At 43.4% G+C, this 53,318-nt stretch overlaps 1 protein-coding gene across 1 annotated transcript; it reads right to left on the bottom strand.

Annotated features, from left to right (window-relative positions):
• Positions 1-10,471: 10,471 nt before the first annotated feature.
• Frrs1 (ferric chelate reductase 1) lies at positions 10,472-41,774 on the bottom strand. Its single transcript, XM_059264988.1, has 15 exons — positions 41,563-41,774; positions 40,009-40,145; positions 38,209-38,303; positions 36,813-36,960; positions 33,975-34,157; positions 25,230-25,328; positions 22,704-22,851; positions 19,320-19,433; positions 17,937-18,052; positions 14,871-14,957; positions 13,361-13,458; positions 13,048-13,106; positions 11,487-11,630; positions 10,945-11,006; positions 10,472-10,870 (listed from the first exon to the last, which is right to left on the bottom strand). Exons 1-15 carry the CDS (start codon positions 41,756-41,758, stop codon positions 10,778-10,780), a joined length of 1,779 nt encoding a protein of 592 aa, XP_059120971.1. The 5' UTR covers positions 41,759-41,774; the 3' UTR covers positions 10,472-10,777.
• Positions 41,775-53,318: the final 11,544 nt, after the last annotated feature.

The following is a 53,318-nucleotide window of genomic DNA, read 5'->3' as shown; positions in this document are numbered from 1 at the left end:
CTCTCTCTCTCTCTCTCTCTCTCTCTCTCTCCCTCTCTCTGCATCTGTCTCTCTCTGTCTCTCTATCATCCCCCTGCTCCCCACACACCTAGTCTGGGCTGTGATTGACTTTGTATGTTACCATTGTACATTTGCTTCAGTCAGTGTCTTATAGCACTCTGTTACTAGGGTCACATGGTTCTTTCAGATAGTCTCAGTTTTTGCATAACATTCTTTTATATCTCAGAACCTATCTAAAAAGCCACAATGTTTTTAGTTAGTATGTGTCCTTGGCCTCCTCTTGGCTGCCACCATTGGTTCAGACTTCAGCTGTTTTTTGGGGGGTTTTTTTGGTTTGTTTGTTTGTTTGTTTTTTGTTGTTTTTTTTTTTTTTTGAGACAGGGTTTCTCTGTGTAGCTTTGCGCCTTTTCCTGGATCTTGCTCTGTAGACCAGGCTGGCCTCGAACTCACAAAGATCCACCTGCCTCTGCCTCCCAAGTGCTGGGATTAAAGGCGTGCGCCACCACCGCCCGGCTGACTTCAGCTGTTTTAATGACACTGACAGTTCTGGAAATTGCTGGCTAGGTATTTTGTAGGACATGCCTCCATTACATACTTTCTGGGTTTTTTGGGGGGGTTTTTTTGGTTTTTGTTTTGTTTTGTTTTGTTGTTGTTGTTGGAATTTAAGCTGGGGCTGGGGATTTTGGAGAAGCTTACAAATATAAAACGAAATTTTCATCACATATCAAGGGCACACGTTCTTTCAACATGATTGATAACTGCTGATGTTCCCTTTGATACGCTGGAATCATCAGAAGAGTGTTGGACTATCATCAAAGCTATTCTCTTCTCCTTTGGGAGGAAGACTGTCCGCTTTGAAGGAGTAGAGTAAGAGTCCTCTCCTGGAAATCTGAGACACTACACAATATTCATTTACAATTCTTCTAGACAAATATAGCTGTTTTTATCAATATTTTTGTTAGTTTATTTAAGTTACTATGAACAAATAAATCATTTACCAGCCAAGATAATTTATTGCTCAAATTGTTCAAGTTTTGGCCATTGAAACCTCTTACCATTGCATGTTGTACTCCTCCTGTCATAGACTGCTGTTGTACCCAGGACCTTGAAGCACCACCCCTACAGATGTAGCAGGTCACTACCCTTCCTACCTATGACCTTGACATACCTGCCCCTAAGGCATGGCTTGGGGCTACCCTTGTGACCTAAGATGCATGTAGGCTCTCCCTTCTCTCCCTCCTGGGCTTGGATGCAGTACTGACTCAGGCGGCCAGAACAGCATTCCAGAACCTGCAACAATTCTGTTCTGTGCAGTGAGTTTTTGTCCCCTAATAAATTCCTTTGCCCTTTAAGAAGATTCCATGGAATGAAAATAAATAAATAAATAGATAGATAGATAGATAAATAATAAATAATAAAAAAGATTTAAAAAAAAGATTCCATGAATTTCTTGCTTTACCCTCCCCCACACACACACATACACACACTTTTTTTCTTCTTTTTTTTTTCCTTTTTTTTTTGCCTCAAAACAGAATTCTTTTATTTTGTCCAAAACAGTACAGCATAAACATCCCCAACAGTACATTAACCTACATATAAAATATAGAATATCTTCAATATTTTTCTTTTATATGGCAGCACAATAGTATATGCAAGTGAAAGTACTGTTGATGGGACAGATTAAGTGTCCTTTTTTTTTCTTTTGTGGTGTTGTGGATGGATTCTAGGACCTTCGCATACTAGGCAAGCACTCTAGGCTCTGACAGAAGCAATTCCTCAGTTGCGATTCCCACTTACCTGAAGACCCTAGTTTGTGTCAAGTTGACTAGAAACTAACCAGCACAGGCATTATTATCAACTTTCATGAACTGGTTTGGTGGACCTGTTCTCATTCCTGCTGCATACACACTTAAGATTGGTGAGTCATGCCATAACTACACTGCACATTTTGCGGAACTCCTAAAATACTTTCCAATAAGACTGCACTGTTTTAACATTCCAAGAAGCAATGCACAGGGTTCTAAATCCTCTACATCCTTGCCAACACTTGCTATTACCTGTCATTTTTCATTATAGTCATTAGAGTGAGTGCACTGTGGTATTCATTGTGGCTTTCATTTGCATATCTCCAATGAGTAATCACACTGGGCAACTTTTCGTGATCTTAGAGAAATCACTATTCAATCTATTTGATCACTTTTAGTTACATTGTCTCCCTTACCTAGTTGTAAGAACTCCTCATGAACATGTGGAATGTAATTTGCAAAAATACATATTCTCCCAATGTATGCGCTATATTTACATTCTTTGAAGGATGTTTGTTTTGGTTTGGTTTGGTTTGGTTTGGTTGGTGGTTGCTTGTTTTAGTTTTTGGTTTTGTTTGTTTAGTTTTTTTTAAGTTTGTTTGAGACAGGATCTGTGCTAGCTAGTTTTATGTCAACTTGACACAAGCTAAAGTCATCAGAGAGGAGAGAATCTCAACTAAGAGAACGCCTCCAAGGCTGGAGAGATGGCTCAGGGGTTAAAAGCACTGGCTACTCCTCCAGAAGTCCTGAGTTCAATTCCCAGCAACCACATGGTGGCTCATAACCATCTACAATGAGATCTGGTTCCTTCTCTGGTGTAAAGGCAGAACACTGTATATACAATAAATAAATCTTTAAAAAAAAAAAAAAAGAAAACGCCTCCATAAAATCAGGCCATAGGCAAGCTTGTAGGACATTTTCTTAATTAGTGATTGATGGGGGAGGGCCCAAGTATCAAGTCTTTCTCTGTACCACCAGCTCCCAAATAATGACATGGAGACTTATTATTAATTATGAAAGCTTGGCCTTAGCTTAGGCTTGTCCCACTAGCTCTTATAACTTAAATTAACCCATTTATTTTAATCTGTGTTCTGTTGTGTGGCTCATTACCTCATCTCTCCATACTGCTCATGCTGCTTTCTCCAAGTCTGACTGGCAACCCCACCTTTCTTCCTCTCTGAGTCCTCTCTGTCCCCAGAAGTCCCACCTAACCTCTTCCTGCCTAGCTATTGGCCACTCAGCTCTTTATTAAACCAATCACAGGGATACATCTTCACACAGCGTAAAGGAGTATTCCTCAAAAGCCCAACCCATTGTGGGTGATTCAATCCCTGGGCTGGTGGTCCTGGGTTCTATTGAAAAGAGCAGTGTGAACTCTTTTTATTAGAGCAAGCCGTGAGAAGTGAGCCAGTAAGCAGCACCCCTCCATGGCCTCTGCATCAACTCTGCTTCCAGGTTCCAGACCTGCTAGTGTCGTCTCGACTTCCTTCAGTGATGGAGTGTGATGTGGAAGTGTGAGCCAAATCAACCCTTTCCTCTCTTCCCTGCTCTTGGTCATGGTGTTTCATCACAGCAATAGTAACCCTAACAAAGACAGGATCATACTATGTAACCAGGCTGACCTAGAATTCAAAGCCATACTCATACTTTAGCCTCCCAAATACTGGAATTCCAGGCATGAATCGCCATGCCTACTGGGTCTTTAGAGTCCTGATATTGTCATGTGAAGCAGAAAATTTTTCTATTTCGGTTTTTTCTTTCATCTTTTATGCTATTGATGTTCTATCTAAGAAATTAATGTTTAATTCAAAGCCAGGAAAATTAGTTTTATGTTTTCATCTACAGTCTATGATCAAATTTGAATGAATCTTTCTCTAGTGTGAAGCAAAGGTCTAAAGTCATCCTGCTGCATATAGACATGGCTTTCTGAGCACTCTCTTTGAAAATGTCACATCATCTTTCTTTAGATTACCTTAGTGCCTTTTAAGAGTGTTTATACGAGCTAAAGAGATGGCAGCAGTTAAGAGAACTGGCTGCTATTGCAAAGGACCTGGGTTCAATTCCCAGCATCCACATGGAGGGTAACAGCTTTCTGTAACTCCAGTTCCAGGGACTCAAATACCATCTTCTGCCCAGTACCAGGTATGTACATGGTACATAGACATACATCAGGAAAAACACCCACCATAAAGTAATTTTTTTAGATGATCATAAATGTGAAACTCTACTTCTGAACTCACATTGTGTTCAGTTAACCAATACCTATCCTTGTACCCAGATCACGCTGCCTGGATTACTATGGTTTCACAGGTTCTAATATTGGGAAGTGTGTGTTCTCCCTCACAGTCCTTTTTTCGTAGCATTTTGGCTATGCTGGGTCCTTTATATTTGCATAGAAAGTTTAAGGAAAGGGGCTGGAGAGATGATTCCGTAGTTAAGAGGACCTGAGTTTGATTACCAGTGTCCACACCAGACAGTTCACAACCTGTAACTCCAGTTCCAGGGGGATTCATTGGGTGGGTATCCAGGTGCACATTCACATACCAACATACTTATATACATATTTAAAGTTGTTTGTTTGTTTGTTTGTTTGTTTTGGTTTTTCAAGACAGGGTTTCTCTGTGTAGCTTCGGAGCCTGTCCTGGAACTCACTCTGTAGCCCAGGCTGGCCTCGAACTCACAGAGATCCATCTGCCTCTGCCTCCCCAGTGCTGGGATTAAAGGAGTGTGCCACCACCGCCTGGCTAAAGTATTTTTAAAAGAAAGTTTAGGGTCAGTTTAACCAATCCCTACAAAAAGCGACAGCTGGCAGCCTGGCCATGACTGTGTTGATGCTGTAGAGCTATTTGGGAAACATTGCTACTTTTACTGTTTTCTGATCCAAAAACACAGTGTTTACTTCCAGTCCGTTAGATCCTCTGATTGCTTCCAGCAGGACTTCCTAGTTTTCCATGTAGTCCTGCGTTTCTTTTCTTAAAGGCATTCTTAGTTTTTTGACGCTATTGTGAAGAGAACTGTATTTTTCAGATTTCATGCTCATGACTACCGTAGAGAGATCCTGCTGGTTTCCATGCAACGGCTGTGGACCCCACCAGCTTTCTGGCGGCCCCAGTTGGCTGGTTCATGGGTCTCTTAGGTCTGTCTACGAAAGAGTTTGTGGCACCCATGTGCTCTTCCTTCAGCCTCAACTACACGGGACAAAGTGGAGAGGCCAGACGCTCTTTTTCCTGGACTGCATCTCAGGGAGAAGTGTTCGGTCATTCACCTCCAAAGTGTGACATTATCCCAGGGCTCGCACCGAGTGCTTCCACTTCAGGAGTCAACCAGAGATTCGCGCAGGCAGGAATTAGGGTCTCCCTCCCCCAAACGTTTTTCCGAAGGATCTTCTCAATCTCTCCTTGGGAGCTGCTGCTTTCCAAGCCATGAGTCCTCAGGTTTCTAGACCAGAAAACCTGCTAGTTTTCCGCGGGGTCCCTGACGCTAGGCAGCACACTGATTGCCACTATTTGAAGTGATGGAAACCAAGGCTCCAAAACAGCGGGTTTCCCCTCGGAGTGTGCACTCCTTACCAGAACCTTGCTGCATCTGCTTCCCCTAGAAACTAACGGTCTCAGTGTTTACACCAGCTGTTTGTCCGTCTGTTTGTGGGGGCTGGGCAGGGGCTTACTCAAACTTTTTTTTTTTTTTTTTGAACATCCAAAAACAGTGCTAATGAACATCAGATATTTAGACTCCATGGTTTGAGGAAATTTATTCTGATCACCATTATCAGGGCCTGAATGAAAAGCTAAAGGTTACTGAGGTCCCCACAGGGAAGCAGTGGAACTCTCTTTATATGTGACACATTTGTCATATGAAAAAGACAAATTTCTTAGTATACTCTTTTGGACCTTCCTCGCCCCCGAAGCAGAGTTAAGAGACTAGTCAGTGCATAATCGCATTAACTTCTTTGACAACAAAATAAGCGACTGAACTGAAACTAAGTTTACGGCCAGCATGGCCTCCAGATCTTTTTAACCCCACGTTATAAATCCCTGAGCAACACCAAATTTAGCTGTCTTAAAATGGACAATCCTGGCATTCATCTTGTGCCTCTATCAAGCTCCAATACATTTTGTCAGATCAAAATAAAAGTTCACATCAACTAAGGAGTTGCCTCCCACACCCTGCCCTCACTTAGCCCCTAACAAGCATCAGTACTCTCCCGGTTTCTACTGATTCAGCTGTTCTGAATATTCCATATACACGGAACTACACAATAGTGAACCTCTGCCTCTGGCTTCTCTCACTCAGCATATTTGGAAGGTTCATTCACATTATAGCAGGTATCGGTGCCTTATCCCTTTGTATGGCTGAGCAATGTTCCATGCATGTACATTCTACAGTCTGGCGATGGGCATGTGGGCTGTACCATCCATCATTTGATATGAACAGCACCACAGTGAACATTGTTCTCGGTTTTCATTTGTTTATTCCCATGTTCGTCATGTTTCAGTGCAGAGTTCAGTGCATTAAATACATTCAGAAAGTTGTACAATCATTGCTACCCATTCTTCAGACACACAACTCCCACCCCCTGGCTATCAACTCTCCACCCACTGACCTGCATTCTGCCTTGATTCTCTATACATTTGACCCTGCTGGGTCCCACAACAGAATCAACTATCTTTGTGTCTGGACTATTTCATGTGGCACAATGTTTTCAAGATGAGCATCACACATTCTTTTTTTTTTTTTTTTTTTTGTTTTTTTTTTTTTTGTTTTTTTTTTTTTTTGTTTTTTCGAGGCAGGGTTTCTCTGTGTAGCTTTGCGCCTTTCCTGGAACTCACTTGGTAGTCCAGGCTGGCCTCGAACTCACAAAGATCCGCCTGCTTCTGCCTCCCGAGTGCTGGGATTAAAGGCGTGCGCCACCACCGCCCGGCTTGCATCACACATTCTTATAAACACATTTCATATGCAAAACTATTAAAGTTTAACACTGTAACCAAGTGGCAGAGACCTCACCAGCAACATGTCCAAAGCAAGCACCTTAGGCTGCCATCGTTTTGCTCAGCCCTCATGAAGTTTAGTGAGATCGACTTTTGACGAGGACACAGAACACAAATGACCCTACCGTGAGCATGGAAGTCAGGAGCAAAAGTGGCTCCTCTGGCCTCCGAGCCCCTGACCCTTTCTAATCTGCAGTAGCATCTGCCTCCCGCCCCACCACCCACTGACAAAGATGGTCAGGGCAAGGAGGGAACAGTGTTGGGACCGAGATAAGGAGGCACCAGGGAGACCAAAGAACCTGAGTAAAACATAAATCTGCCAATTCTGGCCAGGACGGGAAGAGAAGGGCACTGCAGGTGGGTGAGCATGAGCCTGTGGGCACAGGAGAGTGTGTGGCAGGGTTAGACAAGGAAGGAAGAAGGACATGGGAGCTGTGAGGAGGCTGATCCGCTTATAAAGAACTTAAAAGAGTCGTTTCTCTGGTTCCATTAATAATGGATTATCTCGAACAAGGCCCTTTGTTCTTTGTTTCCCCTTACTTCACTAGAACACGCAGATAAATAGACTCACAGCCAAGAGCCACACAGCCCCCACGGCTTCCTGGTTGGCATCTGCTGTGTTAGCCTTCCCACAGCCTCCTAGGCTGGAGCCGGATACGGGAAGGGTGAGGTGTCACCCAACCTCCAGCTCCAAAGCCTGACACAAACTGAGAAGCGCTGACATGAATAGGATTCACACGTTCAACAGCAAGTTACGGGCCACCTGTGTCCTGTTTCATCTCCTCCTCACCCCAGACTCGGTTTATGCATGCTACCTTAACCAGGATTTCCTAGACTATGTTTTTTATTGTATGAAAAACATATTGATCCCTCTTTTACAGAACATCCCTGAAGAAAACATGATTTTACTGTTTTTGAAAACATGCCTAACACAGAAAAATCATTAAGCTTAGCAATTGTTCTTATCAAAAGATATATATGTATGTATATATACATGTATGTATGTATGTATGTATGTATGTATGTATGTATGTATAAAACTACCCAGATTGTTTATTACAGAAACTGAGGGGTAAGAAGCAGCGTTTGTCATTTGTGAAGACAGCGTAAGCACAGGGAGCCGAAGGGTTGTAACGTGTTCCTCAGGGAAACAACAGGCATACAAGGATTAAGCGGCACAGATCTTCCTGCACAAGTCAATGGAGGAACAAACCAGAGCAAGCATCCATGTGTAAAAAGGAATATGCCATGCAGAAACTCACAGCTGGTCAAATTGCAGAGAATAAGTGTCTGACGTGCTCAGCCACAAGTGGGACCCCTATGGTACCCCCCTCCCAAGGCTCGGGGACCATCTCAGAGGAAGAGGCACAAAGACTGTAAGAGCCAGAGGCTGGGGAAGAAGGAAAAGGTGAAAACTGTGTCTTCAGGAGTTGACAGGACCACTCCACTCATAAACTCAGGGCCACTGTGGCTGCCTGCACAACACCTGCACAAGATCAAGCCAGTCCGCGCTCTAGCATGGAGCTGGAAGAGGTCCATATGCCCCATCCCTGAGGACCTATGGACAGGCTTCTGGTGGGAGTGAGCCGGTTTTCTTTAAGAGTGTGGCTTGTGATAAATCGACCTTGCTGCCCAGTGGGTGGCCCCCAACCCAGAAGTGTATAGATCGCACAAACTAGAGTAGAATCATATAATACATATATAAAGATGCAGTCTGGAAGTAGGGAAGTCATGGCCAATCTGGGAGGAGCTGAGGGGAATATGATCAAAATACCTTATGTGAAATCCTTAAAGAATCGATAAAAATATTTCTTTTCAAAGAATACATTACAATATTGGTCTCAGCACTAGAAATCCAGCAAGTTCACCTATCTGGAAACAGAACCCAGGCAAATTCCACCTTTTCCTGAAAAGAATCTTTTCTTGTCAGGTATTGAACACGACTTATTAAGAGAGATGTTTTGGCCTTCAGCATCTCATAATGGAAAACCGAAAGAAAATGTCTTAGTGTAGATTTAAATTGTTACTCAGAATGTCTTGTTTCTCCAATGCTAGTACGAGGGCCAGAGTCTCATAAATGCTACTCAAGCCCCGCACGACTGAGCTACATCTCCAGCCCTTTTCCTTTTGAAATAAAAACATTCTCACAGGATAGTGTAAACTGTACCACGGAACCCATTGAACACGAACATAGGAAATGCCTATCTGAACCCTAAGCTACTTAAAAAAAAAAAAAGGAAAATTTCACTTTATTTGTTAGAAATAAAAACATGATGCTGAAGTCATTACTCGGAGATAGAAATAGGGTTCTGGGGCCAAGCAGAAACTATATCATAATCAGAAAGGATATTCAAAGAAATAAAATATATCTCCTCCCAATTCTTTTATTTTTTTAAATGTCCAATTTTGTTTGTCTCCTTTGCCTAAGAAAATCATCTTCATTTGCTACAGGGTTGGAGGAATATAAAAGAAAATATCAGTCGGTATAAATTATTTTTTTTAAATTGTCAGAATGTAATAGCACCAGTCACTAATTTAAGTTTATAGCACCTACTACCCCAACCCAAAAAGGAAAAAAAAAATTAAGAGCCATAGAGTGTAAGAAAATAGCCCCATTTTAAAAAAAAAAAAAATTTAAGGTGAACAGATGAGTCCTCCGGTGTTACAGCGCCACCCACTGGCTGTAAGCCCTCATAGCAAACATCGAGATAGAAATGATAAGTAGAGAGGAAAATATCACTCACTGGCTGTGCTGAGTTACTAGAGCACCAGGGATGTTCCAAAGGAACCCGTCCATGTTATTTTATCCTCACCAGACAAGAGAGCACCGATTGGACATGCTCACAAGGGTGAGTTTTAGCAAATGTGGAATTCGTGGCTTTGATCTCGCTCTCCTACAAGGAAGGACTCATCTTAGAGCTGAAACAAAACAAAATGTCGTTTCAGCTCCATGGATGAAAAAAATAAAGGATATCTCTAAGCAGAAGATGCCTACTGCATTTCACTGCTAACAAAGAAAACGTGATATTCACAATATAATTAAATGTTAACGAAATGTACCAGAAGTAATGCAACACACACAGCAAAGAACGTGTCCCAAACTCAGGACTGGAAAACATGGTTTTTTTCTCGTAGATTTTCTTTGGAGTGTGTGTGTGTGTGTGTGTGTGTGTGTGTGTGTGTGTGTGTGTGTGTGTTCATAAAAACATCAAAATGTAGTAAGAATTTTTTAAAATCTAAGATCTCTAAATAAACTAGTCAACATAAATGTTTTCTTTAAAGTTCCCACAGCAGCATCGTCATGAAAATTACAATCCCTTTAAAACCAGATAGAGTGGCACACACCTGTAATCCCACCACTCAGAAGCAGAGGCAGGAAGATAGGTTCGGGGTTATCCTTGGTTACACAGCAGTTGGAGGCCAGCCTGGGCTACATAAAATCTGTCCCATTCCCAAAGATACAATCTCCATTTATCCTTTGCCTGAGGTAATTCTCTTTTTTTTTTTTTTTTTTTTTTTTGGTTTTTTTCGAGACAGGGTTTCTCTGTGTAGCTTTGAGCCTTTCCTGGAACTCACTTGGTAGCCCAGGCTGGCCTCGAACTCACAGAGATCCGCCTGGCTCTGCCTCCCGAGTGCTGGGATTAAAGGCGTGCGCCACCACCGCCCGGCAAGGTAATTCTCTTCATTTGTTAATCATTCTAGTTAACTGTTTTAAATATGGCATGGGATGTTGAGAGTCACGTCATCTGGAGTACAATGTTCCTTTTAAGATGCAGTAACACACAAAGGCTTGATTGACATCAGTGCACAGGCTGGTATGGCCTGGCTGAATATAATCTGGATAAACCAGACTTTAGAATTCCTCTTTAGAAATGCCCATGGGTCTTCCGAATTAAAACACATTCCTGGTAGTCAGCACAAGCTCCGGGTCTCCTTGTTTTGATGATTATGATCCAGGCCCACAATAAAACAGTCTTTGCTTGCTCATACTTGGTTGATTGCAGATAAGAATATCATGAGGAAAGTCAGATTCCCACATATATAAATCACCAACACCGCTTTCTTAAAAACATGGCCCTGAAATAAAAACTGAGATTTAGCAGAAAGCATCATCATTAAGGTTTGTGTCGATCAACTAAGGAGAATCTTACCTCTGCTTCAGCGACAGTTAGTGACTGAAGGATCTGAATTCTATCATCATCCAATATTTCAACTGTCAAGAACAAAGTATGTTTGTAAGAATGGGGATATGCAAGTAAACTAGTTGTCACAAAAAGAAGGTAAAACTTGAGTCCTAACAGTCCCCCATTTTCTAGGATGTAGATTTGGCCATTCACGCTACTAAATGTCACAGACTTTCTGTACCTGGGTGGGATGGGGTGTGCGTGCACATATGTGTATGTGCAAGTGTGTGTTTGCACGCATGCCATGTGCAAGCACACACAGAGACACTCTCTGCCTTATTTCCTCCAATCAAGGTCTCTCACTGAACTTGGAGCTAGGCTGGCAGCCAGCAAATCCCAGCCATCCCTCCTCCTGTCTCCATTCCTGCACAGCCCTGGGGTCACAGACACACATAATCATGCCCAACTTTTCATGTGGAGATTTGAATTCAGATCCTTGTGCTTGCACAGCAAGCGCATACCCTGCACCATCTCTCCGGCCCCACAGTAGGACTTCTCAAGCTGGGTACCTTTTCGAGAGAGCCGATAAGCATGGATCTCCAGAAGCACCTCCGTCCCAATGTGCCAGACCACAAACCCCATCATGGCATAGGTCTTCTGTGGACTGGGGAGATTCAATCCTGGTAAATCCATTCCTAGGAACATGGCTGCCACTATGGAGAAAAGAGGGGAAATAAAATGTACTCAAATATAGTGCCCAGGAAAAAGAATAATTGATGCATTACATTAATTAGAATATATTAAACATTTATGGAAAGAATAATCTTGGGGGCTGAGATAATCTGATCTTCCTTATTGTAAGACTACATAAGACAAGATAGAAAATTAGGATCTAAGAACTGCTAAGAAAGCACCCACGAACTAGGGATGCAGCTCAGGGGTAAAGCACTAGCCAGCAGGCCTAAAAAGCCCTGGGTTTGATACACATAACAATCACAAAGGTACCTTTCCAGAAATGTAAGTCTGCAATGAAGAAAAGGGGGAGAAATGGAGAAATGATTGTTGACCTTACACTCATCCTGCACTTAATCTCACAAGCAATAGAATGTAAGGTAACAGGTGCCTCCCTCGGAGTCAAACAGATGTGCCTGGTGCAGGCCTCTATACCCAGCTGTTCGGGAGGCTGAGGCAGGCGGACCACAAGCTCAAAGAGTATCTGAGCTACAGAGTTAGCTCAAAGCTAGTCTTGACAAACTGGTGAGACCTAGTCTCAAAATAAAAAGTATAAAAGGTCTGGGGATGCAGCTCGGTGGGTGCTAGTGTTCTCTGAGGCCCCGGGGACTGAGTCCCCGGTACTGAAAAGAAAAACTGTGTCAGATAATTCCAGCTGCCCTCTGGAGACCAGCTGCCCTGCAAGGACAGACAGTCGGGAGATGGGCTGGAGCCAGAGGGCTTGTACCAGCACAATCCATCCTCCTCGCCCTGGGACCAGCACACTCCATCCACCTTGTCCTGGGACCAGCACACTCCATCCTCCTCACCCTGGGACCAGCACACTCCATCCTCCTCACCCTGGGACCAGCACACTCCATCCACCTTGTCCTGGGACCAGCACACTCCATCCACCTCACCCTGGGACCAGCACACTCCATCCACCTCACCCTGGGACCAGCACACTCCATCCACCTTGTCCTGGGACCAGCACACTCCATCCTCCTCGCCCTGGGACCAGCACACTCCATCCTCCTCGCCCTGGGACCAGCACACTCCATCTACCTCGCCCTGGGACCAGCACACTCCATCCACCTCACCCTAGGACTTCACTTGCCCTCCTTGTGTGTGGTCATTACTATAATCTCATTTGTTTGCAAAGGCAGATGCAGGGAAATGGAAAAGAAAAGGTTGAGTTTTAAAGTTTTAAAGTCATTTTTTAAAACTTGAAGCTTAAATAATGACTTAAATAGTTACTTGTAGAAATTACTTTCTGGATTTCAATGTTTCAGGCTGATTTCTCCTCAACAACCAATTACTCCAATTACTAATGCATCTAAAATCATTTAAGCCAAATTACAACTTTCACTGTAAACAACCAGCAATTATATATGAGTAAGTGGCATTGCAGGGACTTACCTGCTATTATTCTAGCAGCTGTCCCCACACTCCAGTGAGTCCAGTTAAACACTTGCCTCCTACCAAAAGAAAGAACCAGCCGCCAGTCTTTAAAGTGATGCAATAGCAATTTGTCCCCGAGAGAGTAAGAAGCATGCAATTTCCCTATTGCCGGGGAATTGGGTACCTGAAACCCATTTTAAAGTCCTTGGATGTAAACACAATCAATCACTGCGTGCTACAAAATGCAAAGTGTTTCTACTTTGAAAAGAAACTGGTTGCCCATCTAATGACACACACACTGAGAGCATTTCTGTGTAAGAGCTGTCCGTACCTCGGGTCATGTAAAGATGGTCTGAAGGTGGCCAGCAGAGGCTGAAGGACAGCTAAAGTCATCACCGTACAGCCGAGGTACGGGTGGTAGCCTGCGCGCTGAACAAAGGGCATCGTTAATAATCAGCCTTGCCTGTCAACTGAAATCAAATGTAAAACCATACATTGCGGAGGAGCGCACAGAAGGACTGTAAGAGCCAGAGGACCAGGAAGTCGGCTGTGAGATTGCGTGTCCTAGAGATGACACAGAAACTACCTTCAGCCTGACTAAGACTTGAACACCACCACCCACAAGCATGCTAACACAGAAGGGGGAAATGTCGTGAAGTCCCACCCTAGACAAAGAACCACAGGTAACTACTGACTGCTGAGAGAGGGAGAATTAGTCTCTCCCAGGGACGAGTCCCCTAATTGGTTATCCAATGCAAAGTATCAACTCTAAAGTTATATGTACTCAAGCAACACTAAATGAACACAGAAGGTTACATTATTATTTTTATGTTTGTGGTGTGTGTGTGTGTGTGTGTGTGTGTGAGAGAGAGAGAGAGAGAGAGAGAGAGAGAGAGAGAGAGAGAGAAGAGAAAATGAGACTAATAATCAAAGACAACAAGGCCATCAATTTGAGGAGTGAGGGGGAATGTGAAGAGCCAGAGTGAGGAAACATGGAAACATGGGAAGGGCTAAAGGGAATAAAGGAAGAAAAGGGGACTGATGTAATTATTATATTTTAATTACTTTTTTAAACATTGATAGTATATATACAGCACTTAGCAAGACTGCTCATATAGCGGAGATGCGAGTTCTACTAGCTTAATGATAATCATAAGAGAAAGCCACTTTAATGGGTCCTGTTTCTCAGACATCACACTTGGGATGGAGAGATGGCTCGGGGGTTAAGAGTGCTTGCTGCTCTCTCCCAGAGGACCCAGCTTCAGTCAGCACCCACATCAGGCACCTCACAACCACTTTGCTTGCCCCTGGAGCTGGAGTTACACAGATCCACACAAATACACATACACATCATTAAAATAACAAAAATAGCCGCGCTCTGATGGCTCATGCCTTTAATCCCAGCACTCTGAAGGCAGATGCAGGCGGATCTCTGAGTTCAAAGCCAGCCTGGTCAACAGAACATGTTCCAAAACAGTCAGGGCTAAACAGAGAAACCCTATCTTAAAAAAAATAAATAAATAACAAAAATAAATAAATACATAAATAAATAAATTTTAGACATCATACTTCAAATTTTCAACATTCTATAAGGAAAACAAGCTCACTAAAGGAATGCAAGAAATGAAATATGGCCTAAAAACACATTTCAGTACCAGGCAATCTGTATTCACAGCCTCCCTTCAGTCCTGATTCCCCGACCAGGTGAAGTCATCAGATAAGTCAAGGAAAAAAGGATGGACACAGAAATGTCTCACTATCCACCTTGGAGAATAAAGTAGCAATCTGCTTGGACATCGAAACAGATTTTCCGGGAGACATCCTGTCACAGGCACACTTACCCGACTCCAGCCCCCTCTGTACACAAAAGGCAGAACAAAGGCAATGCAGGTGAGCACAGATGTCGCAAGCATGAGCATCCGATGCACCTGCGAGGGGAGACGGCAAGGGGAGAAGATGACTAGCTTTATAAAAGACACCTGGTGTCACAGCAGGGCAATCATGGGAGATTCACCGAAGGTATGCATTCCACTTACATCCAAACAGTAAAAGTAAAATGTCATAGACCATTAAGCTCAAGAAAACCCCATGCTGCTATCTCATCATTCAAAAGGGCTCACTAAGGCTTCGCCTACTCCCTACCGCAAGCATGGATCGCTCACACACAAAGCGCGCTCACTTGCCAAGACCTTCGCTTCCTTCCAAAGGTATGTATTAAGCTCTGTCACCATGCAGAGTGAGAGACAGCAAGGAAAGAAGAAACACTGTATCCTGCGGGGCTTGTCGTATAATCAGAAAAGATAAAGGAACACTATATGGAACATATAATTCTTTGTGGAAAATCAAGAAAATATTAAGAATGAAAATGGGCACTGTTATGTATTGGGCAACTGGTTTAAGTCAAAATTGTTCCAGGAAAAGGTTACTCTATATGATATATAGTATAATAGATAGTGACCCTATAAGTTTCTGTGAATGTATGACTGTCACAAACATACACACACATCAATAGCATATGCTTAAGAACAGCAGAAAGACAGATAAGATGACTCAGTGGATAAAGGCACTTGGTGCACAAGGCTGATGATGTTGAGTTTAGTTCCTAGTAGGCTCTGTCTCTTCACAGCAGCAGGAACGGATATCGCACACCCACTTTGTAAAGAGAGAATCAACTCACAAAATTGTCCTCTGACCTCCACACATGCTCACTATGATACCCACTCCCCCATGTGTGGAGGGACCCAAAACAGCTTGACCACACAGCAGCCATGACAGGCTTAGGGGCCTAGACACAGCTTCTGTGACAAGCTTACTGGCAGGCAACACCCAGATCCAGGAAAAGCCTTAAGCTCATACCACCCAGGGATCCACCCAGGGATCCACCCAGGGATCCACCTAGGGATGAGGAAGTACCTAACATCCTAAACATTCCAACCATTAGATAAGGTGGCCAGATGTCCTTGAGTCTAGCACACACCTATTTTTGTTATACAGATACCCCTAGACAATTTTCAGCCAATCAGGGTCCTGAACCCTGGAAATCCCCTCACCCCAACCTCTGCTATGATTAAAAACTCTGCCCCACCTGAGCTCAAGGCCCTCTGCTCTCACTGCTGCATTGGACAGACAGATAGACCAAGCTCGGAGCTTGAGAAGAACAAAGGCTCTTTGCTTTTACATGTGGGATTCGGTCTCCATGGTGGTCTTTTGGAGGTTCCCATGATCTGAACATAACACATGCACACATCATGAACAGCCACATGACTGTGTAGTGCCCCCCACACACACATACATACATACATACATACATACATACATACATAAATAAATAAATAAATAAATAAATAAATAAATAAATGTTAAAGAATAAAACTAGTAGAAGGCTTGGACTGATAAAGAACGTAGTCTTCCCGCTGGAAAATCCACAGAGCAGATTGGAGGAGAAGAAAGATAACGTGAGCAGGCATGAGAGATAACGAGTCACAGGCAAAGACAGACAGAATCGACACATAGCATACAAGAGACTTACTAAGTGACTGGAGAAATGACTCAGCACTGGCTGCTCTTGCGGAGGACCCAGCTTCAATTCCCAACACCCATATGGTGGCTCACAACTATCTATAACTCCAGTTCTAAGGGATCTGAATGCCCTCTACTGGCCTCTTCAGGCACCAGGCATGCACGTGATGCAGACTCACATGCAAGCAAAATGACCATGCAGATTAAAAAAATAATAATACAATAATTTTTAGGAAGTTTTTTGTTTTTTGTGTTTTTTTTTTTTTTTTCCCGAGACAGGGTTTCTCTGTGTAGCTTTATGTTTATGCCTTTCCTGGAACTCACTCGGTAGCCCAGGCTGGATTCAAACTCACAGAGATCCACCTGCCTCTGCCTCCTGAGTGCTGGGATTACAGGCGTGCACCACCACCGCCCAGCTAGGAAGTGTTTTTAAAGAAAGTAAATAAAATAGATAACTGTGTCAACCAAGAAGAGAAATGAGGTAAGATAAGAGAAATGAGGAAAGGTAAAAGAAACCTCAAATCTATACGTTTATATGACTATGAAGAGTGAAGGGCGCTCTCTGATGAGGTCACAATGCCTCCATTTTCCTAAGATGCAGGTGTGTGCATTTTCATGACACACCCTCACTGGTGGCACCCTACATATGCAAATTCCCATCATCTACAGCCCATGGAGATAAGGCTGCTCTGCCTTTCTGTGAAAGGTTTTTGTTGACCCTCACTGTGTTCTGTAGGACCCCAACTTCCCATCCACAGGAAGGCTCAGCATGGAAAAGAGCACTTCCGGTTTCTCTTCCCACACATAATCAGACGACCTTGACTGTTAAGTAGGGAGAGTCCCGCTCTCACGGGCTCACCAAGCAGAGGACAGACATGCAGTGAGCACCGCCATTTCTCTCTTCTGTTTGCCAGCCCTCCCTCCATACCTCAAAGTGACTTAGTGCCGTGAGTGAACCTCTCTCAGCTTCTCCCACTACAAACCTAGGGGTCAGGAAGGGTCATTTGACCCTGATACGTTCTCCAAAATCACCAAGCCAGACGTTGTAAGGGATCTTGCATTGGCTCTCAGCTGCTTAGGCACCTGGGGGGAGGGGAGGGGATCTAAGACCTGCAATAGCTGTAATTGAGAAAAGGAAAGCACGTGTGGGCCAGAGAGATGGCTGAGCGGGTAAATGGACATGCTGGGAAGCCTGCTGACAGGAGTGAGTGATCCCAGAACCCACATGGTAGAAGAAAACTAACTCCCAAAAGGTGTCCTCTGACTTCACACACACACACACACACACACACACACACACAGAATTATGTAAAATCAAAAGCACACAAACTTCACGCTGCAGCCTTTGAATAACATGGAAATGGCTTTAAGGCTTTTCTGTCACCTACCTGAAACCAAGCTGCTTCGCCGAGGAAGAAAGCTTTGGACCACACAGATCTGAAGAACCGGGCAACCAGCACTCCTATGCTAACTGTGGTCATCCATGCCACAAACATTAAGGCACCTGCAGGAGGGAAGGATGTAGTGATTCATATCCCAGAGTAAGTTAGCTGCTGCATCAGTGGCCAAACCCAGTGCTCAGAAAATATAAACAACCAGCAAGCTACATTAAAGTGACAGAAATATGATCTCCCTCCCCGCCACACACACACACACACACACACACACACACACACACACACACACTTTATCATAGTTCTTATTATACCACCACTGTTGCTGCTAACAGGCAGCAAGGCCAGACCCTAGCCGTTACGAGGCACCCCAAGTGCTTTACATGTATTAGTCCAAGTGGCCTTTGCCATTGTTTATGGGTATTTATAGTGTCCCAATTGGCTGAATGGGGAAACAAAGGCACTCAAACAGCTTGACCACAGGCACTGTGTTGGTAACCATCTTTCTCCAACAGCCTGTCTGCAGCTCTCTTCTCCCATAATCTTACTCCAAACAACAAATGAAAGATAAGAAGACATGTGACTTCCGAATCTCATTCCTGCCCAACTGGAGGTGCAGCAGGAGCAGAGTCCAGCTGAAGACAGGAAAAGGGACTTTCAAGGGGAGCTGTGGTGATAATCCTGGAAAGCCATCGCCACAAAGAACTCTGGAGAACGTAAGGGGAATGTGGTGAGAAAAATCCCCGAGAGGCTAACGTGTGGTAACGGTCAGTTTGCACTGTGTTCCTGCTTTTGAGTCCTAGCTTTTCAGTGTAAGCCAGTGCACTTTGCAAGTAGAATCTGCTTTGGTAGACCCAAAGCATAGAAAAGCCCCTTATCCAAGCAACTATTCTCCCACTTGGGTGACATTCTTCATCCAAATAGCCAAAACCTAAGCACTGCACTGAGTACTTCCTGTGCTGAAATACTAACACAAGAGTGAAACTACATTTGTGAAACCAAACTACTGTTACAACTAAACAACCAAAACCACACATCGCTTTTGAATTAGCATTTATTTTAATAAAAAAAAAATCAAGGATTCAAAAGCATTAACTTCATTCATCCAGTAATACTCAACCCGGATGAATTTAAAATTCCCACTGCTGACTTTAATGTGTCGCCGGTGTTCGTACCACTGAATTAGATGTCCTTTCCCTTTTAATAAAAACTGACAAACATTCAAAGAGACAATCTACTTGAAAATGTTAATGTTGAAAGATAAAAGAAACATGAACATTTGCTGGGTGACTCCTGCCACCGTGCCTGATCCAGCCAGCGCCTGCTCATTGATTAGTACATCCCACAAAACATGATAATAATGCTCTGTTAACTCACCATGAGCCTTTAAAAGGGGTGACGAGTGGGACCCCCCTACGTTCTTTGGCGTGCTTGTCACATCATATTTTTCGTATGTTATCAAAGGTTGCTGAGAGTGCCTAAAAATTCGGCCTGAGAGGTGGACACAGAATAGAAAGAAAATATCTTACAGTAATGAAACATTATCGGCTAGGAAGAGTTGACATCCACAAGCAGAAGCAACACAAAGATATATTCGAGCGCCAGTGACTTTCCTGAAAATCAAGAAAATAGTTTAACCAACAATAAGATGAATCAAAACAAGGACTGGGAATGGAAGGGTTAAAGTGAAAAGAACCAGTGTGTGCAATTAACAGGTTAAACAATGTCAAAATAATGGCTGATGACAAGTCACTGGAGATACCCACTGTACTTCTCCAACACTGACAGATGTACTGGAAAGCAATCAGCCTTTTAACCATGCCTGCGTTCTAAAATCCCAGGACACGCTAACAGACACTGGGCCTGGGAAGACCACGCGTAGACAGCTAAGAAAAGCATTTTGATGATACAGAATTTGCAGGACGGTCAGTTCCGACTGGGTTGAAGTAATAAATCAGAGTCTCGCATACCAGTACCATAAAGAAACTAAGGGAAGAGCTGAGAGTTGGCTTGGTGCTTAAGAGCCCTTGCTCTTGCAGAGGACCTGGGAACCCGAGGTCCTCTTCTAACCTCTAAGGGTACCAGGCACACACAAGCAAAACACCCAAACACGCAAAATAACAAGAAAGGAAATCTAAAACAACTTTTTTATAAAACTGAGAAAACATTATTATCTTTTTTCTATTTTTTTCCTTTCATTCTTTTGGGTTTTGTTGTTTTGTTTTGTTTTTTTGAGTTAGGGTCTCACTATGTAGACCAGGCTAGCCTCAAACTCATAGAGATCCACCTGCCCCTGCCCTGCCGCTGCCACTTCCTCCTTAGTGCTGGGATTAAAGGCGTGCACCACCATGTCTGGCCTTATTTGTGTCTTTTATTACTATTTGTTGTACATGAAATCAAATCAGGAAAATATGGGACTATTCCAAGTGTGTGCATATATGTGTGTATGTGCTCACTCTACTCTACAGGTAACATAACTTTTTAAACCCCAGCATCTGGTCAATATACCTAGCAACTCTGCATTGGAGAAAATCTATTTTCCCTTTCCCAGCAGGTATCAATTGCAAATAGCTTTGTGGTTAGAACCAGGATTCCATGTCCACTTCCCCTTCTCCTTGAGGGATTTTGTTTGGTTTGAACCTGTGTAGGCCTGTGCACGCTGTCACAATCTCTGTGAGTTCACACGTCATCAGCCCTGTTGTGGCTGGAAGATGCTGTTTCCTTGAAGTCATCCACCTCCTCTGGCTCCTACAATCTCTCTGCCTCCTCTTCTGCACAATGAACCAAAAATATAGGCACAAGAATATTCACTGCAACATTTTTATACTGTTTAAAGAGAAAATGTAAACTAAATGTCCATCATTAGAATAGAATAAATTATAGAACATACAAACATATTTTTAGAAAAATATGTGAGTGCAAAAATAGTTAAGAATCTTAATAGATATATAAACTTTTGTTGAAAACAAATGCTAGCTATCAGGCACCAGACTATAACCAGACTATATCACAGTAATTTCAAAAGGCAGTGGGGGGAGGGGGCGAATGCCTCAGCGGGTCATAGAACTTGCACACACACAAATAATAATAATTGAATTAACTAAATTAACTTTTAAAAATTTATGAAAGATACAGGTTATATTATCTGTATAACAAAATGAAAAAAATAAAAAGAGGGAAGATAATCCAACTAGATATTTATAACACTATTTTTTATTTTTTAATAATTTATTTAATTTTATTCGGGTTTTTTTTTATGTGCATTGGTGTGAGAGTGTCAGATCCCCTGGAACTGGAGTTATAGACAGTTGTGAGCTGCTATGTGGGTGCTGGGAATTGAACCCTGGTCCTCTGGAAGAGCAGCCAGTGCTTTTAGCAGCTGAGCCATCTCTCTAGCCCCAACACTATTTTTTTAAGCTATTGGTTTAAACAGGAAATCAAAACTAAAATCACAAGTCTTCTTAGAGATGCTAACAATGAAGATACTTCAAAACACCTGGATGCAATCACAGTAAAGACAAAGGATTGAAGCGATCATTTAATTTGTGGTTTAGTTAAAACAACAAAATGTAACCGTACTGGTTAGTTTTTATCAACTTGATACAAACTGGAGTCACCTAGAAAGAAAGAATCTCAAATGAGGAATTGCCACCATCCTATTGGCCTTTGGTCATCTATGGGTCATTTTCTTGATTAACGGTTGATGTGGTAGGGCCCAGACCACTGTGGGTGGTGCCATCCCTAGGCAAGTAGTCCTGGGGTACATAAGTAGCTGAGCAAGGCAGAGGAAGCAAGCCAGTATGCAGTGTTCCCCCATGGTCTTTGCTTCGGTTCCTGCCTCCAGCTCCCACCTCGGTTCCTCTTGATGATGGACAGTAACCTGCCAAACAGAACCCTTCATTCCCGCAAGCTGCTTTTGGTCAGAGCATCAGAGAAGCAAACTAAATCAGTAATCTAGAAAACCAGAAAGGAAATGTCAGTAGAATCAGTTAAGTGTTTGGTAATTCAGAGCACAGAAGTGTCACAGACGATGTTAGAAATAAACAAGATGGCAAAGCTGCTGATACAGAAGATACTATTGACGAAAAGGAAGATGAGGCTGCACACGGCGGCGCACGCTTTGAATTCCAGCCCTCGGTAGACAGATGAGTGGTTCTCTATGAGTTCAAGGCCAGACTGATCTACAGAAAGTGTCATGAAGGCCAGTCAGGGCTACATAGTGAGCTGTCTCAAAACAAAACAAACATTCAGATTCCTAAAGTATACTGGGATCCCAGGGCATCCATTTTACTTAGGAAATGATGCAGCAAAGCAAGCAGACACAAGCCCCTTCTAGCATGAATCACTGCCATGGCTGGTACTCCACCTCCTGGAGAAGCTCATGTCCAAGGAGACCAGACCCAGATTGGATAGATTGTCCAGTATAGATTAGAGCTGATATTTCTTGCAACAATCCAAAAGGCACTGTTCCTAGGAAAGTGCAGCAAAGCCCAAAGACATACGTAACTTCCTGTAAGGTGCTTACAGTTCTGGTGCAAATTCATTGTACAAAACAGGCACCTTTGAAATCATAAGCAATGCTGCCTTGTAACCTAGCTGACATTCTTTGTATGAAAGTTAAGCCAGAAACTTAACTCACAATCAAAAGAGAACCCCTTCCATACCTCAAAATGAGCAATTGTAGTGGTATCTGCATGGGAGAGGGGAGAGGAAGAGAGAAAAAGGACGATGTGCAAAGACGGATTTAACCCAAGTGCTTACCGTCATGGGCAGCACCTTCCGCTAGGAAGATGTAGTAGCTTTCGTTTAACACGAATCTGTTCCTAAGCCCAGGCAGGGTGATGTTTCTTCTGAATGAACACTGTATGACGCCATCCGCCAGCCTCCAGGCCATATCCTTGAGAGTCCCCTACAAACACAGGAGCATCTCAACACTTTCCAAAGATTTGCTAAAAAAATAAGACACGCTCAAAACCCCGCCCTGCTCCGTTTCCTTTCTCTAAGGTTGGAGGAGCTTGTTTTATCTATCGTGTCCTTCCTTATCAAAGAACACCAAGATTTTTATTATTGTTATTCCAGTTTGTCTTTATGCCACTTGGCAAACATTATGTTTTCACTCTGAGCCAGATCTTCACAGTTCCCTTACCAAGCTTAGAAATATCTAACTGACGGCTGGGCGGGCGGTGGTGGCGCACGCCTTTAATCCCAGCACTTGGGAGGCAGAGGCAGGAGGATCTTTGTGAGTTTGAGGCCAGCCTGGTCTACAGAGCGAGATCCAGGAAAGGCGCAAAGCTACACAGAGAAACCCTGTCTCGTAAAACAAAAAAAAAGAAAAAAGAAAATCTAACTGACGTGCTAACCCCAATCGGCCATCCGCACACCAACAGAAAACCTGAGGAACACCCTGGAGGCCAGCATGCAACACATATCTAGACAGGAGTCCCAGGCTTCTGAGCAAGCCGACCAACCCCACAGGAAAGCTAGGCACAGTGGCAGTGACGTCACTAAGGGAAGCCACTGCCCAATCACACTTCATTCACTGTGACATTAAGGAAGGGCCTACTGCTCCTTCATAGCACATTGGCTTGCCATCTGTCCTACAGAAAAAGTAATCGTTCACATTGGCACAGATGCCAACATGGGGCAAGCAAGGCAACCACCTGGGCATCAGTGTTAACATGTGTTCCTCCTTCCTACTAGCCAAGAAACACTTGTGTAACTAACAGAAGGTTGGCTGTTTATCTGTTCAATTGACTGTTTTTGAGAGTGGGTGTAGATACCAAGTAGAAAGGGGCGTGTGCAGGAGTAGTTGGGTCACAGTACTTAAGGACTCCTTACATTTTTAAAAAGCATTGGTCTTTTCCCTTGAACTTCACCATATGTTTGACAAAGCTCAAATTTATAGTATTTCACATTTTAATATTCTTTGCCTACAACAAATAGGTGGAATTCTGTCCCTCTTCCCCCTCTCAACATCCCATAGGCATGCCCACTGGGGAATGTGACCACAAGCTCTCTATTTGATTAGGACAAGTCAAACCAGAGGTAACCACAGTTCTGGGGGTCAGAGTTGGGCCACAGGCTGAGAGTCTACATCCAGCCCCACGTTTGGGGGGAAAAATATTTTAGGGATGGGAGGAAACAGAAACAAACAAAAACAAGAACAAAAACAAATCCCAAAACCTCACATCTCATTTCCCTAAACCAAACACTCTTGTTGGCCAAGTTACAAAATACTCGCGTCCCTGCATTATGGTCTGTAGTTCACTCCAAGCGGAGACTCTGGCTTCTGCCGACTCTTCTGTGATTGGCGTGGCTGCATGGTCACCATTCAATGGCAAATGTCAGGACAATGGTTAGGTGTGGGCACGGTCCCTCGGGGAGCTGTTCCTCCTGTCTGCTGCTGGAATGTGAACCTTAAACTACCACCCCCCTCAGGATTTACTTATTTTCCTATATGCATATGAGTGTCTGACCTGCATATATGTATGTATATGCCTGGTGCCCACAGACGTCGGAAGAGGACACTGGATCCACTAAAACTAGGGTTCCAGAAGGTTTTGAACCACCATGTGGGTGCTGGGAACATAATCAGGGTTCCCTGCAAGAGCAACAAGTGCTCCTAACAGTTGAGCCATCTCTGCAGTCCCAATTTTGAACTTTTTCTTTTCCTCTTTCCTTCTTTTTCTTTTTGCTTTTTTTCTCCTGTTTTGGTTTTTCAAGACAGGATTTCTCTACATAACAGCTCTGGCTGTCCTGGAACTCACTCTGTAGACCAGGCTGGCCTCGAACTCACAGAGATTCACCTGCCTCCCGAGTGCTGAGATTAAAGGTATCGGCCTCCACAGGGGCTTCTGATCTTGAACTTCTGATCCTGGTGCTCCACCCACCTAGTGCTGGCATCACAGCCATACGCCTCCACACCCCGCTTATGCTGTGCTGGGGACTGATCCCCGGCACACCCTTCCCCAGGTCTCATCTTAAAATCCTGTCCTATAAGCTTTCTGATCATGTCAAGAAGCCATAAAATACCTTTCCGTAAGATGTAACAAAAAGGAATTAAGTGATGTGAGCAATAATTGATCACTTCCTAGCAGAGAATTTTGTCCTATGCTTTCTAAGTACAGAATGTTTCTTGGTGATCATTCTGAGAAGAACGCTGTGGTCGGGCCCTTGCCTGGGCAAGAGGCTAACTACAGGACTGGCTACATACACAGCCACATCAGTGGCAGACATGTAGCAGGAAGGTGGACCAACCACGCGCATTGCCAGCATGTTCACACTCACCCTGGAGTCCATCAGAGGATAACTTCGCCCTGTCAAATAGGAAGGCTGTATGTACACTGTCTGGTCTTCACGAATGCACAAGTAAGCATCGTCATCACCCTGGAAAACAAGCGCATTATTTTAAGGCACCCCTAATCAAGTAGCATTTGATCCTTTTAAAACATACTTGACTCAGCAGTAAATGATCTATGTAGTCTAGAGAACCAGTTGTTTATTTGTGAGCTAAAAAAATAATGTTTTAGCTACGTGTGTTGGTACACACCTTTAACCCCAGCACTCAGGAGACAGAGGCAAGCAGATCTTTGTGAGCTTGAGGCCTGTTGGCACAGCTACATAGTAAGACCCTGTTTCAAAAATAAATAAATATCTGGGAGTGGGGACACAAACCTTTAATCCCAGCCCTGGGGAGGCCGATCTCTGAGATCTAAGCCAGCCTACTTTACATGTCAAGTTCCAGGCCAGTTAGGGCTACACAATGTCTCAAAGATTAATTAAGAATAAAAGGGTGGGGCTGGAGAGATGGCTCAGAGGTTAAGAACACAATTCCCAGCAATCACATGATGGCTCACAACCATCTGTAATGAGATCTGGTGCCCTCTCCTGGCATGCAGGCATACATGTAGGCAGAATGTTGCATACATAATAAATAAATAAATCTCTTTTAAAAAAAAAGAATAAAAGGGCACTAAAATCCCTAAAGTAACAAATCAAAATAGATACATTGGAGGTAGTGTACAACAGTAGAGCACTTACCCAGCATGTAAAGGCCTCGAATTGCTCTCTTTAAAAGACATATAGCCGGGCGGTGGTGGTGCATGCCTTTAATCCCAGCACTCGGGAGGCAGAGCCAGGCGGATCTCTGTGAGTTCGAGGCCAGCCTGGACTACCAAGTGAGTCCCAGGAAAGGCGCAAAGCTACACAGAGAAACCCTGTCTCGAAAAACAAAAAACAAAAAACAACAACAAAAAAAAAGACATATAGCATGCTTTCCTATTCTCATACCCACAAATGGATGCCACTGTTAGCACTTCCATGCATACGGATTCCAACATTGGCATCTGTCTGTTTCTTCCTTCTCAGAGGAGAAAATAAGTTCTGTTGCCTGCGTATCACTTAACTGTGAGCACTGTATGAGAGACTGACTTTCAAATAAATACACACGTCATACACATTTGTGACTGTGAATAACAGCATTGTATATATATATATATATATATATATATATATACACATACATACATATATAAAATATTGCTGCATATTGTACCTATTCACTGGATTTAACGTGGAATTTTGAGATTAAAAATATCAGAGTTGAGGTAGGAATTTCCTATCAGTACAATTCTTCCTAATCCTTTAGTCTCCAATATTCCTTAACTCTGAAAGTTATGTTATTCCTCTTTCGATTGGCTCTGAGAAGGCAGGCTGTGACTTCAGAGTACATTGAAGCAATGGTACAAATGTCAGTCTGAAGTCACTGTCCGTATCCCACTAAGCTAACGAGCCCTTTTAGCTACTAACTCCTTTTAATTCTTTATTGTTATTATATATGTGTGTGTGCACAATGTGCTCCATCTGTATAGTGTGTGTGTGTGTGTGTGTGTGTGTGTGTGTGTGTGTATGTTTTCAGGGCTGACCATCTGACACTGGATAACCAATGGGTTTGCTCTACCCTGGGGAAAATTATTTCCCTCACTCAGCTTTCCGTAGTTGCCTGTAATTCTTTTTCTAGGGCTGAGGCCTAGTGAGCTTTCCTCCCCCTTCCACGTCAGCATGCCTATTAGCGTTGTCCTTGTTCAGGTTATATGCAGGCAGCCATGTAGGTGAGACTTTGTGGGTATAGCTTCGAACATTTCTAAGAGACCAAATCTCCCAGCAAACTCCCTGGTCCTCTGGCTCCGAGGACCTTTCCATGCCCTCTTCAGCACTGATCTCTGAGCCTCAAGGGCAGGAGCTGGGTTGCAGATGCCCCACCTGGGACTGGTATGTAACAACAAACAAAAAGAGGCCATAAATTTGAAGAAGAACAGGGGGTGGGGAGTTACACGGGAAGGTTTGGAGGGAGGAAAGGAAAGGGGGAAATGGAAATGATGTAATTATAAAGATAAAAATATAATTTGTTTAAAGAAATTGGAGGGAAGCAATGAAATGACTCAGTGGGTAAAGTGCCCGATGTCAAGCCTGGTGGCCTTAATTTCATCCCTAAAGCCAACATGGTAACAAAAAAAAAAACAAAAAAACCCACAGTACCCATATAAAAAGCCAGGCACGGCAATATGGCGATGTACACCTGCAATCCGAGAGGTGGATGAATTAGTGAGAGCATCAGATTTAGTGAGGCCTTGTCTTAAAACAAGGTATAGAGCAATAGAGGAAGACACCTAACTTCAACCTCAGGCCTCCAAATGCACCTGCAGGTAAGTGTGCAAACAAACAACAACAACAAAAAAAACGATAATAATGATAATACAGTCCAAGTAGTTGACTTAGAAGCAAACGGATTAGAACTCCAGTACTGACAATAACAGAGAGGCATCCTGACTATCGGAGAAGACGGGACAGGTGAGAACGGGAGCAGAGAACGCAGTCTTCACCTCCCAAATGAAGGGAAGAGAAGACGCCACTCTTCGGAGTTACAGAAGCACACACTATCGGAAATACAGAGGGGAGATTACAGACAGGAAGACCAGGGAGAGGGACAAGCCACACCAGAGACGGTGATAATGGGGTGAAGAGAATTAAAGCACAGTGCTGGAGACGGGGTCAAAGGTCCGTGGGAAGGGTGGGAAGGGCAGCTGAGCAGGAAAGGGCACTCACTGCCAACCCTGATGACCTTAAGTTTGATCGCCAGAACCTACTGGAACCTACAGTGTGGAAGAAATTCCCACCCTCTGTCCTCTGACCCCCACATCTGTGCCCGCACAGGGACACATACACAAAGTAAGAAAGTGTAAAAAATCGTAAAGTTTTTAAAAAGTACATTGGAGGGCGGATGTGGGTCGCTCAGCAGTACTGAGTACTTGCCTATCCTGAAAACTCCCCTCAAAATCAATCCACAGAAAGATACAGTATCTGCTAACATACTAACATTCAAACCTTAACGTCTACAAATTACTGCTGCTGAAAAGAAACAGGTTTTTTGAGGAATGATGAAGTACGAGTGGAAAACATCTTTTGATACCAGAGAAATCTAGAACATGCTCAAAATAGAGATGCCCAGAAAAGTCAGAAGGCAAGCTGAAGAGGCTTCCTCAATAAACTGCAACACAATGAGCAAGAAAAAGCCATTAGTCTAGGAGCTGAAAGATGGCTCAGCAGGTAAGCAGAGCAAGCCTGGTGATCTGAGTTCAATTCCCAGAGCCCGCAGAAAGGTGGAAGGAGAAAGCTGACTCCACAGCGTTGTCCTCTGACCTCCACACGCATGCTATACACACACACACACACACACACACACACACACACACACACACAGAGTGAATAAACTTGTTTAATTATAAAAAAAGTCCAATCCATCAATCCATAGAGTGAGTCTCTAAAGGAAGAAATGTAGAGGAGAAAGCTCTTCTTTTCAGAGGACTCTCAACTAGTAACTTGGAAGTCACCACTCTGCAAGGCCAGATGTGGCAACTTGCTTTAGAGTCATCCCATGCTGAAGTCATTTGGCCATGGGTTACTGAAGAGCACAAAATTCACAAAGAGTTAAAACATCACCCTGTGTATTATTTACTAAATACAAAGACCTATGTTTTTCACCTGCCCAATGGAGAAAGCTAGCAGATACCACAGACAGAACGATGTACACCTTGATTTGATGTGCTGATTCATTGCTACTGAGTCATTATTAGTACTTTGTCAAAAATCCTACACTTACTTTGGTGTGTGTGTGTGTGTGTGCGCGCGCAAGGGAAAGTCAGTGGACAGCATGTAAGAGTCATTTGTCTCCTGCCATTATGAACTCAGGTAACCAAACTTGGTAGCAAGCACCTTTACCCACTGAACCATATCACCAGCCCATTGTGCCAAAATTCTTATATTTTTGGTTGTGAGCCTAGCCTTTAATGGCTGAGCCATCTCTCCAGCCCTGTGACAAAAATCTTAATGCTGTGGGATGTCTTTCTGTATGCTGTGAATATGTGTTGCTATGATTGGTTAATAAATAAAGCTGTTTTGGCCTATGGCAAGGCAGTGTATAGGCAGGCAGGAAATCCAAGACAGAGACAAGAAAGGAGAGGCAGAGGAGAGAGACACCAGCCGCTGCCAGAAGAAGCAAGATGTGAAAGAACTGGTAAAGCCAGGGAACACCTGGCAAAACATAGATTAATAGAAATGGGTTAATTTAAGATATAAGAGCTAGCTAGCAAGAGGCCTGCCATAGACCATACAGTTTATAAACAATATTAAGCCTCTGAGTGATTATTTTATAAGTGGCTGTGGGACCTCGAGGCCAGGTGGGACCAGAGAAAACCTTCTGGCTACATCTTAATATGAATCTACCATGTAAATGGCAGAACACTAAAGGCAGGCAGTGGTGGCACACACCTTTAATCCCAACTCAACACTCGAGAGGCAGAAGCAGGCCAATCTCTGTGAGTTTGAGGCCAGTCTGGTCTACAAAACGAGTTCCCAGGACAGCCAGGACTGTTACACAGAGAAACCCTGTTTTTTAAAAAAAAAAAAAATAGCAGAATTCTCGACAAAGCTACTGGCCTGAAAAATATCAAGAAAAAAATAGAATAACTGCTAAAGTAAAGAAGATCAAGACACATAAATGCATTGAAAGATAATTGTTCACTCTTGGATAAGAAATTTCTTAAAAAAAAAAAAGGGAACATTATTGGGATGACTGGGAAAATGGAATATAAACTATGTAGTGCACAAAATGATAGTCTCATTATCAAATTTTCTCAATGTGATAAAATTGTGGTAATTGCAAGAGAACATTCTTGTTCTTAGGAGAGATGTGCCAAAATCTCTGAGATGAAATGCTGTCATATCCACTTCCTCTCGAAGAGTTTAAGAGGAAAAACTGTATTTATATACACCACACGAGTCAACTGAGACAGAGTAATGGACCTGAACATAGAAGGATGAAGGTAAAAGGGCAAATCTAGGTGAAGGATTAATGGCATTCATTGGACTATTCTTTCAGCATTTCTGCCTTAAAGTTTGTAAAAGGGACAGTGAGGCTGGAAATGTAACTCCATGTAGTGTCCACTGAGGCCCCGAGTTCGATTCCCAACAGGCAAAAGAGAAACAACATAGACAGAGAAGCTTGAGACAGGAGGAAGAAGGAATTATGAATGGAAGGAATCCAAGCCACGATCAAAACCAAAATTATGAATGGAAGGGGATCCAAGCCACGATCAAAACCAAAATTCTTCCAAAAACAAGGGAAGAGGATAACAGCCATAAAAAAGATGTCCTATGATTTACCTCACACTGTACCTGACAAGGAACCATTACACAATAATGCTAAATGACTTAATACAATTGTTGGCCACCAAGAATAAGGAAAACAAGGAGAGAAAATGATCATAAATTCAGTGTTACAGTGTTGATCTGTGTTGTCCAAAAACAATCATTGGCATGAGACCAGCCAACAGTGAAATCTACAATCCAGGGCCCAAGTAAGGTCAGAGCTGGGAATAACCTAGAGTTTGGTCACTGAAAGGTTATGTATGCAGCACATATAATACAGCAAGATACATATTCTGTCTTCATCCCCAGCTCCTGGTATAGAACTCCTATAACCTCTGGACTCTCTAAAAGTTTTCTTTTGGGGGCAAGGGGTGTTAATGAGTTGACTGATGACTGGCAGCCCCTGATACCCACATGATTAAAAGATTAAGACCCTAATCTCACCACTAATATACCAAGAGAGTAGAAGGTGTTGAAGGTTAAGTAGGTCATCAGCGGTCAAAGGCTCAATGGATCATGCCTATGTGATGAAGTATGTACAAACCCCAGAAGGACAGGGTTTGGAGAACTTCCAGATAGCTGAACTTGAGGTTCCTGAAAGGAGCTGGAAAGATGGCTCAGCAGTTAAGAGCACTGGCTGCTCTTCTGAGAGACCTGGGTTTGAAAGATGGTGTGCCCAGAGAGGCCACGGAAGCTCCTGCCACTTCCCCCACACACACCTTGCCATGTGCACCTCTCTTTTGGTATTCTTTGACATATCGTTTATAATAAACAGAAAAGAGTGCTTCCCTGAATTTGTTGAATTCTCCAGCCCCAGGACGGGGTGTTAGGAATACTGGTTTGTCATCCCTAGAGTCAAAAGCACAGGTAAGAACAGTAGGGGCTGGACAGTCCTGGGGACTGAGTCCTCAACCCAGGGGGTCTGACACTATCTCCAGGTTGAATGCCTGCTGCAAAATCAATTGCTTGCTTGGTGTGTGGTGAGATACCCCACACTTAGGAGGATCACAGAAGCAACTTGTGAGTATATAGTTGGAGAAATTGACTGTTTTCTACTTAAGAGGGGGATGGGGAGAGAAGCTAGTAATGTGTTTTCTTGTTAAACTTTATATAATGAAAATCACAGAGAAGACCAAAATGCAAAAATAAGCAAGCCAGTATTAGCAAAAATTTGGAAAATTATGCTTTTCAATTTCAGTGATGAAAGCAATTGCTGTCAATTTATGAGACTTTTTTTTTAGGTAGACTTTAGGTTGTTATCCAATCAGCATTTAAAATACCAAACATCTTCAGTATCTCAACTTATATGATATAGTCAAAAAATTCAGAACTCTGAATGTGGTGTCACATGCCTTTCATCCCAGTAATCAAGAGGCAGTGGCAGGCAGATCTATGGGAGTTTGAAGCCAGCCCAGTCAATAGCGTTCCAGGCTAGCCACGGCTACATAGTGAGACCCTGTCTCAAAAAAAAATGTTCATAAAAATACACTAAAGTTTTGAAAATAACAACCTTAAATAGATATAACCACTTTTAAAGTATATTCTGAAGACGATCCATTTTCACCAATTTAGGCAACCAGGTGTACAACTGATTTTAATCATTAAGCAGGCTTCTCTCTGTAAACCAACTGCACCTGCATAATTAAGTCTTTTTATAAACACTTTTGATGAGCACTATAAGAGAAATAGGTAAGATTTCTAAGTGAGATAAAAATATCTCAAATTAGAGATAAATGCTTTTGTGCCATCTTGCCTACAATTTACAAGAACTAACCTGCCTGTGGGAAGTCCGCCATCACACTCAACAACAGAACCCTTCACTCTTTCCCATTCACTGTGGCCAGTAAGAGAAAAGGCGCTATTACATTATAGCATGAATCTGAGCTATACAGTTATAGAAATAAGTTGTTTTTACTTTTCAATGACAAACAAATATGATGTAATATGTCATGTATAATAATGCATAACTGACATACGTAAATGACTGCAGTGTCCCAGAGATCCACCTCAAGGAAATTATGTGTTTATCCAACAAGGCCTTTTAACCCTATCTGGAGTCTCTTCAGAATTTGCTTCACAATCCATCTCATCCCGCTCGAATAACAAGCATTACCACGGCCTTTCCTTATTGCTTTAGAGTCACATTTGACTCTGATCTCAACCTCATTATTCATCTTAGGCACCAAATTTGATTCATTTTTGCTAGTACTGAGAACACCCAAAAGAATAAGCTGCAGGTCTGATGGTAATTACAGAGAGAAAGCAGGGGAAATATTTTGCACAATTGCAGCATTATGTTCCATAAAAATGTATAAAGCTTCCCATAAAAGTAACTAACTCTGAAGAGAAAAAGTTGGAATGTTCTTCCTTCTGAAAGTGCATGAGGTAAAGTGTTGCCTTGTGACTATGGTTCTGTGTTTGGGGATGGGGCTTCACATCCCCATGCTGCTGGCCCCCTGACCTCGAACTCCTGATTCTCCTGCCTTAATCTCCTGAACGCTGGGATTAAAGGCCTGTGCCAACAACTTGGGTGGCGTGCATTTTAGAATAAATCTTGATTCTTCTTTCACAGCCATGCCAGAGTTCTGTTTTCCCTGGTTTTGTTTTGTTATTTTGAACTACGGTTCCCTCAAAAGGGGGGATGTCAAGTTTAGACCCTGACATGAAGGAAAGTCTCCAAAGACTGCCTTTCCTAATGAGGGAGTCACATTGGTGGCCATCCACTCTGCTCACTGCCAATCCTCCACGAAGAGGACTTACACGAAGGGTCCTCTTTCCTCTCCCTAGGGAAACTAGACACTTCTGCAGCATCCTGCTTTTCCTCAGCAGCACAAGGCTGCCACCTACGGAATCCCTAAATCCATCCAGCAGCCCCCTCCCAGAAGAGAAAGAATCAGGAAAAACACACACTGCCTTCCACACATCAGACAAAGGAGCAGCCAGAAAACATGGCCTGCATACACGCTGCCCTCATTGGTGGGAAACTTGCTATGACTTTAAAACAGGGACACCACCAGTAGGGGGCGCTGGCTTCAGTTCTGGTGCCTGAGTGAACAATAGTCCGACATTTTATGTAGGCATTTCTTTCGCCTGTGATTCCTGCTTTTTCACAAAGAGACAAGAACATAGCATGGCAAATGGTCTTCCCAGCTGACCTGCTCTTAGAAATTACTGCCCAACAATCGAGATCATGGAGCAGCCACTGAGATTCAGATCAGTTCTTAGTACTTCCTTTCCTATTCTACCCTCAGATCTGGAAGACACAGCTGATGTACTGCTGGTGTTAGTCTCTTGATGTCATCCCAAATGCAAACAACAGATACACACCATCCACCGGTCACGAGAAAATGCAAAGGACAGGTAGCCTTCACTGGGACCACTCATTTCGACCACCACCGACTGGTCATCTCTGGTGAAGGACAAGAAGACGCAGGCCGGCTCGTTCTCTGGATCACAGTTCGAAGGACTCCTGACACAGAACTTCGTGTTCCCACACTCGGAGGCACTGAACTAGAAAAATGACAAGAAGGGGAAGGTCCTAATTATGAAATGAGCAGTTCACCGCCAAGGACTGAACAGTCATTACCTTCAAGTACGGGCTGCAACAAGAAAACCTTCAAAAAAGGGAACAAGAGACACATCACAAATTAGAAATGATCAGAGCATTCTTCAGCTTCCGTGGATTTTTAAATGTAGTTAGTTTTAATTACAGTTTGGAAAACTACACTAGTCAGCCTGTAGTGGTACAAGAGTGCTTATGTTCATTTAATATATAAAATACTTCACACCATCCAAGACCAGGAGGAGCAAGGTTCCCTGCAAATTTGAGACATTTCTTAGGAAAAAGTCTACACTGGCAATCTTGTCTATGCAGGTACCTTCTAATTTTCAAGAGGTAGTATTTTCAAAAGCAGGCAAGTCAAACATGGGCAAGTCTTTATGTATAGATCTTGGGAACAGCTTTTAAAATTTACAGTCAAAGCTTGCAGTTAAGTGACAGGACAAGATGGGATGCTTGTAAATACCACCACTGCAAATAACTGTAGGAGTTCTACACTGACTGAACTCAGAGCCTCCAGTGGTGGTACCTAAGGCCTCCCCCACCCAACCCCCACCTTAGGCTTAATAGAGCCGCTAGGACCTTGGAAATGTGACTGTGGTCTGTGAGCTCCACTTCGGTCTATTCCACTTATCAAAGAACCTATTCTCTGAGAGTCTCTTTACTTTTGGCAATCCGAAAGAGACCCTGAGGTCTCTTCTAGCCCTAGAAATGCCAGGGCTCTGAATGAATCTCCCTATAATTAAAGATTATCACCTTGGCACAGAGGCATGGTAAAATTTCAAAGAATAGGCCCCTTTTATTGACTACATGAAAGGCAATATTTTTTATTAGGAAGCTGCTGTACAAAACTGCATTTACTTAAAGCAGCTTTTAAATAAGTATTAAGAGTGAAGGAGGAGCTAATACAGATAACAACCTCTTCAATAACTTTTCAGTCAAACAAAAGTGCAACATTCATTACAATGTGATCAAATACAACATCCATGGAAGTGTTTAAAACTGTAGAGGAGAAGGATGCCAAATAAGACCACTATTACGTAGATGAAATGGTTTATTTAGTCATTTTTAGTTTTATTTGTATATATGTCTGTGTAAATGTATTGTAGGGGTTCAAGGAAGCCAGAAGAGGGCATCAGATCTCCTGCAGCTAGAGTTACGGGCAGCTGTGATCCGCCTGATGTGGGATTTGGAACTAAACTCGGGTCCTCTAGAAGAGCAACAAGTGCTCTTGACTGGTGAACCACCTCTCCAACCCCTTATTTAGGGAAAGAAGAGATACCTATGCAGACAAAAAGCAAAGAAAACAGGACCTAGAGAAGTGTTTCTCAGCCTATGAGTCGCGGTCAAGTCGCGACTCCAAAGACCATGGGAAATTGCAGAGAGTTACATGACAATTCATAACAGTAGAAAATTACAGTTACAAAGTAGCAACAAAAATAATGTTATGGTTGGGGGGGGGGGGGGTCACCACAACATGAGGAACCGTATTAAAGGGTTGCAGCATTAGGAAGGTTGAGAACCTCTGCCCTAGACTTCACCTCATACCTGTGTGGCACAAGGCACAGGTAAAAGGATGTATTCATTATTTTGATGGCTATTCTTGGCCATAAAGAGCTGCACATGATTGTTTCTCCCCCTTGAAGCTAACATAAGAATAATTTCCCCCAAAGACCCACAGAAGGCAGGCAAGTCAACACTTAGGCACAAGCATGTTCTTGTAACTATGGCGACACATTCTGTGTGTGCACTTCTGCAAGAAGCAGTCTAATTCACCCAAATGTCCTCCAGAGAAAACCTTCCTGATGTTTCTAGTATGATTACCCTTTCCACATTTTTTTGAGTCATCATTCTTTTGAATCAGACAGCCTAAATGGAATTGCAGCTGACATGATTTGCGAGCGATTTTTCTTTTCTGTGACTCAGCACACTGAACTGTCTGGTACTATTCAGGAATGTGGGGGACATAGAGAGCAGAACCTCATGTGGCCTCAAACTTCCTATGTCGTTTGTTTCATTTGTTTGTTTGGTGAAGGCAAGGGAGTTGAAATAGTCTTACTATATGGTTCAGACTGACCTAGAACTCACAACGTAATCCAGCCTGGCCTCAAATTTTCAACGATCCTCCTACTTCTGCCTCCTAACTGCTGGGATTCTGGGCAGTTGCCGCCATACCCCAGAGTCCCCCAACACTCTAATTTTAATAAGATAAAGTCTATATTATACTACCACTTCAAGACTCTCCTCCAAATCTTGTCTAACTATAACTAAAACTTCCTCTCTATGTTTAATATTCTGCAGGAAAGGAGAATGGAAAAAAGGAAGGAGACGTGAAGAGAGGGGGAAGTTTCCTTGGCTTCGTTTTCAAGTGAACATACTCTCCCTGTTAGCAAAACTAACTGTGAGTGTTGCAGCCACACTTTGAAAGGAGAAACTTTTATGTCCTTTACTCAAACCTGTAAATCAGCAAAGACTTCCTTCAGACTTCTACAGAGACCCCCCAAACTCCCTCCCACAGCGCAGTCCAGCTCATGCTACCCAGAGGATCAGCTGCCAGGCAAGCTCTTCTCAGTTGCACTGGGTGAAGGAACAGAAACGTTACTCACTGGCTTGGTTAAGTGGGCGACAGAAGGTGCTGTTGTCAACGGTCGGGCTGTGGCTTCAGGTGTCGTAAAGGGAGGAGCATTTGGTTGTGAAATGACATGACTGGGAATCTTCACCCAGTAGATCTTATACTTCTCAACAACTGTGGCTCTGAAGTAGAGTACCAATGGGATTAGACAAAACCCCAGCAGTGGCCCATCATAAGCAAATCAAAACTTTAAGTGAAGAATGTGTGAGGAGAGGTGAATGAAGAACACGCATGTGTGGGGCACAGCTCTTATGACTGTCCTCCACCCATTACTACACGAGCTTTATTGCTCTCTCTCCCTGCCTCCCTTTTTTCTTATTGGTTGTATGTTTTTTTATTAACAACAGCCACAAATGCTGAATTGCACAATTCAACTATACAGTCTTCCACTCCCTGACAAGAACACACTTCTAATCAGTTCACAGTACACGCATCATATTCCTCCAAAGGGCGTGTGTAAGAGGCAGCCACCGACCGAAGCTCCATAGAGACCGCCTAAAGCTAAGTGTCTTTGAGGTCCACCTTAGCAACTAACACATGGGTGCAAAGCAGTGCTCCAGTGTGCTGGGGGCCTGTGGACAAAGTTCAGCAGAAAAGAAAGACGTCCAGAGAAAGCTCTCTCCTACAAGATAGACATACGTCTGGAACACCGCTTTATGGCGTTCCATTCTGCCTTGTGCCGCTGAATAGGAAAAGGACCCTATCGTAATTCTGGTTTCACAGTTCCAAGAGGCATGCAGCAGATTTGTTTCCTGATAAGCTATCTACAAGTTGTAGTGCTGCCAAAGTCACCCTACTTTCAGCCCTGGCTTATTTATACTCTCACACAAAAACTGGAAGTATTACTCTACACACCACATGCTCAAGTACTAATTGATGGCTCTTGTGAGTCCTAAAGTAGTGTAATACTTCACTCACTCAACAATGTCTAGTAAAGGCCCCTTAAGTACCAAGTCCTGCCAGGCTTGGCGGTGCATGCCTGTAATCCAAGCACGTGGGAGGAAAAAGCAGGAAGAAGCCTTAAAAAAAAAAAAAGACAGTGCAAAGTTCTGGGCTATGTGCTAAAAGTTTGCTGTTGTAGGAAAGGGGAAAAAAAAAGGCCAGGTCTATTTGGAAGTCAGAAGCAGGAGGATTGCTACAAGTTCAAGGCCAGCCTCATCTACATAGGGAGTTCCTGGTCATCCGATGCTGCATCGCAAGACGCTGTCTCAAACAACAGCAAAGGAAAGAAGCAAGATAACCTTCCATCAGTACGCTGTAACTGCTAAAGCTCTCCTACACAGGTGAGCAGCCAATGGCAAATCGGTACATGTCGTGATGGTCTCCATCTCAATGGCAGTGGTTACAGAGGTGAGCGCTCTCGTACTCACAGAAATCGTATGTGATTTGGGGCACTGCTTGGAGCGTTCCAGTATACTTTAACTTCTGTCTTCTTGGATGAGCTCGTATGACTCACAGCGAAACCCTGAGATAAAGTGGAAAGGCACAACCATCCCATCACTGGACAGCTCAGCATGGTCAGAATGCAATCATTTGCAAAATAAATGATCACTAAATGGTCGGAGCATTTGGATGAAGACTATTCTACATAGAGCAAGGCCAGGTCCTCAGTAAATTCATACCCATTGGTTGACAATGTATTATCAGTCATATTTATCAATTCTGTGATAAAGTAGAGTTATCAGAAACTTAAATACTGAAGGAAGCCATGAATATTGGGTGTGTTAATATTATTTGAAGGTTGTTCTTTGCCTTATTTTACACTTTAAATTTGTATTCTTCCCATTAATAGACGTGAATAAAATACAGAAGATTCCTTAAAAGAAAGAACAAAAAACAAAAACACCAATTTCACACCTCCAAACATATATCCTATTTTAGCAATTCCTACTTTTGAACAGTCTTGTTCCTACTTTTTTTTTTTTTTTTGTCGGAGCTGAGGACCAAACCCAGGGCCTTGCGCTTGCTAGGCAAACGCTCTACCACTGAGCTAAATCCCCAAACCCCACTTTCTTTCACCTGCCAACCTCCTACACATTCTTCAAAACCTAACTTAAAATTCACATGCTCCGATTTGTGACTTCCTCTGCTACAATTCCTTGACTCTGTACGCACTCCAACCTAAGTTTTCATACTATTCTACTGATGTCTCTGTCCTAAGTGGCATGCCACACCCTTGTGCCAGCTACCCTGTGGCCACAGGCTTTCGTCTAGTGTAAGAGTTTGTTTGAGGTCTTCAAGGAAAAGGAGTAAGTTGTGTTTGTTACCATATCCCTTGTGATCGGCAAAGCTCCTGACATAGTGTTTATTGACTGAATGAGTGAATGAATGAACATCAAACCTTACACCCCTGTCCCATTCTACAACTGTCTCTTCAATGCTGAAATCATTTTAAAAATCAGTACACTGGGGCCAGTAAGACAGCTCAGCAGATAAAGGCACTTGGGATCCAATGACTCAAGTCTGACACTTGAGTTTGATTAGCCAAGCACATGTAAAGATGGAAGGAGGGAACTGACTCCACTAGGTTGTCTTCTGACCTCCATACATGTATGATGGCATGCCCCCTTCTGTACCTCCTATACACACACACACACACACACACACACACACACAAAATTGTCTTTAAACTTTTGTTTGTTTGTTTGAGATGACAGAGTTTCCCTGTGTAGCCCTGGCTGTCTTGGGACTAACTCTGTAGACAAGGCTGGCCTCGAACTCAGAGATCCGCCTGCCCGTCTCCCAAGTGCTGGGATTAAGGGCACGTAATTGTCCTGCATTGAGGTCAATATTTGCCAATGTAATATAACCATCACCAACTATAAACTCTTCAGGCTATTACCCTCACATTCCTAGATGCTGCTAGGTAAACCAGTGGTCAGGTTTGATGACTGTAAATCTGTCCAAATGCCTGCTACACATGGTGATGCCACCGTTGAGCTAGTCACCACCCTCAAGTTAAAAACAGCCCAAAGGGCCAGGCGGTGGTGGTACACGCCTTTAATCCCAGCACTCGGGAGGCAGAGCCAGGTGGATCTCTGTGAGTATGAGGCCAGACTGGTCTCCAAAGCAGTTCCAGGAAAGGCGCAAAACTACACAGAGAAACCCTGTCTCGGGAAAAAAAAAAAAAAAAGGAACCAATAGAAATCAACTTCAAACCACACACAAACCTGTACATCTTCACAAGTCAGAAGCTGCGACAATTCACTGTCAATCAATGTAAAGGAGCCAAGAGGAGGACCACTCAAATCCTCGGCATCACGAGCTTCTAAGAGAAAGCCTCTAAATGGCGGCCCTGATACAGTAACTGAGCAACAGATAAAAAGAGAGGGTAGGGTAAAAAATTTAGTAATATGCTAGGAAAAATTGTTTAGAAGAAGCCCATTTAGTTAGAATTGGGTGTATCTCTGCAAAACACACAGGACGGAAATCATCCTGCAGAAGAATGTCTAAATTATGTCCCATAGAGGACAAATGCCATATTTTAGGAGGCTTGTTTTTTTTTGTTTGTTTGTTTTGGGTAGGCTGGTTGTTTATTCTGTAGGTATTGAACCCAGGACCTTGCACATGCTAGACAACCACTCCATCATAGAACTACATCCTCAATCCTCATTTAGTTTTTATTTGGAAACAGAGTTTCAGTAAGTAACCCAGGCTAGCCTTGAATTCGTTCTGTAGCACAGGCTGACCTTGAACCTGCAATCATCTTGTCTCAGCCTACTGAGTGTCTAGGATTATAGACCTGTGTCTTTAGGCCTAGCATCATGAGATATTAATAGCAGTTCCACAAGAGGGTAAAGCATGGATGATGACTAGGTAATTGTCTATGGGAAAAATTAATTTAGAAAATTCTAGGTGAAAAGAGCATGTTTTTTATTGCAAATCTGACTATCATTAGTACTCTATTGTGCAGAGTAAAATTCTAAGAGATATCTAAAGCACACAGGATATTCCACATTTATTTCTTCATGCATCCTTTTTGTTAAGAACTCCTGTTAACAAGCTGGGCAGTGAGGGTGCTCAGCTTTAATCCCAGCACTCAGGAGGCAGGGGTAGGTGGATCTGTGAGGTCAAAGCAAGTTCCAGGACAGCCAGGGCAGTTACAAGGAAAAACCCTGTCTCAAAAACAAAAAACAAATTAAAAAACTCCCATTAACAGTATGTATTTCTATAATTGCAAAATACAGGAATTTCATATGCTATGACAAACATGCCTTTTGTTTTGTTTTTCTGAGACACAGTCTTGCTATATAGTCCAACTGCCTCAAACCCTGATTCTTCCTCAGCCTCCAGAGTGCCAAGATTAAGGCACATACCACCACACCTGGCTATAGATAAACCTTAACACTCAGCCTACATTTTGCCAAAGGTATCAGGGACCCACAAGAGATTGAACTACTTTTTAAAGTGGGGAGAAGTAAAGCAATATAAAATATTTTTTTCTGTACACAATGAATGCAATGTTAATATAATAAAACAAACATATTCTTTGGTACTCTAAAAAAAAAAAAAAAAAAAAACACGTTTTTAGACCTTGATCTTAACAAGGAATAGATGCCACTTACATAATAAGGCATCTGTAGTAAACAAAAAATTGAAGTATATAACGCTGTGGTAACTCAAGTAAATAGGTTAAAACGAAATGATTTCATTCCAGTCATAGTAAAGACAAGTAGAAAAAGAGCCAAACTCAAAATGCAAATAATTATACCCAGCACTAGTACCTTGAATCTGGTCTCCGGGTTTGAACTTCATCTGACTCACTGTGATTTGGTGAACAGGCTCAGACTGTGGGCTGTGGCCATGTTGGGGGGTCATCCCCCCGCAGGACATTGTGACTTTTCCATTGGGGTAACTAGCCACGGAACAAAGGAGCAACGCAAACAGGAAGGCACTCACGGGAAACTCGGGGGCCGCCATCTCCAAATGAAGAACACGTCACCTGTGGATATAATCAGACTACAGTATGACAGCTCTTAGAACATGGGGCAGGAGCCGGGCGGTGGTGGCGCACGCCTTTAATCCCAGCACTTGGGAGGCAGAGGCAAGCGGATCTCTGTGAGTTCCAGGCCAGCCTGTAATAAAAAGAGTGTGGAATGTGATCTAAATCTCAGTTTTATCGAACGCCAACTGTGAGACTTCGAAAGATTCCATTTCCCTATCTGAAAAATGGATTATTTTATTTTAACAAAATGAAAATACAACCTCAAAGTCCAAGTGAGCAATTTTATCAATATGATAGAGCCAGGTGTGATGCCAGCACTCAGGAAGCAGAGGCAGGAGGATCTCTAAGAGATTGACACCAGCCGGGTCTACACAGGGAGTTCCAGACCAGCCACAACTAGGGAGACCTGCCTCTAAGGGAAAAAAGAGTATGATGAAAAACAGCAAGCTGGTCCAATAAAAACAAAAGGTTTCACGCCACCTTACCCTAAGAAGCTTAAAGGAACATCTCTTCTGGACTTTTGTCTTTGTTTTTCGAGACAGGGTTCCTCTGTGTAGCCCTGGCTATCCTGGAACTGGTTCTGTAGACCAGGCTGGCCTCAAAATCACAGAGATCCTCCTGCCTCTGTTCCTCAGTGCTGGGATTAAAGGTGTGCACCACTACCACCTTGATCTCTTCTGGATTTAACAATCATCACTTGAATAAATTCCTGGGGCGACTTCTCTCAACTTCCTATTGTGTGTGTCATTAATTCTAATACGGAAAACAGACAAACAGTGTCCAGAAACTCCTGGGAATTCCAGACCTTTCTCAATATCTCTTGCTCATATAATTTAAAATAAAAAAATAAAATAAAAGTGATGCATAATAAAAACCTGCAAATCTCAACAATTTCAGTGGGGAAAAATTATAGACTGTTTCTCCACACATCTGTGACTGAGTACTAGGGGAGGGGAGGGGAGGGGAGGGGAGGGGGGGAGGGGGGAGCAGAGGAGAGGAGAGGAGGGGGGAGGGGAGGGGGGAGCGGAGGAGAGGGGAGGGGGGGAGCGGAGGAGAGGGGAGGGGAGCAGAGGAGAGGGGAGGGGAGGAGAGGAGAGGAGAGGAGAGGAGAGGAGAGGAGAGGAGAGGAGAGGGGAGGAGAGGAGAGGTTCCCCTAAGATGATTGCCTGTGCTCCAGGGTACAGCTTCACCATCAGATTATTGCTGGCTTCCTCTGCCAGCACCTGCATTCACATGCGCGTACACAGAAACACACGCATAATTAAAAATAAAAATGAGTCTTTTTTAAACATGGATAAACATGGTTGCCATTATGTCGTCACTCTTAAATTATCAGCAATTTACACTAACTTCTTCCAGACACTGCAGGGGTTAACAGCTGGGGTTTTGCCAAACTTCTGCTTAAACCGTCTAAAGTATTTCAGAAACTCTGTCTCTCCTTCGTTCTAGTAACTTCACTTTCCCGGAGAACTTCCACACCAAAAAAATAAATTGACATTGATAGCTGAATCTCAAATGATGGGGAAATCAGAAACTGGGTCAGGTACTTCCACTTGCCCAGATTTTTAAAAAAGTTCCAGACTTCATTTTCACAGCAGGATGACTTTTTTAAATTAACAATTGGAGTTATGACATTTTTCAGGGAAGGTTCTGAAAACCCAAGGGTGTAAATGGCCCAGTGAATGCCAATCTAAGATCTAACCGTTAGAAAAGATTTTTGAAAACCACTGTAGAGCCTGAGTAAATGCAAGATGAAGATGCAGGCTGGCTGAGAAAACCATGGGGGGGGGGGGGTAGCTCACAGGCCACAGTCTAATCCTGCTTCTGTCCCTACCCACTCATCATCAGCAAGAGGTTTTCCCATATTCCTTCCTGATCTGGATTAATGATGGGAAGCAAGTATCTCAATCTATCTACTGGGCTTTTGTCTGTAGCATTCCATACGGCTATCACAACCATCCTCTTCTCAAAACAAAATTAGTTGTTAGTGAAACAGTACAAAACTAGCAGATGAAACAAAGACAAAACCCACTCATCCTTAATTTCCTGGGGTAACTATTTATCCGATGTCAGTCCTACCCCAGCCATCACCCTCCACGTTGTGCATGCATGGACTCTAATCCTTATAAGAAACATACAAAGGCTTATTACTGCTGCACATGAAGCTCAGAGGGCTTATAAAATAAAACACTGGCAGATAAGGTGATACTTGGAAGGCAGAGGAAGGTGGGTTTCTGTGAGTTCAAGGCCAGCTTGGTCTACACAGTGAGTAGTAAGTTCCAGAACAGCCAGGGCTGTTTTTAAGAACCTGAGATAACCTGACTCAAAAAAAAAAAAAAAAAAAAAAAAAAAAAACATCGCCTAGGATGACACAGGAACAAACTGCATTCATTAGAATAACTTACAGGTATGGGATAAAACAATACTAGAAATATTAAGAATTTCTAAGAAGCCAGAGCGTGGTGGCACAGGCCCTTAATCCAAGAGCTTGGGAGGCAGAGACAGGTGGATAGCCAAGAGTTTGAATCCAGCCTGGTCTTAGTACTCATTCTTCACAATATCCCAGAAGGTTGTGGGGGACAGCACTGTCCCAAATGTCTACAGTAAGGCACTAATTAAGACACCAAAGTCATGAGTGGGGAGAAAACGGTCTGTCATACCTTCTGAGGTCAAATCCTTAGGTAGATAAGGCATATGAAGGAAAAGGGATTCAGTTGAGTGTGATCTGAAGAACCACAAAAGAATCACAGGAAGAAAGGAAACGGTGAAAAGGGACCTCAGGGGACGAGTGAAGGACAATCTAATGGTCAAATGTCACAAACAGTCATCATAAACACATTTGGGGCCACATATGTAGCTCAGTTGATAAGTGCTTGCCTGGGGACCGGGCTGTGGTGGTGCACGCCTGTAATCCCAGCACTTAGGAGGCAGAGGCAGGCAGATCTCTGTGAGTTCGAGGCCTGCCTGGGCTACAGAGCGAGATCCAGGCACCAAAACTACACAGAGAAACCCTGTCTCAAAAAAAAAAAAAAAAAAAAAGAGTGCTTGTCTATCATATAGGAAGCCCTGGGGCTCCATCCACATCACTGCATAAAACCAGGTGTGATAACGCACATCTGTAATCCCAGCACTCAGGGGCAGGCGGACCAGAAGCTCTAGGCTATCTTCAGCTACACTATAAAGCCAGGTTCTACCTCCTACTTCCACAGCAAGTACTTAACCTGCTGAGCCAGCTCCCCACCTCATCTATCCCTGGGACTGTCAACTTTGGCCCCCATCTTCCCATTTCTCACCGAAGTTTCTCACTGGCTCATCACTCCCACGCCCTTCGGGATGTTTCATAATCTTCCCACTGTCTTAAGCCCACATCTGCAATCCCGTGACTCAAATGTCTCTTTGAGTGACGCTAAGTCGACTTGCTGAATGAGATGCACGCCTTTTCCTCCGGGCTGGTTCTTGTGTCTGGTTGCCCTAGCCTGTCCACGTATTTCCAATCAGAAAGACTTGAAACCTCAACTTCTCAGAATGTGATGCCATTCGTTTACACCCGGGCTTCTACCCGCGCTGTGCAGAGCCCACCGCAACTGCCCGGCCTGGTCCATCTTCCTTCTGCCGTCTGTTTCCTGCCTCTGTGGCAGCTGGTCTGCTGTTTTCCTCTGAAGCCCTCCTCATTTGTCCCTGGCAATGAAGCACTCTCATTTTTATACTCTCTCCATCTGTATTAGTCAGGGGTGTGTGTGTGTGTGTGTGTGTGTGTGTGTGTGTGTGTGTGTGTGTGTAAATATATATGTGGAATGTATTGGAAAGACTTACAGGCTGCAGTCCAACTAACCCAACAATGGCTAGCTGTGAGTGGGAAGTCTAGTATTTGCTCAGCTCCACAAGGCTGAGTGTCTCAGCTGGTCTTCTGTGTAAGCTGGAATCCTGAAGAAATAGGCTCCAACGCCAGCGAAGGGCTGGATGTGCGGGCAAGGCAAGGGTGAGCAGGCAAAGAACGAGAGCTTCCTTCTTCCATTGTCCTTATATAGGCTTCCAGCAGAAGGTGTGGCCCAAAACAAAGGCGTGCCTTCCTGCCTCAAGATCTGAATCGAAGGTGTGTGTCATCCCGCCTCAAGATCCAGATCAAAAGCCTGTGTCTTCCAGCCTCAAGATCCAGATCACAGGTGTGCCCTCTACTTCTGGATTGTAGTTCATTCCAGATATAGCCAAGCTGACAACCAAGAAAAGCCATTACGCCACCCTAATCTTACCTTACCCCACCAGATGGTTTTCTAAAGAACAATTTCCATCAATCTCCTCTTTCCCCATTACCAACTAAGGGTGCCAGTATAGCCTAATAGCCATATCATGTTTCATACTTTTTAGCCTAATTCAAATTTCGAGGATATTTTTCTCTATACTATACTGATGACGTAACAGGCACTAGAGCTACATAACAAGGGTCGCTCTTCTTATTTTTCTATTATATTTCTGTTCTGCATCCTAATTGGGACCTCTTGTTTTCTCATCAATTTCCTACCTATATAAAAAAATCTATATATACATGTACAGAGGGCCTGTGAGATGACTCAGCTGGCAAAGACTCATGTCACCAAGCCTGATGACCTGAGCTGAATCCTTGGGACCGATGTGGTGGAAAAAATAAATAAAAAGAAGTTTTTTAAAAATGTTTATATAAAACTGGGCATGGTGGTGCATGCCTTTAATCCCAGTACTTGGGAGGCAGGGGCAGGTGGATTTATGTGAGTTAGAGGCTAGCCTGGTTACAGAGTGAGTTCCAGGACAGCCAGGGCTACACAGAGAAACCCTGTCTCAAAAAAATCAAAGGAAGAAAAAAGTATGTATACATGTATATCGTACAGATATAGATAAAACTTTCCATACATTCTGCTTACATACACAGACCCGTGTGAGTGAGTGTGTATGTGTGTGTTTGTGTGTGTGTGCTATCGTTTCATATGAAATGCAAACGACTCCTGCCTGGCCTTTAGTCCCAGCACTCAAGAGGCAGAGGCAGGCAGCTCTCCTGAGTTCAAGTCTAGCCTGTTCTAGAGTCCCTGGACAGCCAGGGCTACACAGAGAAACCCTGTCTCAAAAACAAAACACATACACACAAAAAAAGGGGGGAAACCATGTTAATGCCACTTTGAGAAACAAAAACAAAGCAAACTGCAAAATGCTCCGTGGTGTATTAAAAACGTGCATTGCTTAAAAGGAAAAAGGGGAGGAGAAAAGCACTATGCCATGCTTCTAACAGTTCTCAACGGTGGGCACTCTCCTTAGAACGCACAGAATGGGAAGTAGAGAGCACTTCCTCTCTTTAATGCTCTTTCTCAGATATAGACAGACAGACAGAAAGAAATAGAGACATAGACACACATACACTCACATCTACATAAACAAATATATGTAATAAATATATATGCGTGTGTATATTTCATACATATATTTTATATATACACACATACAAATATCTTTTTTCTTTTCAAAGTCTAAAACAGCACTATTTTATTATTTTAGGTAAGTACTGCTCATATTTGTCATTAAAAGGTTACTTATGTTAATATGTGCTACTTAATTTTTTAAATTTCAGTTTGACTTTTTTTTTTTCTTGAGGCAGGGTCTCACTCTAACCTACACTGGCCTAGAACTTACCATGTAGCCAAGACTGGCCTCAAACTCAAGGCAATCCTCCTGCCTCAGCCTTCCAGGTGTTAGGATTACAGGGGAAAGCCACCATACCCAGTTCTGGTTTGAATTTCTAATAGGACAAATACCGCAGTTGACACAACCCACATAAAGAAAAGCTCTTTGACAGCGTCAATAATCTTCAAAGAGAGCAGAGAAGGTCAGCCGGAAGTCAAGGTTGTGAACAGCAGTCAAGGCTGTAAATTGATGAGAAACAGTCCATCTATAGCCCAAAGCCATACTTCTTTATTGAGAATTTCATGCATGCACATAATGCTTTGATCAAATCTCCCCATCTACTCCTTTCCAATTCCTCCTGTTTCCCCCACTATTCCCCTCCAATTTGATGTGCTGTTTTTAAACACACTGAGTCACTTAGTGCTGCCTGTAAGAGTATGGTGTGGGACCACCTACAGAAGCATGAGTAGATGTATTCAGGGACCACATCCCTGAAGAAAACAGACTCTCCCTTCCCTAGCACCCATCAGTTGCCAGGAGACTCTGAACTAGGGGTGGGACTTCATAAACCCCTCCCCCAACCATGCTAGGATGTGGCCCACCTTGATCTCAAATACTATTATTCTGTTAAATGGATATAGTAATAAACCACCCCTTAAGTTCTTACCTTTTTACCTATAGATTATTGCATCTCTTAACCCTCATCAGAGAAGCTTCTATTTGCTATAGGTGGTGATTAATACAGAGACCCACAACTGGCCTATCTTCAAAGAATAAGACTGTAGAGGCTCAGCGCTAAATGGGATATCTATATCTCACCACTTCCCCCAAAGATTTTGGGGATCTGGAATATTACAAAGATTGTAAGAGCCAGAGGTAGTGGACTGTTCGCATCAAATAGTATTTGCCGGACATGACAGAACCTTTGTACACATAACTCACAGGAGCTGTGATGGCATGCACAACACAAACTTTTGTTTTGTTTTGTTTTGTTTTGTTTTGTAGACAGCATTTCTCTGTGTAGCCTTGGCTGTCCTGCAACTCGCTCTGTAGACCAGGTTGGCCTCAAATTCAGAGATCTTCTGCCTCCCCAGTGCTGGGATTAAATGCCATGTACCACCACTGCCTGGCAAAACATTTGTTTTTAAACACTTGAACCAGCTGTGAATATTTGGAGAGCAGGAAAACTCATAAAAAAATCTGTACCTGCCGGGCGGTGGTGGCGCACGCCTTTAATCCCAGCACTCGGGAGGCAGAGCCAGGCGGATCTCTGTGAGTTCGAGGCCAGCCTGGGCTACCAAGTGAGTTCCAGGAAAGGCGCAAAGCTACACAGAGAAACCCTGTCTCGAAAAACCAAAAAAAAGAAATCTGTACCTCTGGGTTCTCTGAGAAATCAAGCCATCAGGTAACAACACTAAATCCACATTCTCACAAGGCCAGTGCTAAAGAACTGCCCTTCTGGGCCAGGCAGAGGGGCTCTGCTCCCCTAAAAGCGCCACAAGCATTACCTGCCTGGGCTCCATGGACTCTATATAACGGAGCCTCCATGTCTCACCTTACATTAGGACTCACCCAACATTTAACATAATTTTATCCCTTACTAAATTCCCTGCAGTTTTGACCATTTATAGTTTAAAAAAAAAAAAAAAACTACTGCAAAAGCTGGGCAGTAGTGGCACATGCCTTATTCCCAGGAGACAGAGGCAGGCAGATCTCTGAGTTCAAGGCCAGCCTGGTCTACAAAGTAAGTTCCAAAACACCCAGGACAAAAAAAAAAAAAAAAAAAAAAAAAAAAAAAAAAAAAAACCTACTACAAAGTGTGAATTATATAATTATATAATAACTATTCAGAAATGCATTAAATTTATGGCACACCCCTTCAGTCCCATCACTCAGGAGGCAGCGGCAGATGGATCTCTTCGAGTTCCAGGACATCCAGGGCTACATAGAGAGACCTCTCAAAAAAAGTTAAAGGAAGGAAGGAAGAGAGAGAGAGAGAGAGAGAGAGAGAGAGAGAGAAATGAAGGAAGAAACAAGGAAGGAAAAGAAAGAAAGAAAGAAAGAAAGATTAAATTGATCACTCAGTAGTTAGATTTGTTTCCTATTTTCCAACAAATCTATCTACTGTCACTTTTACTTTTTTGTTCTGTTTAAAACATCTGCCACATTTTGCAGTGTCCATTTAAAATGCCCTTGACCACTGCGTCCTATGACACAACACAGACCTTGAAATCCGTTTAAACTGGCCCATTAATTTTTAGATCGCATTTTTATGGGGGAGGGGAGGTACACTCTATGGTATGCACGCAGACGTCAAAGGAGAACGCGCAGCGGGTTTTCTCCTTCCACCGCGTAGCTTCTGGGGCTTGAACTCCCGCCACCAGCTTTTCCTGAATCATCTCCTCTGCCCTGACTGGACCCTTTTACCCAAGGTCATCTGGCAGGGACCGCCGTTGTGACCCAGGGCAAATTATTTATTCTCCTTCTCATTTCGGCAGCTTCAGTAATACAAAGACTCTGTAAGAATTAATTAAAACATCTAACCAGGCATGGCGGCACTCACTTTCAGTCATAGTATTCAGGAGGCAGAGGCCAGTGGATCTCTGTGAGTTTGCGGCCAGCCTGGGCTACAGAAAGTTCCAGGACAGCCTGGGCTACAGAAGGTTCCAGGCCAGCCAGGGCCACTTAGGGAGACCATAAGTCAGGTCTCCATTGAAAAGAGGCTTCTTTCCTTGGAATCTGTCTCATTGTGCCAACCTGATATAAGTGCTCTTCTCTTAGAAATATTACCATAAAACTTGTAACACAATTGGTGGCTTGCAGGTAGCCACAAAAAAGACATACCTCAATGCTTTTGTAAATTGAATTTCAGCAGAGTCCGACATTCCATAAACAGAGAAGTATGACACTAAATGTAGAGCAAAAAGGATGCATTTGCCTGCTAAATGACCACTAAAACTCTACTGAACAAAACCTGCCTCTACAAATCCCAGCTTTGTCAACAATAATCCAACGGATAAATCCCACCTCTGTATTAGCAAAGTAAAACAGACTCGCTCTACTTTTTTTCTTCTCTTAATTCAGGAAAGGAAGAATGTAGTTGAATTGAAAGTTTAAAGTTTAGCTGTGTTAAGAAAAATTCCAGATACCACATTTACTAGGTGAAAATTTCCCTTTGACTTTAGACATCATGACAAAAATGGGGGAAAGAAAAAAAAAACAAAAACAAAAAACAAAAACAAGGCGGCCGGGACACACACACACACACACACACACACACACACACACACACCCCACACACAGCACGTAACCTTCACATGGGCAATTAAGACATTAAGTTTCAATGTAAAAGCCAAGTTGCCGTGGTTTAATTTCTCTTACGGTGCACAAATAAAGTCAGTACTCTGCAGGCCCCCCTACTTGTCTGTCCTTGCAACTACCCCTTTCTCGGGATTGGGGACTCGTCAGTCGCTCAAAGTCACAAGCTAGGCGTAGGAACCTAAATCCTAGGGGAGATCAGGAGAACCCTGCTGGCGAGCGCAGCCCCCGTCGCGCCTCCTGGCTGCCCCTGTCGGCGCAGGTGCCGGTGCTCGCCGCTGTCGCCCAGCTGACTTCGATTTTTATAAGCTTTGCCAAGAGTCTTGACACCGAAAACTAAACAGAGCGCGACTCTTACCTTGAGCAGAGGCTGCCTGAGCGACTTCCGCCTTGGCTCCCGCGGGCACTGTGGAGCCCCAACTGGGCGGAGCCAGTTTACTGAGTAACCCTCTGGAAAGGCTGGCGACCCAGGCTGCGCAACCTGATTTCCAAGCACTGGACGGCTTGGAAAAGGGTTCTGCTTCTAAAAAAGAAAAAGAAAAGAAAAATGCTCTTTAGGTTTATACTCACTAGTAATTGTTGCACTGGGAAATTTCACTTTTTTTTTTTTTTTTTTTTTGGTTTTTCTTACCTGTTGCCTATAAAACTTAAGACAAAAGGTACCTGCTCGTGTCTAAGCGAGGTAGCCAATTTCAGAAAAAAATAGGATACCCAGTTCCACTGGGATATCATTTTTGCAGCGGGAGTAGTCAACTATGCGGTATCAGAGACATGCTAAAAGCTGTGTGTGTGTGTGTGTGTGTGTGTGTGTGTGTGTGTGTGTGTGTGTGTGTGTGTGTTAATGATTGGTTGAACATGGAATTCAAATTTACCGTGAGAATTTACAGTTAGCCCTGCGTTTCTCTGTGTAGTCCTGGCTGTCCTGGAACTCACAGAAATCCACCTGCCTCTACCTCTGGGATTAAAGATCTGTCACCACTCCCCCACCCCACTCCCACGCTTTTTTTTTTTTTTTTTAACTCCAGCAGCACTCCACACAATTGCGAAGGAGTCAGAGTGCACGAATTTTAAGATGTGACAGAACTCCTTCGCTTTGTAAAGTGCTACCTGAAATGCATGGGATTTGTTTCATTCCATTTTCTCTTAAGCCTTTACTCTGTGTCTTGCATTATATTGCAGAAGAAAATGTTAAGGGCTAAGGAAAAGAACTGTATTTGAAAATGTTAACCACGCCTCTTTCCAACCTTGGCTAATCTGTGCCGACTGGGGGAAAAGATCATGAGGCATGCTTTGACCTGCGGATACCCATTGCTCAACACCAGTACATTTTCTAAATCCATTTGAAGAGAGAAGAGATAGGAAAGAACACCCACCCTCTAAACTGTCTAGCAAGAACTAGTAACAATTAACCAACACTCCACCCCCCTACCCCACCCCCACCCCATCCTCACTGCAGCCACCGCCCCAAGGAAATGAAAGAGAGGGCTTTAAGTTAAGGAGAGTCTAGATCTTGTTTTCCAACCTAAAGCAGCGGCTCGGAACACTAAAACTTTTCAACTAAGTCAGCTGATGTTCAGTTCAAAGCCACAAGCTTCGGGTCCAACCCATGCCCCAAACAAGCCACATTCCGTCACCCTTTCTCCATAAGGATATTTAAAAAAGCTGAACTAATAATGAAAAGCAAAAGGCAAGATTTATTAAATGTAGTTGACTACATAGGGAAGAGGAACAAGGCAGTCTACACACACACACACACACACACACACACACACAAGCACACGTCTGTCTTCCCTGTTGGACAAAAGGATAGGGTTCGAACACAAAGAAAGCAGTTGGGTCAAAGTGTGGATCCCCCACCCACCTCTGTCTCAGCTCCAGATCTCTCTGGCAAGGTCTCTGAAAAGTTCCTAATCTCTCTCTGGAGACAAATCCCTCCTCTGAAGACAACCCAGAGCTTCAACTGTTGCAGCTCCCTGCAGGATATTCCTGGAGAGATTCTAATTTCAACAGTTTCATCTCCAAAGAGAGGAGCACAAATGTCCGTAGGTTTATTCATCCGGGCAGAGAGACTGGCTTGCTCTTCAAGGCAACAGCTGTAATTAGACCTGCCCTCGTTCACTTTGCAGGTCAGCAATATGCTAAAAGTCTATAAAACAAATAATACTTTCATTAACTTACTGCACTCTTACGTAGCAAAGCGCTTAATGGAAGTTGTTGGGTGAACTGAGTGAAGAGGCTAGCCCTTTCCAAAGACAACCCTTCCCAGGCCTATCACTTCCCTAGATTTGCTCTTATCACCCACTCCCAGCTGTTCCCCTCAACAGCCTGTTCCTTCTTCAGCTTCTTATCAGTTGTTTCAAAGAGGCCAAGTTCATTTCAAATGTCCAGTGGAGCCTGAAATCCGAGACATTGGAAGGTACTCTACTGGAGCCCCTCACAGGCTCCAATCAGCACTTCCTAATCCACCATCAGGGGGCCCTCTATAACTCTTAGCCTGCCTTACATCCCTTGACTACCAGACAAAGGACCCCAAGAAATTAGAGTTCTCCCAGGAAACTCCTCAAGGGAAAG

This window comes from Peromyscus eremicus, chromosome 6 (genome assembly GCF_949786415.1).
Source record: "Peromyscus eremicus chromosome 6, PerEre_H2_v1, whole genome shotgun sequence".
Taxonomy (NCBI): domain Eukaryota; kingdom Metazoa; phylum Chordata; class Mammalia; order Rodentia; family Cricetidae; genus Peromyscus; species Peromyscus eremicus.
The sequence above is the reverse complement of the archived record's forward strand: the minus strand, read 5'-3'. Positions and strand labels throughout refer to the sequence as shown.

Coding starts and splice junctions, on each gene's coding strand:
- Frrs1 (XM_059264988.1), bottom strand. CDS start 41,758: ATGGCGGCCCCCGAGTTTCCCGTGAGTGCCTTCCTGTTTGCGTTGCTC. Junction 22,852..25,229: donor ATCCTCTGATGGACTCCAGG/GTGAGTGTGAAC, acceptor CTGTGTTTGTAG/GGGACTCTCAAGGATATGGC. Junction 18,053..19,319: donor ACCCCTTTTAAAGGCTCATG/GTGAGTTAACAG, acceptor TCCCTCCTGCAG/GTGCCTTAATGTTTGTGGCA.